We start from the raw sequence: 71,885 nt of genomic DNA, 5'->3' as shown, positions 1-71,885 counted from the left end.
GTGATCGACAGTAACTGTCTGACGAGGGCTCACACGGGGCCTTAGGTCTCTTTGAGAAATTTCTCCACCACTAAGGCTAACTGCAAAGCCGTCTGTGTGGTTCTGCAATGGGCCTCCTGAGACTGACGCCCATTTCCACCACATGCCAGTGGACCAATTCTGGAGGGATTCCGGCTGCGTGGAGGTGGCTTGAAAGGCTGAGCTGAGTGGGAGTGCTGGTTCCATCGCTTGGGCCTGGCTCTGAGTGTTTACCACCTGAACTCTGGCTGTCCGGAGCCAAAACACGCACACACAAATGCAAACCCTCTGCCAAGGGCCTCGCAGGCCACTCTTTATAAACACAATTGATAGAGGTGTAAATACTGGGCAGCAATTGACTTCTGCCTTTGTAAACCCTCCTTCTGGAGTCCACTTCCCGGCAAACATAGCGGGCACAGCGAAGTGTTTGGAGGTGCTCAGGAGCTGCGTCAGCCGAGGGTTGTCCCCAGAGGGCCAGGGCGATGGAAATGGCTCTGTTTACACCAGGGCGCGGACCGTTAACAGTGTCATCCCAACAACAAAGAATTCCATCAGGCTCCCCTCAAGACCACTATTATTTATTTTACCCTGGTCACCAGAAACCGAATCTCAACAACAAATAATCCAATATTATGAATGTTGTCCGCCATCCCTGCTAAGGAAACACTAAGAAACTCCATCTCTCTTTTAAGGGGATTTTAAAAGACAAAACCAGATGATGGAGGGCATTGGAGAAGGGAGGTGGGGTGGCTGGGATCTCACCACAATCAGTAATAACACTAATCTCGTTCTCTCCACACCAAATTAGTCAAGTAATGAGGATAGTGAGAACTTTCTGGAAACTTCTCTCTTTAGACCCTAAAGGGAGTACAGAAAACATGAGTTTTCCTGGTGTGTTTATTGTCATAAATAAAGCCCTATAATTCCTTCTGGCCCATCCCCTGAGGGCCCTGTGTTGACTTACAGGCAGAGACTCTGCAGGGTAGCCCCCATACCCCACCCCCACCCCTGCAGAGGCAGGACCTGGAGTTACCCCACTGCTCATCTGTGAGGGATTTGCCCACAAGCTTATTCGCAAAACACATTTGTTCTCTCCCTCTTGGCGTGTAAAGCGAATGTCGACATCTCCTGTGTCTCCGGAACCAGGGGCGCACTGTGCACACACCCAGCTTCCAAGCGGGCTGGGGCTGGCAGGAGCCTCGGTGGGAAGGTGCCCCCACCCCTGCTCACTGCGCCTCGGCCAGGCAGGCTGCAGAGTGCTCCGAATGGTTTTGATTTGCAGCAGAGAGGAAACTCGAAAGCCAGACACCGAGACAGACACGGATCCGGTCGTCAGGCCGACGGGCTGTGGGCGGTGCTGGCCCCCCGCCCCTGCCTGCGTCTTTATTACCGAGCTGGGGCTGGAGGCCTGTGAGCAAGGTTGATGGCAACAGCAGATGCACCGACCAGGCGGCCTGTGGCCAGGGAGGAGCCAAGGGGGGGTGGGGGTTTGGAGGAAGGGGGCCAGGGCGCAGGGGCCAGGCCCGGGAGGACCAGCGTCTGCAAGACAAGAGAAGAGCACCCAGGGGCGCTTTGCTTGGAGGAGGGGAGCTGGGAAGCTGCGGCTGGCTGCCCGGGGACCATGCTGTGGCTTCAGACAGGCCTGGGCTTGGGGGGAGGAGGGGAGTCCTGAATCTGCCTCTTAGGAGGTGGATCAGCTCCCTAATTCTTTGGAGCCTCCCTCCCCTGTCTGTAGAAAGAACTAAAAATGGACTGCAGGGTTGGTGTGGAGAACATAATTATTTCAAATACCCCGTGCGGTCCGACACAGGTTTCAACAAATGGAAACAGGTGATGTGGTCTGAGCCTCAGTTTTCTCATCTTTAAAATCGGAGTGGTAGTATTACCTTCCTCATAGGATTCTTCAAAAGATTAAAGGAGATCATTCATAATCTGGCACATTATAAATGCTCAGTGGATTCTAATTCCTATCCTTTCTCCACCACCCTCGTCACCCCTCCCGTGCCCTCCCCTGGTGGCAAAGGAGGCACTCCCCTACCTAGGCGGGAGAAGGCAGTTTCTCTGCACCATATGGTTGCAGTTCAGAAATTTTAAAACAAACACCCGGGGATTAAGAAATACTAATAATGAAAGAGATGAGCAAAGGTAATAACACATGAAGCTAAATTGGTGAGAAGAAAATATGGTGGATTCCAGAACTATAAATATTTAAGTTAACCTGAGACACTGGACAGAACTAGGGCCTGGGGGGTTTCCAGCAGGGTCTGTCTGTCTGTCTGTCTGTCTCTCTCTCTCTCTCTCACACACACACACACACACACACACACACACTTTATTCCGCTGGGTGGACAAGAGCTCTGAAACCCCCTACCCACAAACTTCCGAGGTGAAGTAGGAGAGATGCAGCACAGTGGGAAAGGGAGGGCCAACCATGAAGTACCAGGAGGTGAGGAAGTGAGGCTCACAAGGGAGGAGGGGAGGCCTGCCCAGGGGTCTGCAGGCTTGGAGAACAGCCGGACTGGAGCGGGGAAGGAAAGAGTGTGTCACTCATTAATGGAGGTACAGCACTGCTCAGCACCTTTCCGAGATAAAGCCCTCCTCCCAGGAAAACTCTGCGTCTTCTTTAATTCCAGAACATGGGTAGAAGGCCACTGTTAAGTACATAAAATTTAACCTCTTAGTCACTGGACATTGTTTATATAACCACGTAGAATGAATAAAACTAAAAACAAGCAGGGGCACCTGGGTGGCTCAGTTGGTTAAGTGTCTGTCTTCGGCTCAGGTCATGATCCCAGGGTCCTGGGATCGAGCCCCAAGTCGGGCTCCCTGCTCAGCGGGGAGCCTGCTTCTCCCTCTGCCTGCCCCTTCCCCTGCTGTGCTCTCTCTCTCTGACAAATAAAAAAAAAAGAAAAAAAACTAAAAACAAGCATAAAGTAGTTGGAGAAACTAGCTAGTGCCTTTGAACTGAGATATTTTTAGAATCTCATGTGAATGCCATTTCCCTCCCTGCCCCAAACACACACACACACACACACACACACACACACACACACACACATGCGCGCGCACGCACATGCCCTTCTCAGCGGTTAGGTTAGGCATAAGCGTAGAAAACTGCCGTCCATATAAGGAAGGTCTGGGACATCACCAAAAGCCCTGTCAAGAACAGGCAGGATATTTACCCTGTGGGAAAACAGATTTGGAAGTCTGGCACCATCCCACAGCGGGCCGTCAACAGCCGGTCATCTGGACTGCCGCCCTTGGTCCCATGGCCCCACACATGCAGCGAGTGGTGCCCCGTATCCGAACATTATAAAGAAATAAGAACATCGCAGTCAGAAGACATTGACTCCTGTCCTTTGTGTGAACTTGAGGACATCACTCCAAACTCAGAGCCTGTTTTCCTCACCTGTAAATGGCAGGCTTTCCTCCCCTCCCCTCCTCCCTGTAATAGGACTAAAGGAGATCGAGTACGTGAAAGCCTGACTCTAAGGTGCCGTTCTTTGCCCATGACCACGGGGACTCACGTGGCTTGCTTGAAAGGTCTCTCGGGCCCAGCTAGAAGCAGATGCGGGGGGCCTGGCACTTTGAACACACATTTGGGGTAGCAGCTACATGGGAGGGGCTCCTGAACGGCCCCCGCTCAACAGCTCCCAGCTTCTGCAGTGAGAATAGAGCGCACTTTTTGAAAGCAGTACACCCAAAGAAGAGGTGTGCCAAACAAACCACGTGTTTAGAGAGAAGCAGCAACCCTGGACAGAAGCATTATCTTCAAGGCTCAGCTGAGAGATGTCTTAACAGCAGAAAACCGAGAGCCACACATTTGTCCTGGTGTTACCTGGAGGATCCTAAAGAGAATGGACAGGAGATGCACTACTCTTGAATATAAAGCTGCAAATTACAATCCACAGCGTTCACAGGCTGGGGGGCGGGGGGTGGTTCTTTGACAAGTGAGTTGGCTTGTTTGTAAACCTGTCTCCTCATCTGTGAAAGGGCGACAAGAGTACGCATCTCATCGGTTTGCTTTGGGACTTATGAGGTGACCCCAGAAATTTTAAAACAAACACCCGGGGATTAAGAAATACTAATAATGAAAGAGATGAGCAAAGGTAATAACACATGAAGCTAAATTGGTGAGAAGAAAATATGGTGGATTCCAGAACTATATGGTGGATGGACATCTGTAAGCTTATAGTGCCTGCAGGAAGGCACAGCACCTGACGTCAAGCGACCAAGAAGTACAGGACACCGACGAACGCTTTGTGTGAAAGGACAGAATGTGAACATTTCAATAAAGACCAAGTCAGGCATCTGCTCTTTTCAAATGAGATTTATTGTACGTAAAATAAATTACAATTTAAGCCAAAGAATGAGTGGCTTTTTAAAGTGCATCTGTGTCGGGGATTCGGCGGCGGCCCCTCTATCTGTTCGCTCGCCGTTAAGACCGTGTTTCCGTATTTAAGCCACGACTCGGCCAGGCCTAGGAAACGACCCGACGTCATTGCTGTGAGCCACTTACACAAATCATACCAAAGTCAATGAACACATCTTTTTTTTTTTTTCTGTACCTGATGCAAGAGTTAAAAAAAAATGATACAGTCTCACAATTACTCAAAGTCCGGGGCTGAAGAGTTTGAGTTGTCAACCCTTCAACACATACTCGACCAAGCACACCCGTCCTGGGTCAGGAGGAAGCAGTGCCTTCCTGCAGGCACTGTAAGCTTACAGATGTCCATCCACCCACATCACATCTGGCCCATAAACCCCACCCTTTACTGGGGGGCTGGGGGGAGAGTAATTTCCTCCTTGCTCCTTAAAGAAGAAATCGGGGGTATCCTTCAGGTTAGAAAGGCATTCTGTCAGGGCTAGTGTTCCAGAGATGCAAATCAGTCGTGTGAGAGAAAAAGCAGTTCTTCCTCTTGGCGGGAGAGGAGGGAAAGGGAAGAAAGAGAAAAAAGGGGACAGTGCTTAATCTGCTCTTCACTCCCGCTGTCAAGCACACCCACCCCGTTGCTGAAACTACAGCTGAGGGTCATTTACAAGGTAAGGGGCAAACTCCAAAGGGATTCTGCCGCCCTCTCCACGGCAAAGGAAAAGACACTGAGTCCAGGTCGCGTGTCCAGAGCGGCTCAGTAGGCTCCCTCCCCAGCCTCAGCAGTTCTGTCCCCCTGCTCAGAACGCGGACTTTTCTGCAGCAGTTCCCCAGGCCCTCCTGGCCCCTCGGCTCCGGCCCTTTCTGGAACCAGGAACTCCTGCCAGCATTCAACGATCCTGCACTAGAAGATCCTCGGGCCCCGTTCCTGGGAAGACCAAACCCCCCCCACCCCGCCCCGTGGACGTCTCTGCTTCAGACGGAGGTGACAGTCCTCACTTTGGCCGAAAGGGCTTGCTTGAACCTCCTCTTCAGGTCCTGCATGTTGGGGGACTTGGGCCGGGGGATGAGGGAGGTCCTGCGCTTCTCCGGCGTGCTGCTGGGCTGTTTGTGACTCACTTCCTTGCACAGGACGTGGAAGGCGTTATAGACATCGTTGTAGTTCTCGCTGACGGACACTTCGTAGAACGAGCAGCCCAGCATGCTGGCCAGCTGCAGTCCCAGCTGGGGGTCCACCTGCTTGATGTGCAGCAGGTCGGCTTTGTTGGCCACGACCACCACCGGTAGCCGGCTGCCCAGGTGCAGCTGCTGGACGTGCTGGTGGAGCTGGCCAATGAGTTCATAGCTCTTGTAGTCGGTGACAGAGAACACGATCACCACGGCATCGGCCCAGCGAATGCACCTATTCAGCTGTTCGCCACAGCTCAGGCCGTTCTCGTGCACCTGCAAGAGAGGGGGGTGAGGGCGAGGTACACGCCGGGGGAGGGGGGGCGCCGCAGAGAGCCCCTGGCTCGGCTAGAAAGCAAGATCCAAGGGGCCCTTGACGGTAATGCCAGGTTGCAGGCCATAAACAGGCTAGCTCCCCACACGCTTCAGCTTTCTTGACAATATGTTGATCCAGCTGCATGGAGCTGAATAAATAACAGTGCAGCTCACCACACTCCAGTGGAAAATTGACCTGCAGAGAACTCCACGCAGAGAGACTTTGTAGTTGCACAAAATGGGAAATTAACTGGCTAGACAGTAAGTCTGGGGAAGTAAAGATAGGAGCTGGAAGCATTTAAACCTGGATAACCGCCCAGTTCAAGAGGGAAAACACACACACACACACACACACACACACACACACACACACACACACACACACACCAGCAGGGCTCTTTTGTCTATAGAGTAACTTTCCACAATATTAAAGTGATCCCACAGATTTAAAGACTAGACCTAAATGTTTGATTTTCAATGCCAAATGCACGAAGGTAAAAACTGATCGTTTTAACCACAGCAAGACAACTGTGCCAATTCCATATGCGTTTGGTTTGGTCTTTCCTGCCGGATAGAATCCTCCTAAGATTTCTGCCCCTCAGTCAAACCTCCCAGATGAAGCCAGGCAAAGACTGACCAACAGCCAAAGACAACCGAAATGACAAGCAACATGTGGAAAGCCTAGTTTTGACTCCCCCAAATTTCAGTCCTCTCCAGCATAAGCTTTATTCTGAGAACAACTGAACAATTCCATAGCCAAGTAGGCTCCCTCTGACTTAGTCAGGAATCTCAGAGCTTCGTACCTGAATACCTGGAGTGTCTTGAACCTGAAGAGCCAGGGTTTCACCTTCTATTTGCACTTGTCTGGTATAGAGATTACCTATAAAGGCAGAAAAAAAAAAAAGTGTGTGTGTGTGTGTATGCACACACACATATTATGTTTTTCCTTCTTGTACTACTTTTAAAACATGGTGGGATTTTTTTTTAAGTAGGAAAAAATATATATAACCTGAACCAATGCATACAAATAAGCTATAGTTTATTCTATCTAATGAGCGTATTTCAGCTGTTCTTTTTAAACAATTGCAATTCTAAACCCAGATTAGGGCATTTATTAAAACCAAGGCAATGTTTGCAAGGTTTTGGAAACTGACTTATCTCATTTTAAACGTGGAGTATTTCCTTGAAGTAAATTTTCTCGTTCAGCATTCATGGCCATTTGTTTTAATTTAGTACTTCATTACTCTCTGGCATCAGTTTAGTCATTAGGTGTAATAAGTTGGTAGGCAAATATTATTAGTAAATGCACAGCCCACATTATCAGTTGGAATAAAAATGTGACATAATGGTAGCCAAATCTACATCAAAGCAGAAGGCTGTCATGCCTTATCTTGGGATGGTTTATATAGCACATTTCAAATAATCCCCTTAGGTACTAAATATGGTCTAAGGATTTAAGCAATTTGCTAACAGAGCATAGGTAGAAAGCCCTTAAGCCTCCCTGGTGGCCATCTTTAATCGCAGAGATTGAAATAGAGTCCTCTGGCTTATTTGGGAACTCCCCTCCTCAAATTCTACCATCTAGTCATTTTTTTTCTTTGTTAAAAAAAAGAGAACTTTAGGTTTACAACGGCTCTCCTTTGGCCTTTGCTTTAAAAGGTCACCTCTGAAAGGCGGCCAACGGAGAGGGAGGGGGGCGGGGGAAGGAGCTGGCCATCTTTTTTTTTTTTTTCTTGTTTTTCTTTTTATGACTTTTGCAGGAGTGTTTTGAAGGGAGAGGCTCTTGAGTACAAAGGGTGCTTCCAACTGGGGTCCCTATAGTTAAAACATACCAAGGAGAATACTTTCAGGCACTTGATAAAATGATGAATGGGCTTGGAATGGAATGAGGCCAGATGGCAGTTATGGGAGGGGGCAAGCAAAATTGGAAGTGGCAGGATCCTGACGCTCAGACTGTCACTGTGAGTGAGGCCCCCTGCGAGACACTGAAAAAGGGTTAAGAGCAGTCCTGTGCTAGCGGAGCGCACACTCTCCAAATGCGCCTCCTCACCTGCGTTTCTTTCATAGTCACCGATGAATCGTTTGGTGAGGAACCGGACCACCAGAGCTGCAGGTCAGAAAAGAGAAAGGAAAGAGAGTTAACTCTGGAGAAGTTAAATTGGTGTCCACCCCACCCCCAGCCTGGGAAACCACTCTCGCAGAGAAAGCAAGTCGGGCGGCCACCAAGTGAAATTCCTACCCTGCAGCTCCTTGACCCTTCTTCCAGACACAACCCAGAGGGGGTAGAAGGCATCGAAGGCCTGGTGAATTATGGCTCTGTCCAGCTGGAAGGGTCATTTGGCCCACCCGCCTCCAGGAGACAAAGGTCTTTCTTAACCTTAAAGACCTCCAGGAGGGGTTCTGTTCCCTAAGTCCCCCTTCTGTTCCAGGCACCGCCAGGCAGGCTCAAGATCCCCAAAGTTCTAATCCCAGTTGCGCCGGCGGTGCCCGTAAGGAGGCCTGGCCATTCTGAATCCCAGTTTTCCTCATCTGTCGAAGAAGGGGGTTAGAGGCAATGCTGGCTCAGGTCCTCGCGGAGGGGCAGCGGATCAGTAGGAAGGGATGGGCGGCCAGCTGCCCTCCCACCTCTCCCCCACGCCTCGCTCACACGCAACTCCCAGCGGGGGCCGTCCACGTCCAACCCCAGAGATAAGCCCGTTCTCGCCCGAGCGCCAAGACTCACCGGTCTTGCCCACGCCACTGGCCCCCACCACAGCGATCTTGACCAGGCGGCGGCCCGCCGCCCCCAGGCAGCAGTCGGCGGCGGCGGCGCTGCCCGGGGCGGGGTACTCGGCGATCGTGCACATGTTCTGGATGAGGCGCATCGCCGCTCCGGCCGGGACTGCACCACGCGGGACGGAACCTGCGTCTTGTGCTGCGCGGGGACGGGCGGGAGAACCCGGCCCGAGGGGTCTGCGGTAAAAAGGCACCAGAGCGCGGCCGCGCGGCAACCGCGACTAGCTCAGGCTCGTGCCGGGGACTGCAGCTGGGCTCCGCGCGCGCTGTTTTCTCCGGGGCTGGCCCCGCCCCCTGCCTCCCGCGGCCAATCCCGAGGCGTCCCGCGAGAGGCTCCGCCCCCGGCGCCGCTCGGCGCGCGCCGCGCCCCTGGGGACACCGGGAGCAAGTGCGGGACCTCGTGAGGCGCGGGGAAAGTGGGGCTGCGGGCCGGAGAGGGGGCAACGTGTGGGCGCGAGCCGAAAGCGCAGCCAATGGCAGACGCGGGTGCCGCCCGGGGTCCCGCTGCGCGGGCACGCGGCCCATGTTGTGGCCGCGGGGGTGGGGGCGCCTCGGGTTCCGGGAAGCGGGGCTCGGCCTCACGGCGGGCGTGGGAGAGGCGGCGCGGCGGCTGCCAGGGCCTCGAAGGGTGTGAGCGCTCGGGGTCGGGAGCGTGCGACCTGCTGCCTGACTTATGCCCATCTCCTTAATTTGGGACGTGATTGCACTGACTTGAGTGCCTCCGATCATAGATTTGGCTGTGATGGCAATCAGTTACAAAGACTCCATATCCACTCCCCTGAGATGTGACAATTAACTTTGGGGTAAAATAATGTCACCCTTGTTGTTCTAGACGCACGTACTCTGCCTCCAGTGCACAAGGCAGCAGATCACTCAACCTCTGACTAGCGCACATGAGCACACAGAAGGTCGGGTGGGTGTACTGCACACTCAGGCAAATCACGAGGTAATTATAGAACAAGCTTTCTAGCGCCTCACACACAGTCACACCTCCTCCGAGAGCTGTGAAATGGAAAGAAAACAGTTACCCCAGCTGTCTCTGGATGCCGATTGGATTGGGAGCCAGAAACCGGAAAGGGTCCGCAGCACTTAGTTTTTGGTTCTAAGGGATGGCAAGACTTAGTTAAGTGACTTGATGCCAAGGAAGACTTGGGCTTGCACAAAATCCCAAGCTCCTGCCCCTTAGGTTCTCATTAGGGAAAGGCTTCAGCGGCAGGCCCCATCCAAGCAACATTCTGTATCTGGAACTGACTGCAGAATGTCACTGGACACTCGGGCTGACCATCTCCCCACTCCCCCATCCCAAACACTCTCCTCCTCACCCTTCTAGCCTGGTGGGCCCCCACGTGTTCCAGAGGCTTTTATCCTAGGGGCGAATGGCAATCAATACTGTGGCTTTATGTCCACACCCACATTAAAGGTTGAAATATAAAAAGGTAAAATAAACCAATTCCCTTATCTACACGTGTCAGGCATCTAGTTTGACTCCCCCTGATGCTCTGAACTTAACTGACCAGGTATCTGACAGAATTTATGAGGCTGACCCAGTTCAGCCTCTGAGATGAACCCTCTTGCCTATGATTTAGGTGTCTGCAGGGAATCAAGGGCTAATCTCAAACTTTGAGACTTGGCAGCAAGTCTAGGTGGGGAAATATAATTAGCAAGGCACACAAACAACCTTGGCAATAAACATAATAAAAGGTTGACTTCTAGGAAGATCACAAATATGAAATCAATTTAGCCATTCGACTCAGAAGGAAAAAAAGAGCATTTCCAATATGCACCATGTCTTTCTGCGTGGGTATAATCAAACTTGAATTTTGTTCTATAAAATCAAACTTAGCAAGACTATAATTACAGGTAATCATGTTCTTTTTAACCCCCCCAAGCCTGTAATTCCATGATGCTTACGTAGTAAAATAATTATGTAGTCTAAAGTTTTTAACTGCTTTTACACACACACACACACACACACACATACACACACACACTCACTCATACACAAACATGACAAAAGTTGTCAGGGGAATTTTGCTTGGAATCATTTTCGCTTCTGGAGCTTGATTTTCATGATTTTCATGACCATGAGCCTGTACTAAGCCTATGATTTTTCTGTCTGAAAAATCATACACACACAAAGGCTGAATTTGGTATTCTTATTTTAAGTCTAAATGATCTGGCTGTGCTTTAAAGAACACAGAAAAGAAAGACACAAGAGAAAGTTGGAAAAAGAAAAGGGAGCTCTTCAGATTCAAAACACCTAGCAAATAGCCCACCTCCACCCCACCTGCTTCAGATGATAACACTGAGAGTTACCCCTTCTTGGAAATGCATAGAATTTTTAAAAAGAAGAAGAAGAAGAAGAAGAAGGGGAAGGGGCAGGGGACTTGATATATGCTGAAAGCTTGTTTTATTCCAGGCTGCAGACTAGGGATTCAGCATATGAGAATCTCATTTTACCTTCACGGCAGTCCTATGAGCTAGATATTATCATTACTTGCACTTGCAGTTATATATTGCTGCTTAGTGAACCACCACAGAGGCTTACAGTTCCCTGGGTTGACTGTGCTCTGCTGGGTGGTTCTCGCCTGGGGCCTCTCACGTTGTAGTCGGACGGTAGCTTCGGCGGGAGTCATCCAAAGGCTCATCTGGGCTGGACATCCAAGATGGCTTCTACATCCACGTGTCTGCCGTTCAGCTGGAATGGCTGGGACAGCTGCGACTAGCCAGCATCTCTCTCACTATCTGACTTCTCTCTGTGGTTGGCTCAGGCTCCCCCACAGCATGGCGGGGAGCTCCCCTTAGAGTGGATAGTCTAAGACAGGAAGCAGAAGCTGCCAACCTCTTAAGGCCTGTGTGGGGAAATGTGCACAGCATCACTTCTGCTATATTCCATTGGCCAAGCAATCACAGAGCCCACCCAGATTAACAGTCAGGGCTCAGGGACACAGATCCCACCCTGTGATGGGAATAGTGTGAAAGAATCTGTGGCCATCTATAAAGCACCACATTTCCATCTTGGAAGTGAGAAAACAAAGGCTTGGGTTAAAAATTCCTCCCAGGTCCACAGATCCTATAAGGGACAGGGACAAAGTCTGAGAAGGATGAAGAACATAGAAAACAGCCAGCAGGTTGACAGTGAGATGATACCGTGCCGCAAAGTGGTTTCAACTGCTCTCTCCTCCTCTATTTTTTTTTTTTTTCGGTCGAGCTAAGAGATGAGGATGGGGGTGGGGAATATGAGAGACTTGGAAAGGAAAAAAAGATATTTTGCCAAGTCCAGATTTTGCCTCAACCTCTGGTGTTTCTGTCACCTCCTTTGATCTTTAGAGCTAATCTTTGATCTGAGAACTTCCGGAGACGTTCCAGTTTCTGGAAGCCCTTAGGGTAGCAGAATATGAATTCAGTGTTGAATGTCTGGGCCAGCAGTATCACAGGCACTATGCTAGGTCCTGGGCCTACACTAAACAGGACAGACACAGTCTTCACCGTTACATGTAGCATGGGAGACAGAAATGAATGAGCAATTTCAATGCAGTGTGAGAAAACACTTTGATAGGGAAATTCAGGAGCCAGAGGAATACATGATAGATCAAAAAACCTGGATTATGGGAGTCAAGGAAGAATGTGAAAACATTCAAGTGGTTGAAAATGTGTATTGCATACAGGCATGCGTGTTTGTAGAAATGCAGAAATGTCTCGAAGAGCTGTAGAACTGGCCCACCCAGGGAGCTGTCCCCTCGTCCACTCTACTGTCCCTCAAAACCCGCAAAGCTAGAGACAGACATGGCGGAAAAGCCCAGGTATCTCCACAATGGAGCCTGACAGCAGAAAGCAACCAAGCCGCAGAAAGATGGAGTCCTCCGTCTCTGCCTTGAAAATCTTATCAGAGTGCGTCTAGTTAATGAAATTAATTTGTATCCATTACCCTAGTGGCAAGGGAGTCTGGGAAACGTGTTTAGCTTTCTAGTTGGGGCAGAAAGGATAGAAATGAAGCTGTGAGCCCAACATGTCCTCCCTACTTCTCCAGCAGCCCAAAGAACATATAGGCCCAGAAAAGGAGAGATCAGGCCCCACCAGACATTAAATTTTCAATTATAGAAGAGTATAATGAAGTTTTCAATTGATTGCTTTGAAACCACTGTTTGAGACCACTATTTTCCTTGCTTCTCTGTAATGTGTCGACACTCAGCTCTGCTTTTTAGAACTGTTTTCCCCTAGTCTAGTCTAGTCTTAATTTCACTTGCACAGAATCCGTTTCCATTCCTCAGTGAGAGCACCCCAATATTCCCTTGGATACATCCCTTCCCCCACTCTCATGTTGCTCAGGTAATGGTAGTGGAGGGGATACCAGTCCCTAATTCCACGAGTGGATACCCCTAAGCCCCTGGGATTCACTCAGGGCTGGGCCAGGGAAATTCTTCCCTGAGAATTTTGCTGGCAAAATGATGCCTCATTTGCCCCAGTGTTAATCAGCTGGTAGAGAGTAAGCCTGGCACTCCAGGGAGCCATCACGCAGCAGCCCTGTGGGGAAGTCTGCTTCAGAACGACACCAACCCAGAAGAAAGCCCACACTGAGAGTCAGAGAGGACCAGGACCCTGATGGCATTTTTCCAGCCCTGCATTAAGCCATGCCCGAAAATCCAGACTTACCCCTTGAAATTCCCAGTCACAAGAGTCAACACGGTCACTTTTGAGGTTAAGCTGGCCTGAGTCGGATCTCTGTCACTTGTCCTGAACAAATGTGCACACATCCTGTTTGTGTGGAGTCCTGGGCTCTGCCCCGGCCACACTGAGATTGACCCCCCACATCAGCAGCATCCCTCATTCAGAACTCTGAAGCTCAGCCATTCCTCCGACACCGAAAGTCATGGCTACCAAGCTGTCCCTTCCTTTTCATTTCACCCTTGCCGCTACCCTGTCAGATTGCTATCCTACAATTGTTGGAAACAAATGCATGATTGAAAAAGGACATTAGTACATCCAGACAATGGAACAGTCAGGACTAAAAAGAAAGGAGATATCATGACATGAAAAGACATAGAGGACCTTAAACGCTTATTACTAAGTGAAAGAGACCAATCTGAAAAGGCTGTATTCTGTATATTCTGACTATATGACATTGTGGAAAAGGCGAAACTGAGGAGACAGTAAAAAGATCCGTGGTTGTCAGAGGAGAGGAGCAATAGAGGGATGAACAAGTGGAGCACCGGGGATTTCTAAGGCAGTGAAGCTACTCTGCGGGGTACTATACCAGCGGATGCATGGCACTATACATCTGTCCAAACCCACAGAACCTACACCAAAAGTGAACCCTAATATAAACTTTGGGCTTTGGGTGATAGTGATGTGTCAATATAGGTTCATCAATAGAAACAAATGTAACACTCTGGTGGGGGGGGATGTTGATGGTGGGAAAGCCATGCCCACATGAGGGCAGGAGCTATATATGGGAAACCTGCACCTTCTGCTCAGTTTTGCTATGAATCTAAAACTACACACACACACACACACACACACACATATATATATATACCCATATATATAAAATAGGGCATCTAGTCCAACTCCCTTTTATAATATTCCTGCTAAGAGATTGCCCAACCCACTCAAGAATACTTGTGGTGATGGGGACTCCCCACCATCCACAGCAGCACATTTATGCTGATTTTGTATCTTTTCTGCCATAGCTTCCTAGCAGGAAGACAGGTGTTGACTCACTCAGGAGCTCTCCAAACACCTGGTCTACTGCTCCTTCGTCATTCATGGTAGTTTGGAAAGGACTAAAGGACCGGGAACGGAAAAGGAAAAGGGGTTGCCTGTGACACGGAATTGTAAAGGAACAGCAAACGCAGGAGGTGTGTCTCCTGCATCTGTGTTGAGGATGACTAGCATTTTTAGCATTCGATTTAAAAAATTAAAACAACTGGATTCAAGGGGGAGGAAATTTCTTTATTTTTTAAAGGTTTTATTTTTATTTATGTGTTGGAGAGAGAGAGAGCACAAGCAGGGGGAGCGGCAAAGCAGAGGGAGAAGCAGTTTCCTCGCTGAGCAAGGAGGCCAACGAGGGGCTCCATCCCAGGACCACGGGATCATGACGTGAGCCTAAGGCAGATGCTTAACCAACTGAGCCACCCAGGCGCCCCAGGAGGAAATTATTTTTAAACTGCTCATTTTCTAAGAGATCTTGGAGTATGAAAATAGGAATAAATAGAGCTATCTGCATAACGTGAGGTTTTCGTCTAATGGCCTCTCTGCAATGTATGTTAGATGTCTCCGTGACATAGAGCTATGCCTGGTACACGGTGGGTGTTCAGTGGTTTGGTTTTTTTTTAATTGTCAACTTTCCTTTTAGTTGAAGCTGTACTGAAAGACAGGCAGAATCACTAGGTTCAAAAGGCAAAGTAGGACGGAAGGCAAGTTGGAACTCAATTAAATAAAAAGGATACACACACATACACACACACACCTCTTGCCGTTACAAGGATCACCTATTGACTAGAACACTTTAACTTTGACAAAAGTAAGATCTTTAAGTTCCTGGAATGGGCCCTTCCCCCCTCCCACATACTTTGGTTGGTTTCTATGGTAGCAAATGGCCCACATTTCCCCCTTTCCACACTCAGGAAAAAAGAGGCACCAGAGTTCTACAATTACGTCCCCTTGCTTCTCTATCAGATTTTATCTCTCTTATTCTGGAAGGTTTCCTCCACCTTCTCTCTTGTTTTCAATGCAATATATAAACCAAAGGTAAAAGAAAAGGTGAAAATAATTCTTTTTCATTCAGGGAAAAATCTGATGTTTTCTTCTCCTCTCAGTGATTCAAGTCCTCACAACCCAAGTCATTTTTCTGGGAATATGGACGATGAATTTGATAAGCAATTTGATGAGCAGAACTCAGAATAAATTCAAGCTTTAAACATTACTTGGAACAACGAATGAATTTCCACTGTATTCTTGCTGAGAGGAGGAAAGCTCATGGTGCCCGTTGTGCCAAAGAACAGGAAACAACTTTAGGAACTGACATTACTGCATTATTAATAAAGCCATTGTTAAGGGTTCCCTCGGTTAAATGAAAAGTCTAAAACCATTGCAACCTGATAGTGCTCATGTTCTTGTAGGTAATTTCCTTCTTCTTTTCTCCAGTGGGAAGGGTCCTTCAAGCATGGCCATCTGCCCCTGCCCTTCCTCACTCCTTGTGCAGAAGACAAAGGAACATAAGAGAGAAATAAGCATCGGGCTTGGTTCCCCAGGAATGAGTGCTCTTAGGATACACGACAAGGTACTGTGATCAGGAAATATGCCCAAGCAGAAAGGTTCAGAAAGATTCAGACAATTGAGCCAATTGTTTGACAGAAACTTGGGTTTCAAATTCCTAAGTAGATTGGACACACCTAATATTTGCCCTCTAACTTCCCCTAGGGGTGCCTTAAAGGTCACCAAAGGACGCCCTAGGCATTCTTATTTGTCTAGGCACAGAGGGCAAAGCGTCTCCCCACAGCCTCAGCTACTTAGCATAACATACAAAACTAAAAGGAGATCAAAATTCTTCATACCTATCCACCTGTGTTATGAGGAAAGCATAAGCTTCACTACCCTCCATTCCTCAAACCCCCTGGACGTAAAGAGGAATTAAGGCAAAGCCACTGATTCTCATTGCTTTATCTAGCTTTCAAAACTACCGTGACCATCAAATTCTTCCTAAGCTCTAATTAGCACCACGGTATCACGCCAGTGAGTGTCGTCTAAAAAGTATCACAGGCCATGGTGTGAATTACAGAAGTGATGCCCCAGGTTAGCAGAGGTATGTAAATTACTTGGTTCATGAAAATACAAATGGTGATGTGAGCATTTCTTAAAGGAAGATGGAATTCAGCCACCACCAAAAAGCATTACCATCCTAACTATAGTCTACGAAAGTTTAGGATTTTCATCAAGATATCTGCATTGTTAATGCAGTTGCCTTTCGATTGAAAAAGAAAATGGATAGCAGATGAGAAAAATTTGATAGGATGGCTTTTAGGAAATGACTCATGGACTCATTTGATTTGACAAGGTTTCTATATAAAGAAACAACTTTGCCCCAAAATAGAAGCGACACACAGCAGAATGTAGCTCGTAGAGGATTGTACATCCCAAGCACGAGGAACATGAAGATCGGTATGCAGGGGCATCTCTGCTGGGGATGTTGTGTGAAGCCCATTAATGATTCATTTGGAATGTAAAGCTGTCCAATCCAGGACCTAAGTTTTTCAAGATAGGAAAACCCCAGGGTAGTCTGAGATATTTCATAACTGGCTCGAAAAGCAAACAACAACAAAAACGTATCACTTTTTTTCTTTTGCACAAAATGTGTACCCCCGTGCTAACTGGAAAATATATTTAGCTCAAGGGTAAATGAATTCTAACAGATGTTGTGACATACGATATGTTAACTATCCAACAAGATTAGGCATATGAAAATGCCCTGTAAATTACACAGCTTTGATATCTTCGGTAGGAGAATGAAGTGAAGGGTTATTTCTCCAGCCGGGATTGTCCCTTAATCAGTTATGGGAAGTTGTGTATTTATAACTCAGTCCAGTCCTCTCCCAAATTCTTCCTTACCTGGGCCTGCATGCGGAGCTCGCCTGGAAAGACCGGGCTGGAGGCTTTCTGGTGTGCATTTGCCAAAACACGCAGGAGAGCCGAGAGCTGGGGTCTTCTGCTGGGACTGTCCGCAGGCAAGAGATGGAATGATCTCTTTCAGATGGGACACGGCCCGGTGGGATCAAGCAGCCCCCCGCGGGGCTTGGGGCAGCGTGAGCAGGTTCCTGGGGGTGACAGGGCCTGCCGGGCCCTGGAACACGGTGGAGAACAATCTTCAGACTGTTGCTCGGGGCCGCCGCAGGCTCAAGGAATTTCTCAACAACTTGGCCACACGTTAAGACCCTGGGCAGCTTCTCCTTCACCGTGATGACCCAGCCCTGAGGAAGCCCCTTCCTTAGCATGGGCCGCCTTGCTCTTTCCCTCCCTCCTTCCTCTTCAGCTCACGGCCAGGCCCAGCGCCACGTGGGTGTGTGCTTCAAGTGCATTGTAGTCACCATTTGACATGCTGCATGTATTTGTTAGTTCACTCTCCACCTCTCCACACTAGAGTGTAAGCTCCGCGAGAGGAGAGATTTTGTTTTCTTCTCTGCTCTAGCTCCAGAACCTAGAGAAGTCCTTAGCACAGGGCACATAATAGCATTTACCAGGTGTTTGTGAAAAGAAAGAAAGAAAGGATGAATGAATGTGTGCATTTCCTATGCTTTGAGAAAGGGGCAGTGGCGAGAGCCTGGGGAAGCTGGAACTGTGGCAGTGAAGGACCCCGGGGTGGGAGGGCTCGGGGTGAGAACACGGAGGTGAGACAGGACCTCGGGCTGCTCCGGGCGCTGGCTCACTCTTGCCCCACTCCTTCCACGGATGCCAGGAGACCGACCGAGAGGGTGGGTCTGCAGTCTGAGGTGATTTCAAGGTGATGGTGGACAGAGTGCTACTGATGGACGGCTCATGTATCAGGGGAGTAGAATTAGGTCAACGACCGAGGATGGGGGATAGGACTAGGAAGTCGCAGAGTGGGAGTGGGGATGTCTAAGGGAGATCGAAACAGGTGGGTTGCATCCACTAAAGATGCTTTGGAGACACAAAGCACTAACTGAAATGATGGGACAGGAATATGGCACATGCTTGAAGCACCCACATTCTCACTGGGGACGTAGAAAAGAAAGGAGGTGGTGTCTCAGAGAGACAAGGGGGTGACTTCATCCAGGAATTGGGGAAATGGCTGATTCTGGAATCTAAGTGGGGAGGGAATCGAGGATGTCCATGAGAAGCCCGCCTGGGAGACCATTGTACGAGCGCTGGGAAATCACTCCTGAAGCTTTCTGTGAGCCAGCCACCGTGCTCACACCAAGTAACCTGTGGCTGTGCACCACACACTAAGACCGTCTGTGAATGGACAAACAGTCTGGACTGGAAGCTCACAAGGGCCGATGTTATGATTTTTTTCCACCCCTGCAGTCTCTGCATCTAGCAAGTACCTGGCATATACTAGCTGTCAATAAATAGATAATGAATAAAATAAATGAACAGAGCAGGCAGTTTGCTCAAGATGACACAGGTGGGAGGAGGGAAAGGGAACATTTGAACCCAGACAGGCTGGCTCCGGAGCCCCACAGCTCACAAGCCGCTGCCCGCTTCTCAATCGGCTCCACTGTCTAGCTACAGTGGGCAAGGCGTCTGCTATGCTCATCTTTTATCTCCCTTTTTCATCTTGTATGCAACTTGCAGGTGGAAGAGGTTTGTCCTTGGAACGGAATGTGTGAAATGCAAGGATGAAGAGGGCAGCAGGTTGCATAGGGGGGAGGGGGCGGCTGGAGTCCCCAGCTGTGCATGGAGGGGGCAGGCTGGGGGGTGTAGGGGCTGCAATGGTTAAAAGTGACTCTGCATGTAACCTCTCAGGGTAAGAACCTTTTCCCCCAGAGCCATGTGGATCACAGCTACGGGACCGTGATTTGACCAGGATGTCACCTATGTCAATTTGGGGTCAGAGTATAGGAAGTTTAGGACCAGTTACCCGGGAAAGCAATGCCCAAACCAAGACTGTCAGTTTATTCCCAGTGAGGGAGGAGAAAAGAGTATCACTTCTTGAGGCGTTCGATTCAATCACCTCTTCAAGTTGCCCAGAAGTCCCAAGGCTGAAAAAGAAATCACTCAGAATTGGGGTCGGGTTCAATTCAACTCCACCCATAAGCAAAGTACTCTGCAAAGTACTTTTTAAAAAGGCGTGGGGGGAACGTGGCATTGGTCTATGTCTCGGTGCTTTGCTTTTCCACCTTCTGTCTTCCTATTACATAACACCAGCTCCATTCAGAGCAGGGATAATGCTTCACAATAGGCCTGGCACAGTGACCAGCAGCGCACTTGCTGACGCGGTGGCTATCGACAAATGCCACAGCTCCACTTGAGCATTTAGTCATCCACAAAACCTTTGATTGCTTCCTATGCTCTGCCCATGTGACCGTTATGTATAGGGAACAGGGTCCAGCAGGGGTTTGGAGGAGAGGATTCTATTTCTGTCTTGGACAGAAAGTTCATTCTATTTCCCTGGCAAACATACTTACCTTCAGTTGTCCTTATCAACATGATGCTGAAAAGTTGAAAAAGTTGGTGCTTTTGCAAATACTAAAAAAAGATAATAACAAGGTACTCCAGAGATAGTTGGTATTTAACTATGAAGTTAGTTAAGTTTATTTATTTAATCGCCACAGTTGTGTGAGGCCACATGTGAAGGTTGCTGAAATAATTTGGCATGATCCCTGCCTCCTCCAAGGAATGTCTAGTCTAGTTAGGAAGGCAAGATCTACAGAGGGGAGAACAGATGACGTATTATGGTGCATTAAAATCATGCCAAATTGTACTTAAGGAGAAAGAGGAAAATCAGTAGGGCTGGAGTGGCCATAGGAGGCTCCTTGGAGGAGTTGGAAGTTGAGGTGGACCCCAAAGGAGAAGTAGGGATGGACGAGGGAGTGCATTTGACGGAGGAATTAATGTAGCAACGGGGGGCGGGCGGAAGAGGCTGGACTGACAGAATGAACTGTGTGAGGATGGACTGGGAACTCAGATCGCTGAGGAAGATCTCACCAGATTACGGAAGGATTTGGAAGCTGGAAAACAGGGCATTTACACTCGAGTCTTGGTACCTGGTACTTGGTAGGACCCAAACTCAGTGGGGAACCCCAAGCTTCCGGCAGGCACGAGGGGCTCTCACATTAGCCAGCTCCCCACTCTGGAGCCCACGGGCAAGACAGGTGCACTCTGGAGCCTGCTGAAACCAAGGGTTTGAGGGACCGAAGGAATTAAGAAAAGAAACATTGTGACCAGACTAATGTCAGAAATGGACGCTGGGTGGCTCAGTTGGTTGGGCGACTGCCTTCGGCTCAGGTCATGATCCTGGAGTCCCAGGATCGAGTCCCGCATCGGGCTCCCTGCTCCGTGGAGAGTCTGCTTCTCCCTCTGCCCCTCCCCCATGTTCTCTCTCTCTCTCTCTCTCTCTCTCTCTCATTCTCTCTCATTCTCTCTGTCTCAAACAAATAAATAAAATCTTTAAAAAAAAAAAAGAAATGGACACAATTCAGTGATTGATTTGAATCGTGGTCCATGTCCAACATGTGTTTCCCCTGAGAAACCAAGAAGCTAACACTACTGATCCTCGTGCCTTGATGTTCCAGGGGCAGACGTCCTGGCAGGATCCAGCAGGAGTAAAAGAAAGACTGGGGAGAAGAGGTAAAGAGTGGCCACAAATCTGGAGAAGGAGGATGGTGAGGGCCAGGAACCTAAAGAATTGGCTGCTTAAGCAGAACTTGTTCAGAAGCTAGAATAAGCCGTGAAATTACTTACACGGAAAGCAGTTAGATACGGGAACAGAATTAATCCAAAGGCTGATACCATGTAGCCACTGTTTATAAATAGAAAGTGAATGCAAGCTGGTAAAAAGGAGAGCCCTGGGTATCCAAATAGGGAAGCCAAAGCATGACCAGCCAGGATTTCTTTGGTTCATTCATTCATTCATCCTTCTATTCATTAACAAAATACATTAAGTGCAGTTGCTGAGTTGCCCAATTCTAGGGGGCCCCTTTCACATTGTTTTCTATATAAATGGTACCCGTGGAGCAACATGCAGAGGAGACAGGAACGTGACTTTGGCGGCTGGATTGCATGTCTGCTATGTGCCTGGCCCTGCTGTCGATGCAGAGAAATCTGGGTTCAGGGGTGAGTCCAAGAAGAGGAACAAGCCAACCAGCCAAGGTCAGAGGGCGCAGAAGGAGAAAAGAGCAAGATACACGAGCGCAAGGCCCCCCAGGCCAGTCCTGCCGGACCCCTGGGGCTGACTCTTGTTTGTGCCCGCTCATTCCTGTCCTCCCCCTGAGAAGAGATGGGAAGAAAGCCGAAGGCAGAGAGGTGCCTCAGGAAGAGGTGAGAATTGAAGAGTCTTTATAGACAGATACCAGATTTATAAACTCTCCTCTGCAGAGCCTCCAACCGGGCAGCCTTCCTTCCATGATGAGAGGTCAGCATGTGTACAAGCAGGATCAGCCCCCCTGGGGACAGACCAGACCCTTGAGAAGGCTCAATTCTCCAGCCTGTGCCATGGAATAGATAAATGGCTTTACTCCCTCTTGAAGGCTGGTGGGGGAGATTAATTTCAGACCTGTGATGACACCTTTCTCTCTACCTCATTAAACCCTTTCTTGACTGAGAAAGGTGAAGTCAGAAAAAATTATGGCCCACCTTGCCCTAATTTCTGCAAAACTTCAACGTTGCGTTCTCATTGGCTGCCCGATTTACAGAACATGAGCTAACGGACACGAGCCGGGTACCCAGCGAGCACAGGGATGCTTTCAGGAAGTCGATACTAATGTCACGTTGATGGCTGATACAGTAGTAAGCTGGTCGTAATGTCACGGCAGATGTCTAATTGCCTGAAACGATGAAAAGAGATTTCTATAGAAAGCCCGAGTCAGCAAAGCAACAGAAAGCCTGAGTGTTTTCCACAGAGAGCCTCTGCTCACAGCTGTCTCTTACTCAAACTGAAATCCCTCAATCCTTGGGTCATTGTTGGAGATGGGGTCAGTCACAGTGTCAACCTTTGATGCTGAAGAATAATCCACGATGCTGTCAGCTAGGAGAGCAGGACTGGTCTCAGCCAGGGAGCAGAGGAACAACAAAGCTGGTTGGAATGGTTTTCATTTTATCTAGGGAAGACAGGAAAAGAATCTCTCTTTGCAAATTAGTCCGGATACTTCTGCAGAAAAAATGACAGAAACTTAATTCAAACCGGTTACAGGATCAAAATGGAATTTCTGGGCTTGTGTAGCAGGAAAATCCAAAGGTAGATTCAGTGATTTCAAGCATGGCTGGGTTTATAGGCTGCAACAATGTCTTTGGGCCCACAGATCTCTGGTCTGCTCCTCCCTTGCCTGTCTTCCTTCCCAGGAAGGCTCTGGCCAAGCTTTTGTCCCTGGAAGCTCCAGGGTTCCATCAGCCACAAAGCTAGTGACTCTCAGCCAAAAGAGAAGACTCTTTCCCAGGAACTCCAGCAAAACTTCCAGAATGGAGTCTTTTTGGCCTGCCTCGGGTTATGTGCCCAACCCACAGTCAATCATTCTGGCCAAGAGGGTGGAAAATGCTGTTTGACCAGGTCTAGATCACCTGCCAGCCCTGGAGCATTGTGGGTGGGGTCAGCCCCGGTGAACTGCTCACACCACTGGGAGTGAGAACACTCCTGGTCACAAATGGTAAGGCGGATGTCCAGGCTGGTAAAAGATCAGATCTCCAACGTATGCCCTCCTCCATATATAAATGAATAATCTCTTCTGGGGTCTTGACTCATATGGGGCCTGGCTCACGATGTTGAAATAGAATGGGGCCTGGCCAGGTCAGCATATGCCACCCCAGAGCCCTCAGGGAGCTTTCTGCATCTCTCGCTTGCATTATGGTGTGTCTCTCAGAAAGACAGAAAAGTGGAATTAGATGGCATTTCTAATGGCTGGCCCACATGCCCTGGACAATCACATCTGCAGGGGGCAGTGAGAGAGTGGAAATGTTTACACCTCCAGATGTGAGCTCCCCCTCTACCACCTGCTCCCCACATGATCTCAGCTTAGTCTAAGGAATTACTGTAGACTCCCTACCCCAAAGTCCAGTGAGAATGTAAGCACTTGAAATTATGAGAAAGTACTTGATGGATTATTAGTAATAACAACAACAGCCGCAGTTGACTGAGCCCCTATTATGTGTCAGACAATACATACATGAGTTATGTTGCTTGCAATTTACAGTTAGAAAAATGAGTTAGCCACAGTCCCCCTGCTGGTAACCAGTAGAGCTAGGATTTGAACCCAGGTCATTTTACCCCAAGTCTTATTCCCTCCACCATGCTCCACCATGCTCAGTGGTCTCTGGCAGATGCTGTAGGTTGCCCCTAGACACGGTCTTCTTCCCCCACCATCCTTTCTTCCTGACCAATAAGATCCTATTTTGGTCTGAGTAGAAATGTGCCCAGCCTGAAAAAGTGCATCATGATTCATCTATGCCAACTATAGCTATCCCATTTCCCTCTGCTAGATATTTACTTTCCCAAGCTCCCTTGCCACAAAGAGTGGCCAATGAGAGACAATGGAAAGTCTTCTGAGGGAGCTTTTTGGAATCACTTTCTAGCTAGATAAAAGAAATATAGTTTTGCTTCCCACCTACTCCCACCCCATTCTTTTCTGTTTGAGATATGGATGTGATGACAAAATGCTTGGAGCTGTGGCAACCATCTTGTGATCAGAAGGCAGCAAGCACAAGATAAAAAGTCAACTCAGCAGCAATGAGTTAGTCAGGTGCAAAATATCTATGCACCTTACAGTACAACACCTGAGTCAGCAGAGTGACCTGTCAGAAGGGACCCTGGCTGCCGCACGATGCACACAGGATGGCTGTCAGCCCTGACTGAAGGGCAGCCTCCCTGTCACTTCTCCTGCCCTCCGCTCTTGCCAAGACTTGTTTTGCAGCATGAATTAAAATCTCTTGCCCCCACTCTAGCTACCGCCACTGCCTGGAGCCACCAGACCAACCCGGTCACGTGGTTTGCCAGAAGAAAGATCTTCACAAGCATGAGAGCCAGGGTTTCTGCCTCTAACATCCTGGGCCTTTCCTGGAAGAAAAAAAAATGTGTGGAAGATTAATTGTAAGTGCCAGAGACGTTGTAGCTTCTGCCACCTCCATCATTTCCACGTCCATTCACCTTCTCTGCCACTGCCATATCCCATCTACTCCACACTGCCATCCAAACCACCATCACCACTGAAATGAGCACTGGGTGATGTACAGAAGTGTTGAATCCCTAATTGTACACCCGAACCTAATATTATACTGTATGTTAACTGTACTGGAATTTAAATAAAACTTTTAAAAAATATAATAAAGAAGATAATAAGAACAACAACAAAATCCACCATAACTACTGAAGCTTTTGCCTATCGATAAAGTGGGTTCCATCAAAACCAAATCTCAAACACCACTGAGGAGTCTCCCTTGGGCTGGAAGGAGCATTGGCCATCCCTCAGACAATGCTCCCGTCCCTTCACAGCTGGGGTACTTCCGTGGCCATTCACAGTGTGATCTTCTGAATAATAATTGGATTGACAGAATTATGGTCACTGAAGGTTACCAAACCTGCGCATCTCTCTCATGACTTTAATTACTTTGATCCTTTCATATTGCTCAGAATAAATTCATGAGAAGAGTTCTTCGGTGTCTTCCTTGACCAAAGACCTCTGGTGCAGGTCAATGGGCCTTTGAGAGTCTTCTTTTGAGACAGGCCTCTTTGGCGCACCCAGAGGGGTTCTGCCCATCCACCTTTGTGCATGCGTGTCTGCTTTTACTTCTTCCACACTGGCATTGTGACAAATGCAATGTCCCTAGGGTGCTTGTTAGCCTCTTCTAAAACCTCACAGTTGATGAACATTCCCCATTGTTCACAATGGCTCCTCAAGCCCCATTTATCACCTCCTACTTCAGGTCTCCAGTGAGGATCCTCGGCAGCCCCATGACTTTATCATGACAGCAGTTAGAGTAGACACCACCATGACCCTTCTTTGGGGGTTTCCATGACAGAAAGGATTTCAAAACTTGCTTATTTTATGAACCAAGTCAATGGACTGGTGAGACATCCTTTCATTCTTTAATGACAACCACATACTATTAGATGTCCTGGAAGCTCAGATCTGAGATTCGGGGTTCACTGAATGCATGTTCCTTTTCCTGAATATTCTGGTGTAACTATTTCACATCTTCCTTGTTAAGCCTTTGTTCTCTTATCATTGCTTTAATCAGTTCGCTGTTTCAATGCATCTTGTTCTTTTTTTAATAAACCAGTCTAAATTCCCAACATAAATAAGGAGCTAAAGGAATAAATGGAAATATCTACAAATCCTGAGGAAAGAAACATAAACAAAACTCCACCCACACACTCAGTAGGGTTCATGTTTTGATGGGAAAGCACAGTGAAAAGAGAGAAGGAAAGGGGCTGAGCAGCTTTACAAGGAAGTCCCTTTAAACGTGGACCGTGGATACTAAGCTAGAGATGGAGGGAATTGGGAGAAGGAGGTATGTGGGGGCAGTAAACTGCTTCTAGACTTAACAGAGTCTTCTACCCCCAGAGGCTGAAGAACAGTTTGAGATGGGCTATTCGAGGAAGGAAGCAGGAAAAGTTAGAAGGAGGTGGCCAGAGGGGGACTTGAAATGGAGATGAAGGAGGTGCCATTGTTGGTCACAACCAGATTACCATAAAATGCAATGTCTAGTGTCAAAAATGCAGGCAAAAGACACAACACTCTCCTCTTTTCTTCAATCTCCATAACCCGACCTGCGGTCTGAAGCCCCAAAGGCACTAACCTTCCATTTCCCACCAAACAGATCCACTGAAGCCATTAATTGGAAGCTTTTCTCCATGTAGCAGATCTTCAAAACCTTTCCTCTTTCCCCCCTATCCTTGGTATCGAACTCACAGCAGGAGCCTGGCCCGAGAGGAACCCCATCACCAGAAAGAGCAGTGGGACGGGGCCTTGGGTGACGAGGAGCTCCAGGGGGCGGGGTGGTCCTGGCGGAAATGGAGGCTTAGTGTCAGAACAAGGTGAGGGCTCAGCAACCAGAAGTGGTTGCAAGATGAGGGGGAGCCAGGCCTCCTAGGCTTGAGGGATGTTCTTCAGGGCTGTGACTCCCTCCTGTTGCTCAGGCTGGGGAGCGTCCTGAGTCCGAGCAGTGGTAAAAGCTGGATGGGGTCGAGCTGTGTCTGGCTGTAAAGGTTGGGGCAGGTGGGGCATTGTGTTCACAAGCAGGACTCCAGGGCTGGAAGGAACTTTACGGAGCAGTGGTTATGGTTAGATGTGCCTTCATGGAAGTCTTGATGTGAACGTCTCAGGGGGTCTACACCGCATGGTCATGGTCACCCCACGCTTGTCAGGGTCCTGGGTTCATCTGCTGCCCACCACCTTACCTGTGGCTTCTGTATCATTCTGAGCCTCAGTTTCTCCCTCTGAAGATAGGACTCGTAACAATATCCACTTCAGGAGGCTAATGAGCGGACAAACTAAGGTAAAGTAAAAAAGTGCTCTGCGCCAGGGCCAACGCGATAAACCTTAGCTGTTATTTATTTCCTTCAGTTATTTATACTAGTGCAATGCCACATATACAGTTGGAGCTCGATAAATATAAAGCTCAACACGTATTTGTGGAATCGGTCATTAATTATGGTCATGACCATTGTGGACTTCACACAGGACTCACAAGCTAGGTCCTGACCCACTCCATTGACGCAGGAGCCGGGTGGGGGGTGGGGGTGGGCTGGCTTGCTGGACCCACCTCAGTTTCTGGATGACCATTGCCTGAACGGAACTGACCTGGGGAGCAATTGTCCAGGGCAGCTGATGGTGGGAGCGGCCCACAGATGCCCAGCAGAGCCCAAAGACAAGCAGCCCCAGCCAGACCAGACCCTGCTAATGGCTTCTGTTTGCCTGTCAAGTTCCCCCGGCCCAGCCTCCTCTGGGACAGGAGCAGAGTCCTGGGGAAGACAAGGCATGTCAGGGGTCGGGGGGGTGGGGGGGCTGGCAAGGAACGCAAGGGGGTGGTCCCTGGAGGGACCTGCTCTCAGAGGCTCTGCACCGGGCTCCGGAGCCATTCCCCTTCCTCGTACCCTTGGCCTCCTCCAAATGTGCGAGCCTCACTGCAGACAGCCAGCCCTGCCCAGCTCCCCGAGCCTCAGAGCGATTGTGGTGAGGAAGCTCGCAGGAGTCAGCACCAGCCTGGGGTTAGGGAAACCATATGAAACCTTGGCGGGGCCCACTTCAACCTAATGGGCTTCTCCAGACGGCCCGAGCCCACAGACATCAGCCCTTTGTGAGGTCGGGGGCCCTGGCTCCCTGGCTCCCATTCCGCAAAGACATAATTAAAAAAGGAAAGAGAAACAAGAAAGGCTGCCAGACTCTTTTCCCCTCCTCTCTGGGCTTCCAAGGGCTTCACCACAGAGTGAGGTCAGGAACTTTAAAGAGTAGCTATGGATGGGCCTGGCTCATCCACAGTGGTTCTCGTTCCCCTCCCTGGATCCTTCTGCTACACCTTCCTCCCGCTTCCACCTGAGGACTGTGAGGTGTGTGCAGGTCATGCAACCAAGGTGACACAGCCAAGACGTGGCAGGGAGGCCAGCTTGGGGCGGGGGGGCGGTCAGATGCAGGCGCATCTGGCTGGAAAGCTCGGCAGCTTCCATTATTCAGAGCTGCGGCCCAGACGACCTCTCGGTTATTTCAGACAAAGTTACCACCATTCAAAAGGTTGCCTCAAGGCTTCGCTTTCAGAAAAAGATGTTTCCCATTCCAGAGAGAAATCGAAACATAATTTTTTCTTTCAGTCTTATTAATCCCTGGGTAATACTCTGACATGCCCATTGTTATTTATACCTGAAGTGACTGCATTGCAAAGCCCGTTGGGATGGAAGGCAGACTGTTTCTTAGAGCTATCAGTATGTGGTGCTAAAATTAAATGTTCTTTCAGAGCAACGGGGAGAAAAATATACAATTAAATCAGAAAGGGAGATGAACGGCTGTGCAAGTTTAATGGCTTGTTCTCCGGATTCCCAAAGACCAGAGACACAGGCTTGATGTGCAAATACATATGCAGACTATAATCTGTCTGTAATCTACAGTTATTTATACAACCAAACATATCTTTTGGGATGGTGTCTTGAAAATGGCTCAAAACTATTTTAAAACTTGACGGACTTATAGAAGACTGACAAGCCCCAGGCGTCCTGAATTTCTTTCTCATGGGTTTCGGGCAGCGGCCACACAGAGAGGGAGCCTGTTGCCCGGACCATTTAGGGAGACACAAGGATCTGCTTCAACTTCTTCATGAAAAGATTCGTGGGGGTGCCTGGGTGGTTCAGTTGGTTGAGAATCTGACTCTTGACTTTGGCTTGGGTCATGGTCTCGGGGTCGTGGGATCGAGCCCCGCATGGGGCTCCGAGCTCAGTGGGGAGTCTGCTTGAGGATTCTCTCCCTCTGCCCCTCCCCCTGTTCCCAATCTCTCTAAAATAAATAAATAAATAAATAAAAATCATGAAGTAGTCTCGTGCTTAACTGGGAAGAAGGAAGGAAAAGAGCAACAGAAGCTGATGCAGTCAAAGTACACAGGGTAGAACGACCCAAATGCCCCCCAGCGGGAGCCCCTTAAAGGAATCGCTGCACATCAGACAAAGGAGCGCTATTCCGCTGTTAAGAAGGAGCTAGATCTACAAGGTTTAATGAAGAACCATCTTTTGATTGTTTTTCAATTTACAACACATCCTTCTAGTGAGTGTGTGTGTGTATATATATAATTTTTTTGAGAGAGAGAGAGCACATGCATGTGAGCGGGGGGAGGGGCAGAGGGAGAGAGAGAATCTCAGACTCCCCGCAGAGCGTGGAACCGGACTCAGGACTCAATCTCACGACCCTGAGACCACGACCTGAGCCAAAACCAAGAGTCAGATGCTTAACCAACTGAAGCACCCAGGTGCCCCCCTATTGTATATATGTTTTTTAAGTACAGACCAATATATAATATCTACTGTTTTCTCTAATTGGAAGTTGTCTGTATCTATAGCTTTCTCTCTCTCCGTTTGTGTGTATCTACATTAATATCTCTACACATACAGATGCTTTCACTATTCCATGACTGATAGTTAATAAGCTGGTGATGATGGCTGTTTCTAAAGAAGGAAACTAGAGGCTTGCGGATTAGAAGTCAAAAAAATTTGCTTTCTTTGTATACCCATTTATAATATTTGAATTGTAAAGCTCTTTAAAAATATTTTTCCCGAGGGCGCCTGGGTGGCTCAGTCGGTTAAGCGTCTGCCTTCGGCTCAGGTCATGATCCCGCGGTCCTGGGATCGAGCCCCACATCGGGCTCCCGACTCGGTGGGAAGCCCGCTTCTCCCTCTGCCTGCCTCCTCTCTCTCTCTGACAAATTAAAAATAAAATATTTAAATAAATATATATATATACACCCCCCCATTGCTAACATAGGTTTGGCACATATTACACACCAGGTAGTATTCTAAGCACCTCACATGTATAAACTCATTGACCCTCGCTCCACCCTAAGAGATAGGAACTGCCTCTAGTATGTGTGGAGCTGTCATCTGATCCCAAGTAGAGGCTCCAAATACCAAATGTACCACAATTACCAGTGTAATGCTTTTTTTTTTTTTTTTAAAGATTTTACTTATTTGTCAGAGAGAGAGAGAGAGCACAAGCCGGGGGAGTGGCAGGCAGAGAGACAAGCAGGCTCCCCGCTGAGCAAGGAGCCCGATGCAGGACTTGATCCCAGGACCCTGGGATCATGACCTGAGCCAAAGGCAGACGCTTAACAACTGAGCCAGCCAGGCGACCCGCAATGTACTGCTTAAAAAAAAAATAATCAAGACACTCCTTTTTTAAATGTCAGCAGGACTTGGTACAGCCCTTTCTGCCCTTGAGGGTGATGTCAGCCATAGTCCACGACCTCCAGGTCCAGTTCCCAAGAGGGAAGGGGTGGCTGAGTCTTGGAAGGAGGGGGGGCGCTAAGGACTGTGAACCCAGTGCCCCGGTTCCCCCGCTCCTCAGGGAAGCAGCCGGGGGATTCATTCTCCAGCAGCCCTTGATCCCCATTATTCTTTTGCTAATTTTAAAGTAAATACATTGGGTCTTGCTTTAAGCCTCCATTATGCTCCCATACCAAGAGGAGGAAGGGACAGGAGAGCCGCTTGTGGTCTGACATGGATGGATGGAGGTTGAAACCCACCCCCGCGTCCCCCGCCGCATTAAAGCCACACCTTGTGCCGTCTAACCGGGTCCGGGCCATGGGGAGAATGGCGCTCTCTCCCGAGTCACCGCTGCCCTGAATCGAGTTGGGCCAGCCGCTCATCTGGCTGCCAACCCCACAGTACTCTACTTATACTCAGAGCAGTACTAATTGCCTGGTTAACAGAGCTCCTCTCAAGAGACTGCAATTTAAGCAGAGGGATATCAGAGCGTGACTTCAAGAGAAGTGAGTTGATCCAGAGACTGATAGTATTTCCAGCAACCGAGTCTCAGAAGGCCCACAGAGCAAATAAAGAACATTTTAATGGGACTGTCAGGGGGATATGACTTGTCAAGGCAGATTTGCAAACAGGAAAGGGGGCAGGGACCATTCTTGTCTAGACATCTGATTAGTGGGGAAATTGTAGGATTATGAGGAGTGTGGATTTTTCTGGCTGCTATTTCTGAGGAGGTCTGGCTTTCTGCGCAAGGGGCTGGATGAGAGAAACATTTGTCTGTGAGAGAAAATGCTGACTGGTCCTCACCCTCCCTTGGGCTCCAGCAGCCAATGAGGGACAAAGAGAATGCATGGGTAGATTTAAACCTGCCGCTGCTTGGGGCGGGCCAGCTTGGGGGGGGGCGTGGGGCGTGGTCGGGGGCGTGGTCTGGGGCTCAGAGACCAAGACAGTCACCCCTGGAAATTTTACTGTCTTCCTGCCCTTCGTCGTCAGCCCCAGACCCCCTGTTCTCCTTGCATCCTGTGCTCTCTGCTGCTTCAGTAACAGTCCGTCTCTGGGATACCACAGGCACGGCAGGGCCGCCGGGCTTGGGGGGATGGATCATGGGGTGGGCAAATAATTCTTGCTGGGGTAGTGATGAAGCCAGGTGCCCTTGGGGGGTGTGTGGAATGATCACGTGGGCTTGGGTAACGGGGGGCAACTGTGGAGGTGAGTGACAAGTGGGTTCTAAAAGGAATGGACTCAGCGGCGCCTGTGTGGCTCAGTTGGTTGAACATCCGATTCTTGGTTTCAGCTCAGGTCATGATCTCAGGGTCTTGAGATTGAGCCCCAGGTCGGGCTCTGCGCTCAGTGGGGAGTCTGCTTAAGATCCTCTCTCCCTCTGCCTTTCCCACTCAAGCTCTCTCTCTCTAAAGTAAATAAATAAATCTTAAAAAAAAAAAAAAGGAATGGACTCAAATCAGGAAACTTGGGAGTTCTAGGACAGTTTCCTCATCTCAGACGTGAGGATATTAACCATGCCCCAGCCCACAAGTTCCCTCTGTCCGCCATCACTGCCTCCAGCCCGGGGCTGCATGCTTTGGCTGTGACCTCAGACAGGTCGCCGGGTCTGGGAGAAAGTCAGAGCCCAGCTCCCTGTCAAAAGCAGGTACTACAGTACATGCAGGAGTGGGGGTTGAAAAATAAAAAGTCATTACATTAGTCCGAGTCCCGCTCGAAAAGGGGAAACAACTCTGGCTTGAAAACAGGGAACTGGTTGTACGGATGATAGAAGAGCCGAGAAGCCAAACAGGGGATGGTGAGAGGTCTGAAAATTGGCAGCAGCGGGTCATTGCTACACCTGAAGGCCTGGGGAGACAAAGGGAGACGGTGCAACCGGAGCCCAGGCCAAAGGCCTGAGGCGGGAACCATAACCCGGGCAGACTTGTCTCCTGGGAACTGGGGCCATGGAGGAGCCATGGGGAAGGCACTGCCCAGGGCGGGAGGCTAAGGGAACAGAGGTGTCTTGGATTTTCTCCCTTCGCCCAGCCTTCCTTCTCCTCCTGGGATACAGGCTGATGGGGTCAGCCCCTTGCCATAGAGAGAACAGAGGGAGGGCAAGGTGGGGCAGAGTAATAGGGCCAGATATTCTGTCGAACATTCTCCTTGCATCCTGTGCTCGTTCCTCGGCAACAAGCAGAATTAAACCAGAGAATGAAATATTTGTGTGATTATTTGTTTACTGTCTCTTTCTCCTTCCCCCACCACACCCTAGCCCCCCAAACTCTGAGCTCCGTGAGGGCAGGGGTGGGGTCAGCCTTATTCATTGTCAAATCCCCAGCACCAGCATAGTAAGTGACTCATAGCTGATTCTTGAAAATAAAAATAACTGAATGAATGACTTGAAGCGCACTGCCCGTCTTGCAAGCCACGAATTCCCAGAGCACAGCGTGTAGCGTTTTAGACCTAGGGCCAGTAGCACTTTGCTCCCCACACACTCTGTGAGGTCTACCTCACCCGACCCCTTGGGCTGGCCTCCTAGAGCTCAAGTTCCCACAACTCCGGTAGGATTTTAGAATTTAAACTGATTTATTTTAATGTGTTACCAGGACAGGGTTTTGCCCTTTGATAAATTTGAAATTATTTCATCAACCATAAAATGATGTATTGTTAGACATTATAGTAATGATTATTATATAGGGTTCTGTGTGGGTTTTTTTAAAAAAAGATTTTATTTATTTAAGAGAGAAAGAGAGCACCCGCGCATGATGCAAGCGGTGGGGGAGGGACAGAGGGAGAGAGAGTCTCAAGCGGACTGGGGGCTCGATTCCATGACCCTAAGATCACGACCTGAGATGAAACCAAGAGTCAGACACTCAACCGACTGAGCCACCCAGGCGCCCCTAGGGTTCCATGTTTTTAAGATCTGTTAACATCTGGGTACAGATAGAATTTCCAGGTGATGGTTTAAACCATTTAGTCACAAGAAGAAAAAATAAAGGGGAAGATGAGAAATGGCGTAGAGAGAGATTCAAAGAGAGAAAAGGAAAGACTGCATGGGGTAGCTCACACATTCTCAGGAAAGAGGAGGTGCAGGGGCAAGTGGGCGAGAGATCCAGACACCGGGCTGCAGTAGGTGCGGAGAGCCCAGTGGTCAGAAGCCAATGAGAAGTGACAAAAGACAAGGCCAGTCCGGGCAAAGGCACTGTGGAAAGCTCACTGGGTGGGTTTGTAGGCTAGAAAGTGACCAGCAAGTTAGTAACTATAACAAGGCACCACCCCCACACCAACTAACATCTGGCTATTGCTTACAATGTGCCAAGTATCCAGAGCAGCGTTAATTCTCTGGACAACCCTTTGAGGTACATGCTAGTCTTTTCCCATCTGACTTGTAGGAAACTAGTAGATTACCTGGGGAGTGTGTGTCTGTGTGTATGTGTGGTGTGGTGTTTTGTTGTGTTGTGTTGTGTTGTGTTGTGGCTTTGCAGTGTCCATTCCTCTTCCTGACCACGATCTGGATTCTTCATGAGGAATGTAGTAACTGGTTTCCAAGATGGCCCCAATGAGCCTCACCTTCTGACATTCACATCTTTTGTAGTCCTTACCCACATGGAATAAGGCTGTCCTATTCTGAGGGCTTGGTGTATATTAACATATTTAATCCTCCCAATAATCCTGTCCAGTAGGTACTACTACACCCTATTACTATACACGTTTTCACAGAGGAAATAGAGGTACAGAAGAATACTTTACCTGCTGGCCCAAGATTGCAGAAATAACCAGTGGTGGAACTAGGATTTGAATCCAGTTTTTTTTTACCTCAGAGTTTGTACTTTACTGAAGCAAAAGGAAATCTCTTAAAGGATACTGGGTGCTCACAGAATTGATGGAAAGCCAGGAAAACTGGGCCTCAGTGGCTTCCTAACCCTCAGAAGGGAGCCATAGCCCTTGCTAGGACCCACAAGCATCCCTACGATTTGCCCCCTCCTCCCCAAGACATGGCAGACCTCATCTTCTGCTCCCATCCCCCAGTGCTGCTCGGCGCCTTGCTTCTCCTTCAGCACCCCGGGGCCACGACCGCACCAGAGCCCTTGCACGGACTGAAATTCTGTTCTCTTCCTGAATCTCTCCCCAACATACCCCTCCTGCCTTGGCCACACAAGCAGCTCCCTCACTTCCTCTGGGTACTTTCTCAGTGAGCTCTCAATGTCCATCCTATCTAGAATTTTACCTTCCCCCACATTCATCTCCCCTATGACTAAAAGACACAACAAGCTGTCTCCCTTGCCTCAAGGTGAGGACAACTCTGCAGTGTTGTATGGATACTTCAGAGTCTCTTATGGGTCAGACCACATTCTTAGACCACATTCTTATCTGACTTTTTCCCATTCCCTACCTATTTCCTTCATTCCCTTTCATCTGAGAGAGATTTCCTTCCAAAAAAAAAAAAAAGCACCTGTCTGCACCAAATCCCTGTCTCGGTCTCTGCTTCTGGGGAGCCCAAATTTAGAGTTTTTTGTTGTTGTTTTTTTTCTTCCTAGTGGTCACTTCACATACTATGTGTGTAACTTCACCCATCTATCTCACTAAAATGTCAGGTCAGGAGGGCACTCACTGTGTCTGCTTTGTTCACTGTGACATCCTCAGGAGCCGAAACAGTGCCTGGTATATAGCTATAGTTTGTGCTCAGTAAATATGAGTTGAAAGAATGAGTGAGTCTTCATTCCTCTATGTGTCTGAGACTTGCACAAATCCAGAGCTTGTTGACCATGCCGGGGTCCTGGACTCCTAATTTGCCCACAAACTCTGCCCACTTTCTCATCTATTTTCTCCAGACTCGTAAAGATGGCTTCTGATCCCAGCGGTCTCCTCTGCCCCATCTGGGTGATTTCCCATGAACCCAGATCCCTGCTTGCTTGTCCAAAGTCATCGACAGCTCCTCTTGGGACTGACGACCTCTCTCCCACAGTCTGCTCGCTCCTGTCTCGGTTAAATGATAAACAAGAGAAACCTATCCACCTGCATCCAGGTGTGATTTGAAAACTAAATGGATGAGGAAAGGTAAGAGGTGGAAGGCATCCAGGCAGGGCTGTTTTTCCTCGCTGGGGTGAGCGATCAGAATGTGTGATAGAGATGGAAATGGGCAAGGGCAAGGAGGAAAGCTCCCTTTTTTTCTGGGCTATCACCATGCCAAAGCAAACCGAGAGCCATTGCCTAACTCACTCCACAGGTTCATTCGGGCACACCTTCACAGGGGGTGCCAGGGGTGCGTTCCAGCAAGGTGGCACTGCTCTCAGCCCGGAGGGACAATAAGGCTGGTGCTGTGGAATCAGACCATCCAGGTGAGGTTCAGATCAGGGAGGTTCTGCGCTGTTGACTAGTCAATGACCTAGTTACCTCCCTGGGCTTGGTTTCTGGTTAGTGTGTGTTCTTTGGTTTCAGTAATAGCAAGTGCTTAATACTGCTGTTCATGAGGGCATTCCTGGCTCTGGGCTGCCCTGGGGCAAGTGAGGAAGGGGCTGCAACTTCCCAGCCAGGGCCGCACCTGTGCATCGAGAAGCAGGACATCCGGGAGCCATGGGCAGCCATGTTCACAGCAGCATGGGGTGGGTGCACGAGCTAGGAGAAGAATCTGGGTGAGGCAACAGTGGCATCTACCTCGGGGGGAAGGGGGCAGACAAAGCATGGGGGAGGGTAAAATTCTAGGTAGGATGGACAGCCAGAGCTCACTGAGAAAGTACCCAAAGGAAGTGAAGGAACTGGTTGTGTGGTCAAGGCAAGGAGGGGTGTGTTGGGGAGAGATTCAGGAAGAAGACAGAGTTTCAGTCCGTGCAAGGGCTCTGGTGCGGTCGTGGCCCCGGGGTGCTGAAGGAGAAGCAAGGCGCCGAGCAGCACTGGGGGATGGGAGCAGAAGATGAGGTCTGCCATGTCTTGGGGAGGAGGGGGCAAATCGTAGGGGTGCTTGTGGATCCTAGTAAGGACTATGGCTCCCTTCTGAGGGTCAAGAAGCCACTGGAAGTTTCTGAGCAGAAGATTGACATAATCCCACTTGTATTTTAACAAATTCATTGTGGCTAACATGTTGAGAGTAGACAGAAGAGCCCAAGATGGAAGCTGGGAGGCCAATTAGGAGGTCACGCAATAATCCAAGTGAGAGAAGAGAGTGACGTGGACCAAGGCAGTGGCAGTGAGGGTGGTGAGAGCAGTCAAATTCTGGAAATAGTTTGAAAGTTGAACCAATAGGGTTTTCTGAGAGTTTGAATGTCAGTTATGAGGAGCGAGGAGTCAAGGGTGGCTCCAAGGTTTTTGGCCTGAAATATTGAGAGATGGTTTCCATTGACTGAGACAGGGAAGCTGTGGGTGAGGTATTTCAAGGGGATGATTGGAAGTTCTGTTTGGACATGTTGAGTTCATGGTGTCTGCTGCACATCCAAGTCGAGATGTTGAGTGAATGATAATTGGACATCAATGTGGGAGTCAGAAGCAAAAAGATGGTACCAAAGCAAGGAGATCATAGAGGGAGTGAATAGAAATAAAAAAGGAAAAAGCGTCCACTAGTGTTTGTTGAATGAAGCACAGCAGAGCTTGGGTCACCCCACCAGACGCAGGAGTGTGTCCCTATTGGCTTAGGCCACATCTACTTCCATGTTCCCAGAGCACCCACCTGTGGTGACGTCACAAGGTGTGTCACTGATCTTCAGAAGCCCCCACCCTTGGAGCATCAGAAAATGTTTCAGAATCACACATACAGAGATTTTCAAATTTCAACAATACTTCTATCCAAATCTTACATTTTCAAGAAAGATAAAGGAGAAGGTTGACAGTTGATAATAGGTCTTGTAAATGAGTCACCACAGACCTGCTCTCAGTCAAGCTGCACAGCCCTCTCAAGCATTTCAAACAGGATCCCGCCTTTTATCGGTGCACCTGTCCCTTGAAGTGTCACCTGTCCCCAGGTGTAGATACTCAAAGGTCAACCGCTCACAGCACCCCTGGGGAATGTCACTTGCCAAGCTGCCCGTCAAGGCCCTCCCTGCCTGGGAAGAAGATGAGGATAGAGCAGGGATGGAGGAAGCAGAACGTTCCCTGCTGCCATCACCCTGGCTGTCCCCCAGCTCCATGTGGACCCCAGCCTGTCCCCGAAGCCTCTCCCTCTGGTCACATGCAGATGGAAACACGCCACCGCAGGAAGACATTAAAGAAAAGAAGTACCTTTTCCACACTTGCTCTAATTTGGAAACCTTTTTTAAACCACCTGGGCCGTAGTAGAAAGAACACCGCTCTGAGGGGCCCTCTGCCCGGGTGCTGCCATGACCTGGCCAGGTGGCTTTGGGAGTGTGCTGAACCTCCTTGTATCTCGGTCCCCTCACCCATGACACGGGAATCCAAGTGTCCCATGCCGTTGCTCTGAGGATTAAAGGACAAAAAGAACGTCACAAAATGAGGTCTTGTTTTATTGTGTGTTAGGTTAACAACATAGCCCTTAGTTATTATTACTGCTGTCGACTTTCTTGTTCCTGTTCTTGAACTGACTCTGTGCCGAGTCGCTCTGTGATCGTGGGCAAGTCAGTTCCCTTCTCCAAGCCCTCAGCTCCCGCCCTCTGGGGTGCTCATGGGTCCCACAGCCGGGGGCGAAGGGCACCCCCTTCCAGGGTCTGAGACTGGGGCAAACCCGCAGTGGCACATTTGGGTGGCCCAGTGGCTGGTGAGGTGCATGTGTGGGCCACAGGAAGGCACTGTCACAAGGCCTTGTCACCTCTTGCTCTATCTCCCTTTCCCACTGGAAGAAGGGTATCTTCTGTGTTTCCTCCCACGTCCCCCTTGCACCCTGGATGCTTGGAGGAGCTATACAAAGTGCTCTGAACATCCTATCCTGGTGTTGTTCCTGTCTATAATTTCAAGAAAACAATCGCATCTCATCAATTTATTCCAGGAAACAGGTTCCATGATAAACAAAAAGGCCCAGCCTTCTGAGAGTCTCGGTTTACAATGTTTTAGGGTCTTGCTCATGGTTAAATTTCCCCTGCCGATAACTGTCTTGGCATCCCAGTCTCCTGTTGCATGCGGATGCATTATCTGAGACTGGGCGTAGCTTGCCAAGTTAGGAGGGAATTGCTCATGGGCAGCCATGGGAATCATTGGGTGCCTGGGGCTGTGCCAACATGGGAAGAGAAAGCAGAGGAAGGAGGAGTAAGGAAAGTTCTGGGCTAAGGGCCAGGAGCAGACCCAGCTGAGGCAGTCACCAATCCAGGCAAGTTAATCATCTGGCCCCTGACTCAGTTAGAAATAGTATTTGGCTGCCAGTATCAGAGACCTGACCATGACACCTTCAGCAGAAGGTTTAGTCCTCTCTCACATAACAGTCTAGACAGCTTGTATAGCAGCTCCACAAACTCATTAGGGACCCAAGCTCCTTGCAGCTTTCTGCTCCACTGTCCTAGTTCATTGCTTCTATCCTTCAAGGTTGCCTCATGATCCAACATGGCTGCTGGGAGCTCCAGCCATTACATTCCGATCCCAGGCAACAGGAAGGAGGAACCAAGGAAGGGCAAAAAGAGTATGCACACCCTCTACTAGTTACAGAGCCCTCCCAGAAGTCCCATACAGCAACTCTGCTTACATCTCAATGGCCAGAGCCCAGCCACACAGCCGCTCCTGACTGCAGAGGAGGCTGGGTTACACATGAAGACACTGAGAGTGGGTTGCAGCAAAGGGGAGAATGAGGACTGTTAGTATTGGCTCAGCCTCCAGCTTCCCGTCCTGAGCAATCCTTCTCCGGCCCCAAACTTGCACACCTAGCAAAAAAACACATCGTGAGGCATTATAGTTACTTGTGAAAGATTATTTCCAACCATGTTAGATTATACTCTCCTCCAGAGGAATTCTAGTAAATTGAGTTTGTTCCATGTTGCTACATCTCCAAGGATGCTTTAGCTTAACAGCAATGCTGAAACTCTCTTCAAAAACCAGTGGTCTGAGAAGTTACCTGGAAGCTGCCCTCGGAAGTCTCAGAAGACATAGGTCCTAGTCTTAGCAATAACACTGTCCAGACCCTTCATTCATTCATTCACCGGATATATGTTGAACATCTGACCTGCCCGAGACTTTGTGCTAGGTCTTGTGGACCCAAGAGCCAACACAGGCGATGTCGCTGCCCTCACGATGCTCACAGTCTAGTGGGTCTTCTAGAAAATTCACAGGTACCTATAATGTATGGTGGGGATATGCTGAGGCACCAAGTGTGAGGCCTCCGGGTAGTTCACTGACAGCATCCTTGTTGACCTTACCTGGAAGTGTCACAGAAGCTTCCACAGAGGTGACCTCCAAGTTGAGAGCCAAAGGTCAAGCAGAGGTTTTTCCGAGTGCGACTAATAAAGAAGTCACAAGATCAGAGGATGAAAGGTCCTTCTAGCCAGAATGCAGAGAATGAATTGGAGAGGGGCCAGCGTAGAGGCAGGGAGACCCATGATGAGGCTGTAGCTTCATCCAGGAGAGCAGAAGAGAGGCAGAGACAGCTGGATGGAGAGAAGGGAAGGCACGCAAGAGCCATTCCTGAGGTGGCAGCGAGAGAACTTGGTGACTGGTTGATGGTGAGGATCAGTTGGGGGTTCAGTTGGGGACTCAAACACGATGGTGGGTTTCTGGCTTCAGAAGCTCCAGATGGTGAGGTGTGGTGGAGCTGCAGATCACAGGGGGCCAGGCCAGGACCTGTGGCCCAAGCCTGCACCGTGGAAGGCCTGCTGAAGCATGAGGAGCCCAGCCTGCACAGCCCGGCTCCCACATGCCCTCCCACAGGAACAGCCGCCCCAGCAGTGGAGCGTGACCTCCTCGGAACTGACCAGCGCCAGAGGCCTGCACAACCCTGAGAGAAGCTCGGAGCTGTTTGGGCAGGGAAATCTGGGGTCCTGGAACATAAGTACGGTTCAGGGCTTGGCATGGGCTTTGGGTGGACCTGTCCCTGTGGGAAAGGGTCCAGCCAGAAGACAGCGGGAGGGAAGAGTTTCAGGTGTCCCTAGGGCAGGAGCCCAGGACAGTCTAAGGGCAGCACTGCAGGGAATGAGTCAGGCATGGGGGAGATCCTGGGCTGAGCTCTGGGCAGGCTGTGCTTGAAGAACCCGTGGAGGTGACCAGAAGGCCGTCAGAGATGTAGATGTCATTCTGGACCACAGAAGAGAGCGCGGGATTCACAAGTATGTCTTGTCCCTTTCTGCCCTCAGTGTCATGTGTGTAAAACAGGACAGGGCTAGGCTGTGTGATGTGTTCCTTGAGCCACCTCTCTGCCCCCACATTCTCTGTGCCATAACCTAGCCTCCCAGACCTCACCGCCTCCCCCCAGGGCCAGCGCACCATGTGGGAGCAAAGCATGAGGAAGTCTGTCCCAGGGGCCCGGCCCTAGCCTGATTCATGAAATTCTTGTAATCAGTTTAGTTACACAACAAAATTCAGATCAGAGTGAGGATTAGCAGAGGAAGTTTGCGAGGGTGCTTTGAACTTCACAGATGAAAGCCCCCTCCCCCATTCACACAAAGCAATCCCGAGGTATTAAACGTGACATAAACACATTGCCACCTCCTGGCCCCACTGCAGGCCCCAGGCAGCCGGCTGGGTGATCGGTTGGCATCCCCAACTGCCTCCCCGCCATGGCATTCCACCCAGGTCTCCCGGAGGGGGGGAAATGGATTCTGTCCTCAGCCTGCTGCTCCTGGAATTGCAAGCATTCGGTGAGCCGACCCCCACAGCCTGCCTTCCCCAAGATTCCTGCGCAGCCCAAACTGGGGGGGACAGGCACTTCCCCACGACCTCCCCGGCTCCCTGGGAGCTCAGAGCAGAGGGAAAGAAGGAAAGAAGATGGGGCAGAGGCAGGAGGCAGAACAGCCCTCCTCCTCATGGCCTGCTCTGCTGCTCGCAGGTTATCGTTCCCAGATGGTGACTGTCAAACCCTGTCAGCCTCAGATACACACTGGGAGCACCACATCCGCATTCCTGGAATGTGTAACTGCCTGGCTTCACCTTCGGCGGCCCCCAACTCAATAACATGTCAAGTTCCTTCAGTCTCACCAGAGCTAAAACACTCTCACCTACTCCCAGGCTTTGCATTCGGAGCACACAGGCACTGTGGCTGTCTAAATATTTAAGCTGGGCTAAGGGGAGCCATATTTCCTCGGGATGGATTACACTGAGTCATCTGAGCCTGGAGGGTCTCACCTGTTAGTGCTGGCTTCATGACGAGCTTGGGAAGCCAAGGGCCACTGACTGTGCTTATTGGATTTTAGGACGAATGATCACCAATGCTGTCCCCGGCGGGTTGGCAAGCTGTGGTACCAAGGGGAAGGAGCAGAGCCATTTGGCTGATTGCTCTTTAGTTCGGGGCCTGGTGGCTTGCACCACAGAGGCCCTGCCAGGCACTGCTGGAGGGATCCTGCACCCTTCCTTCGCCATTCAACACAACCCATCTGCCATGATAGGAAGCCATGACACTCTACCCCAGTCCTGACATTGCCTCTGAGTTGTGAGGCTCCTTCCACGCTGGCAGACCCTTCCTGCTATGAGTATATTCTCTGACTGATCAGAAACAAATGAGGCTTTTGTTCAAACTACATGGAATCTGCAGGCCCCAAGGGCCCCTAGGGGACAGATGAGGGCACCTGGGGCCCATGGATGCTACGTGACCTGCTCAGGATAACACAATTGGTGATAAAACTGGGTCTGTGATCCCAGACCTTTGAATCTCTATCCGTTATGGATTGAATTGTGTCCCCCAAAAGATACGTTGAAGTCCTAACCTCTGGCACCTATGAATATGACCTTATTTGGAAATAGAACCTTTGTCGATGTAATCAAGTTGAGATGAGGTCATTAGGGTGGACCCTAATTCAGTATGACTGGTTTCCTATAAGAGGAGGGAAAGGTGGACCCAGCCACACACACAGAGGGAAGATGGCCTTCGGGAGATGAGATGGAGATCAGAGGTAAGCAGTTATAGGCCAAGGAACACCAGCATGAAGTCACCCCAAGCTGGAAGGGGCAGGGAAGGGTCTTTCTGTGAGGCTTCGAGACAGGAGAGCCCTGCCAGTACCTTGATTTCACACTTCCAAACTCCAGGACTGTGCAAGCATATATTTCTGTTTCTTCAAGTCATCCAGTTTATGGTATGCCGTCAGAGCAGCCCCAGGAAAGCAACATACCATCCAGTAGCATTTCTGATATAAGAACTGGGTGAAATTCTGGATGAAAATGTCATTCCTTGGAAGCTAATGAGAGATGGCTCGATTACAGGTTTAGGACTTCAGAATACCTAGCAGGTCATGTGTAGTGTGCAGAGCATCTTTCAGGAGGACCCCAGACTCTGTGCTTTCTCTTATCCTGAGACATGCCTTCCATCAAGGCCCAATGATATGGGCTCTTTGTCAATGTTTGAACTTTATGAGTTGATGTAAAGTCAAAGGGACTTTCCTTCTAAATCCTTCTCTAGGCTGCCCAACATATAACACTGATCATTTGCATTTAAGTGGCCTACCCATCTGAAGAATTTCAAGGCACTTACCAAACCCTGTGACCCATGGGGAGTGGCCTCTGGGGTTAGGAATTTCTAGTTTACATCTGCCCTCTGACCTCACCCTGCCCCAGTGACTCCATTAAACTGAGTCATTTAGTTCAGTGGATTCAGTAAAGATAAGAGCTAGTGTAGAAAATACTGTGGCTCAGGCTTAGGGCTGACTGTGGGTTGTGGATTTGGGGAAATGGATGCTTTGTAATTAACCTTAATGTTTATCCTAATTCTCAAGAGATGGAGATTATGAGCTGGTAATTTTCTGAGAATCCACTGGCCAACTCCTTGAGTCTGTGATGATATTGCTCACAAGGCATCAGTTGGTGGTTTGCATCCAAGGATGGCTGTGTTCATGCCCTAAAACCCAACAAAACCAATCCAAGAGAACCCTTAAGCCTGCTGCCTTCTGTTAACCTCAGACACTGGCTGAGATTGGTTGCCCAAACCCAAATCTCCTGGTTGCATAACTTTGGGAGTGACTGTCCCAATAAACATGTTCCATTTAATTGCCTCACTGCTCTTCACTGAAGCTTCTTGTTTACTATGGAATTCCTAGGAATCTAAACATGTCAAGGGACAATTCTCCCTGCCCCTCAAGGCACAAGTTGAACTAAGTGGAACCATACCTTTGCTTTCTTCCCAAACCAACGGGTGGAACCAATTTAAAACCTCATGATCATGCAATGCATGTGCAGAAACTCCTCCATGTGTTTTAATATTTCTCCCAAGAAGGACATAATGTTCTTGCCTGAGTTTTTTATCTACTGAAGACAAGAACCACACTCTAAGGGCAATTGGCCTAAACAATTGGCCACCGCTTAAATCAATTATGGTACCCCTGTGCAGCCACAGAAAGTCATGCTTTGGAAGCAAATTTAATGACATGGGAAAATGTTTATGGTCTTCTATTAAGTGAAAAAAGCTGCATACAAAACAGAATGTACAGTATGAAAACAATTATATAAAAGTTACATATATATCCGTAGAAAATCTGAAAGGCTGTACTCCAAAATGTAGACACCGATAATCTACTCAGGGCTGTGGAAGTTCAATGGTCTGGTTCTGCAAGGCACAAGGGCATCCCCTTGAGAGAACAAGCCGTGGCTGACATCTTGGCTCAGGGCTGTGCCTGCTGGGAAGGTCCATCTTTTTCTAATCATGCATGGCACCGGATAGACTGGCATCGGATCCAGGGACTATGGGTGAGCCTAGATTTTCTTCTCTGTGCTTTTTCATGTTTTGCAAAAGTTCTTCCATGAGGATGTGTTACTTTTGTGCCAAGTTAAAAAAAAATGATATACAACCAATTTTTAAAAGGTAGTTGGTAGAAATATGAGCACTGACTGGATATTTGATGATATTAAGGAATTATTTTTAAGTATGCTAGTAATATTGTTGTTATACTTTTAAAAGACTCATTAGCTTTTAGAGATGCAAACTGAAATGTATGTAGATGAAATGATATGATGTCTGGATTTACTTCACAATAATATGGGAAGGAGTTAAGTGGGTAGGAGTATACAGAAAAAAAGGTCATGAATTATTCATTGTTAAAGCTGAGTGCTAGGTACATGGGGGTTTGTAATACTATTCCACTTTTGCATATGTTTTAAATTGCCATAATACAAAATTAAAATAAAAACAGAAAACTGGTTTAGGTCATGTGGCTGAGACTCACCTGAATTTTTCCTTCTCTTTGCTTTTGATAGGATTGTGCAGACCCACAGCCTTCCTGCGTGGGTCTTCCCAAATGGGGAGTATGGTGGCTAATGAGGGTGTGATGCCATCAGGTCAAGAAGGAAAACAACAGGACACATGCCACCCACCCACTTCTGCCAATACTAGGATTTGGCAGAGTAGTGACATTTCACCATCACAGCTGAAGACAGGCAAATAGATTCCATAAACTGGATTGTAAGTGAGTTTACAAGAGCCAATTGTTGCCCGCTCCCCCCTAGCTGCAAGGGCACGAGGAAAATGAGTCTCTGGCTCTTTAAGGCACAGCAGGACAGATGAAAAGGATTGAGAGAGGCTTCTGTGCAGCCCACCAACTGGCTACTTTCACTTGGAGAAAGCAGCTGCCAGGTGGAGAACTCAAGGCTATTCTGCTGAGGTACAGGACACCCCAGGAGGAACGGTGGCTTCCACAGTTACGGAAGAGAGCTTTGTACTGGATCTTTCCTCATTACTGAAGCTGTTTTTACTCATTCTAGAAAAATTGAACCAATGCAGGAAATTACCTATAACTACATTATCCGAAGAAATGCACTGATAACATTTTAGTGTCACGAGCAGCTTTTACTGGAACTCAGTCTTCTTTATTGGGTACCTGAGGCCAAGTAGAGACAGATAAGGTCCTCAACCAAGGCCTTCCAGGTCTGTCATAGATTTGTGAGTCAAAGTACAAGGGTCTCCCTTGACCTCTAACACTCCTCAGGAACAGAGAGAGGATTCAGATAGAGTTTATCAGTTAGGTATTGCTGCATAACAAACCACCCAGAACCTAGTGACTTACAACAAAAACTCTTCATTATTGATGGTGATGCTGTAGGTCAGGAATCTGGGCAGGGCTCAGCGTGAAGACTCTTCTTCCCATGGTGTTAGCTAGTTCATTCTTGCAGCTGCATTCAGCGGATGGTGCATCTGGGCTGGAAGGTCCAAAATGGTGCCGCCCAGCTGCCTGGGACCTCAGTGCTGCCTATCAGCTGGGATGCCTTGGATCTTCTCCCTATGGCCTCTCTGGATTCATTCTGTCTGGTTCTCTAGGGCCTCTCTCTCCAGCGGAATAGCCTCAAGCTCCCTGCATGATGGTTGCTTTCTCCAAGTGAAAACAGAAGCTAAAAAGCATCTTAAGGCCTGGCCTTGGAAGTTCTAGATGTGGTTTCCACCATATTCTAATGGGCTGGAGCAAGTTACCAAGTGCAGCCCAGATTCAAGGGGAGGGAAAGGGCAGGCTGGATGGGAGATATTGTTGTAGCCATCATGGAAACAAGTTGCCACATATGGCAGAAGATCTGCTCAAGATTAGAGAAATTTAAACACACACGCACATGCACACACACAAATGCACTAAGTCACAACTGAAAACTGTTTCACCTGTCTATTTACATTAACTGTGATACTCTGTAATTCTTTTCAAATAAAGAGCTTTTGGGTTTGTTGAGGAATCTCTGTCCATCTGTCATCATCAACCATTGATGAGAGTATAGTACTTAAGAGCACCAGCCTCAGAGTCAGAATTCCCAGATTCAATCCCAGCTCCCCCACTTTTAGCCCTGTGGTTCGGGGTGAGTTCATCTTTGCCCTTTTTGTAAATTGGGGGTAATGCTGCCTACCTCCAAGGGGGTTGTGAGGACTATGTGAGTGAATATGCATATATTTAATCAGTCACTAGCACAAAGTGAAATCATTGTAGGTGTTCATGTTATTATATCCCTTTATGCCAAATGCAGGGCTCCCTCTCTGTGATGGTAATGATTCTGGTTTTTTTTATGTACAGTGAAATCTGTTTTTGAAGTTGTTCTTTGGAAAAAGTATCTGGCACATTTTCTCAACCTGGATTTTAAATTATGAATAATCAATATCTCATCTTGCTAGACACGGCCACCCTCCCCCCAACAGTATTCAGCACAATTGATCATTCTTTCTTTTTTGTTTACCCGCTCCTCTCTTGGCAACCTTGAACTCTCCCGGTTTTCCTCCCATGCCTCTGACCCCTTCTCCATGTTCTTACTGCTCCTCCTCCTTTCTCTAGTCTCTAAATATTGGCACTCCTGGGCCCTTCTCTTCTCACTCTGTACTTTCTCCCAGAGCATATCCACTTCCATGTCTTTAAGTATCATCATCCAATATGCTGAAATCCTACAGATGTATCTCAGCCAGAACTCTCCTGAGCACTCAAAGGTACTGCCGCAGTGACATCTCTCTTTAGAGATCACCCAGATAACTCCAACCCCACATCTGTAAACTGAACTTCTTCTACCCAAGTCCATAACCCCAATCCCTGTCATCCCTCCAGTCTTCCCCATCTTGGTAAAGGGCATTTCCATATACTCTGTTGCTAAAGCCAGAAACATGGGGCCACTCTTGACATCTCCCTCTTCCTCACCCTCCAAATCTAATCCATTACCAAGTCCTGTCAAGTCTTTTAGACCAAGCTACACGAAATTATCACTTTTATAAATAAAAAACAACCGAATATTGAAATTTTCATAGAGTTCACACTAATACTTCCAAAAATCCCCCTCAAACCTGTTCACTTTTTTCCTCTCCACTGACATCCCACCTATTAGGCTACCATGGACCACTGTAAAGACCCTCCAGCTATTTATCCTGCTCTCCTCCTTACCTGGACCAGACCACTTTTCATACATGGTCACTGCTATCTTTTGAATGTGCCCTGAATCATGTCACTACCTTGCATAAAAACTCTTCAATGTCCTCTCCAGAACTATTTCATGCTACTCTCTCCCTTACCCTCCACCCTTCTCCCAGCCTTCTTTCTGTTCCTTGTGTTCACCCAGCTCATCCCTCCTGAGCCCTGGCGTGGAGCTCTCCCCATCAGGCCTGTCCTGGCTTTTTCCTACTCATCCTTCTCTGACTCTTCCTTGAGAAGACCTGCCGTGACACCCACTCAGGCTAAAGTAGCTCTCCCTTCTTCTCTTTTGTAGGAGGATGCCTGTTGTTTTCTTCCATACCATTTATCACAAATTATCATTATACACTTATTAGTGTGTTTATTGGTTTCAAGTCTACTTTTCCCACCTCAGTGTAATCTTCATGACCCACAGAACATGGTGTCTATTTTCTTGACCATTACATATGTAGCATCTCAGATACAGGAGGGCTCGATAAATAGCTGTTGAACAAACGAATGAATGAGCCTGGGTTCAAAGCCTGACTGTCAATATGCTGCTATTCTGGGGGATTGTGTTCCCTAGTAGATCCTTCAGACCACATTCCTTCATATAAGTCACCAATTTCTTTCCTAGCATCTTTTTTTTTCTTCCATTCCCTTTTGTCCCTCCAAATTAAAGGAGATACTGCCTTTTTGTAAATTTCCCTCTTTTTTTTTATATAGTGGTCAAAAAGGACATGATTTCCAGTTCATTCTGTGATTTCATTCCACTGGAGTCTAACTTTATAGTCTTATGTTTTACATTTACATTTATGACCATTTGGGGTCTATTTTCGTATAAGCCATGAGGGTTAGGTTGAGTTTCACTTTATTTTTATTCTTGGGTGTCATATAGATGTCCAATTATCCAAACCACATTTGTTGAAAAACTATTCTTTCTCTACTGAATTAGCTTTGCAAAAAACCAATTGGCCATATTTGTGTGGGTCTACCTCTAGACTTTCTTTCTTTTTTTTTTTTAAATATTATTTATTTATTTATTTGTCAGAGAGAGAGAGAGAGAGAGAGAGCACAAGCAGGGGGAGCAGCAGAGGGAGTGGGAGAAGCAGGCGCCTCACTGAGCAAGGAGCCCGATGTGGGACTTGATCCCAGGACCCTGGGATCATGACCTGAGCTGAAGGCAGACACTTAACGACTGAACCACCCAGGCGTCCCTACCTCTAGACTTTCTATTCTGTTTTCTTGATCTATGTGTCCATCACCTTGGAAACAGACACATTGCTAATTGCTTCACTGCTTTGATGATTATAGATTTTAGAATAAGTGTTAAAATTGTGTAGTATGATACCTCCAAATTTATTCTCTTTTTTCCAAAATTGTTTTGATTATTTTATTCCTTCACATTTCCATATAAAGTCTAAAATCAGCTTATCTATATCTATTTTTAAAATTCAGTTAAGATTTTGATTGGAATGGCATTAAATAAATCTGGGGAAAATTGATATCATTACAGTTGGAAAGCCTTCCAATCCATGAACATGGTATGTCTCTCTGTTTCTTTAGGTCTTCTTTGATATTCTTTTTCATCCATTAGTGTTCATCATACAAATCCCATATATGTCTTGTTAGAGTTATAACTAAGTATTTAATTTGGGAGGTAACTATTATAAGTACTATTTGTTTTAAATTTTGGTTTTCAATTGTTCACTGCTAGTATATAGAAATACAGTTGAGGTTTGGTGTTGACTTTGTATTCTGCAATCTTACCAAACTCATTTCTGAGTTTTTGAATTAAAAAAAAAAAATCAGATTCCTTGGATTTTCATGTAATCTGCAAACAGGGATAGTTTTATTTCTTCCTTTCCAGTATGTATTTCTTCATTTCTTTTTCTTGCCTTAATGCACTGGCTATGACTTCCAGTGTAATGCTGAACAAGAATACAGAGGTTGGGGGTGGAGAGGAGAGAATATAGAGCTTGAAAAACCTTGCCTTATTCTCAATCTGAAAGGAAAGTATTCACTCTTTCATCATTAAGTGTGATGCTAGCTGTAGTTTTTTTGTAGATGTCCTTTAACAGACTGAAGAATTTTCTTTCTATTCCTATATTGTGCATGTGCTTGTAAGGCTGTGTGATGGGGCAGAAAGAGTGTGGGCTTTGAGGCAGAGGAGACTGGCTCTGGGGTTGAGGTTGACCACTCTCTAGTTATGCAACAGTATATGGGTAGTGTAGAGTTTTCCATCCATGGAGTTAAGGGGATGAAACCTTCCTCACGAGGGCCTGGTGAGGAATAGCTGAGATTGTGTACCTGAAGATCCTGCCACATTACTAGTCACATAAAAGAAACTCAATAGTGGTGTTTTTATAGTTAATTCCACATGCACCATTATTCCAAAGTTTTGTCTTACAACACCCTAAGAGGCCCTGCATGCTCTGTCAGCTTCCTTTGGTTTCTCTGTTACTTCTTTATCCTTGTCTCCCCCTACTCCTCTCCCTATCACACCTCCTGTCTCAGCCATACTGACCTCCATGTCACTCCCCACACCAGGCACCCTCCCCTGATAGCAGACCATTCACTATGCCCAGACAGCTCTCCCCTCAATATTCACACAGCTGATTTCCTATCTCCTTTAAGACTTCCTTAAATACCACTTCTCTACGAAAACTACTCTGACCATCTACATTCATTTCCTAGGACTACAAATTACCACAATCTGGGTGGCTTAAAAACAACAGATATCTATTTTCTATTAGTCTGTGGGACAAGTCCAAAGTCAAGGTGTGGACAGGTCCACACTTCTTCCACAGGCTGTAGGGAAGAATCCTTCCTTGTGTCTTCCAGCTGCTGGTGGCTGCAAGCATTCCTTGGCTTGGGGCTGCCAACCTCTGCTTGTGGACTTTTTATCTGTCTGTGTATCTCATACCTCCCTCTGCCTTTCCTCTTCTAAGCCAATCTGTCATTGGATTTGTGGCCCACCTGGATAATTCAGGATGATCTCATCTCAAGACCTGTGATAGTTAATTTTTTGCATCAACTTGACTGGGCTCAGGGATGCTCAGAGAGCTGGTAAAACATCATTTCTGGGCATGTTTCTGGAAGAGATTACCATTTGTATTGGTAGACTCAATAAAGCAGAGGGCCCTCTCCAACACCAGTGGGCATCATACAATCCACTGAAAGCCCAAATAGAACAAAAATGCAGAGAAATGGCAGATTTGCTTTTTCTCAGCTTGAGCTGAGACATCTGTCTTCTGCCCTTGAAATTTGTTGCATCTGGTGCTTGGGTTTCTGGACTCAATCAGGATTTATACCATGAGCCTCTTGATTCTCAGGCCTTTGGACTTAGACTGAATTACACTGCCATCTTTCCTGGTTCTCCAGCTTGCAGATAGCGATCATGGAACTTCTTGGCCTCCATAACTGCATGGGCCAATTCCTACAATAAATCTTCTATCTATCTATCTATCTATCTATCATCTATCTATCTATCCTACTGATTCTGTTTCTCTGGAGAATCCTAATACAAGACCCTTAACTGAATTACGTCTGCAAAGACCCTTTTACCAAATATGGTCACTTTCACAAATTCCAGGGGTTGGGACTCAGACATACCTCTTGGGAGACCATTATTCAACCCACTGTACTACTCTATTTAATCACTGCAAAATTATGTGTGTGCACACACGTGGTCCTTCTGATGCCCCTTCCCTGTTCTTATTTTCTAGTACTATATCATTTGCTTATGTATAGGTTTATTGTTATTCTCCCCTCCCACTAGAATGTAATCTCCCACTAGAATATAAGTTTTGTTCATTGATGTAACACAAGAATCTAGACCTATAGTGATGCTTGGCACATAGTAGGTGCTTACTAAACTCTTACTGAATAAATGAATGAATGAATGTCACATGTTATGGGAAACCAGTGGCCCAACTAGCTACTGGCATACAAGCAGAAGTCAATAAATACCTATTGAATGAATGTCCTTAGGAGGACCCTGGGAGATCCTAACTGGAGAAGCAGTTATTCCCTTCCCTTGCTTACTTATCTAGTTTTTAACTTTTTTTTCCTCATCAGATTTCCAAATCCTGAGCTGCCGCCTTTGGGAGCAGTGACTCTCTACTGGTGATTCAGTGTGAAATAGTTCCTGAGCTGGCTGAGCTGAAAATTGCTCCCCACCAAGTTAGAAAAGGTTACACTTCCAGAGAATAAATTCTGGTCTCTTAATAAAATGTAATTAAGGGCGCCTGGGTGGCTCAGTCATTAAGTGTCTGCCTTCAGCTCAGGTCATGATCCCAGGGTCCTGGGATCGAGGCCAGCATCAGGCTCCCTGCTCCACGGGAAGCCTGCTTCTCCCTCTTCCACTCCCCCTGCTTGTGTTCCCTCTCTCGCTGTGTCTCTCTCTGTCAAATAAATAAATTTAAAATAAAATAAAATAAAATAAAATGTAATTAATCACACCAATGAGTATATTGACCAAAAATAGTTTCCAAAGAACAACTTAATGCTAGATATTCATAAATCAGAGGGTTTGATGAATCCAAGATGCTGCTAGCTGAGGCATCGATGACCCAAGTAGAGCAAATCAAATATTCCAGGGGAAGCTAGAAATGGGAGCAAGCTCTGTGCCTGGTTTCTAGATGGCTGCCATCCCCTTGGCAGCCCACTAATGCTCACCCTCTTTGTCCTCTATAAGCTACTCTGGGAGATACTCATTTCTTTATTTCCTGAAATAATGGCCTTTAAGACTAAAAAAATACAATCACTGGTTGCTAAGAATGCAGTTTGGGAGGTTGGGTTTTTGTTTGGTTGCATTATCTTATTTCAGTTTTGTTTGGTTGTTTTTGCCTTCTATAAAGTTCATAGCACAACTGAAGGCTTTTTTTTTTTTAAGATTTTATTTCCTTATTTAAGGGAGAGAGAGTAAGAGAGCACAAGCAGGGGGAGTGGCAGGCAGAGGGACAGGGAGAAGCAGGCTCCCCACCGAGCAGGGAGCCCGATGTGGGGCTCAATCCCAGGACCCTGGGATCATGACCTGAGCCAAAGGCAGACTCTTAACTGACTGAGCCACCCAGGTTCCCCACAACTGAAGACTAAATAAAAGTTTATTTCTTATTTTTAATAAAGCAATAGGAAATGTTTTGAAGGATGTTTAGAAAATTTGGATGAGCAAAAGGAAAAAAGTGGGTTGGGTTTGTTTGTTTGTTTGTTTTGACCCCAAGATCAAGAGTTGCATGCTCTACCAACTGAGCCAGCCAGGTGCCCACCAGGAAGAAAGTGTTTTAAATTGCCTATAACCCCACTGCCCAGAGACAGCAGTATACATCTCTCATGCTATGTCCTACCTCCATCTTTTTGCCTCTCATGACCTGTCTCACTTCCTGCCCATCTTACTCTTTGTTCAGAGATTTTAGCTGTGTTGGTGGGGATTTAAAGACGGCACATGCCATGGTAAGCAAACAAACCAATGACAGCCTGCTGACTCCCTGACTCTTTCCTCTCATGCTGTGTCCTTAACTCCTGGGTCTACTCCTGCAAGGGGAATTCATCTTCTGCTTGCATTTGTCTTGCAAGGATTAAGCCACAAGCCTCCAGTAAGGATGGCATGGGCCACTGCCAGAGCTCCACCCTGGAAGGCATTCTGCAGAATTACTATGGATCTTTAGCTCCAACAATCAAATAATGAAAAGAATGAAATCCAGCGATCATCCATTCAACAAATATTTACTGACTGCCTACTCTGTGCCGGTGTTCACATTATCGATTGCTAGCTGGGAAGTTCTTGCTTCGAGATTCTTATGGTTGCTGGTGGACCATGGCTGGGCCTGGAGTCATCCAAAGGCTCATCTGGGCTGAACCCCCAATGGCTCCCTCCCACAGCAGGAGCCTTGGTGCTCCATGGACTTTCCCTCTCTCTTCATGTAGTGTTTTACCCTCCAAGCCTTCTTCCACTTGGCTTGGGCTTTGCACAGCATGGTGTCCACAGGGTCGGTGCACTTCTTACGTGGCAACTGGCTTCCGAAGGTGGAAAGCAGAAGGGCCTGGGCCAGGTAAGGGCCACATTTGGAATAGGTACTGTGTCACTTCTCCCACATTTTATGAGTGAAAGTTTTCACAAGGCCTACCCAGATTCTAAGAGGCAGAGAAATAGACTCCACCTCTTGATGGGAGAGTGGCAAGCCACACTGCAAAGGATGGGGGGTGGGGTTGGGAAATATTGTTGCCAACATCTTTGGAAACAATGGTCTTCCACAGGTGAGTGCTGTGTACAGCCAGGGGCTAGTGCTGAGGGCTCCTCTGTCCTCAGAGCTAGCAGCTAGTAGGCAAAGAAGACAGGAAACAAATAACCATGCAATAAGATCTGTATTTCCACAGTTAAAAGCTATCAGGGAAAAGAACAACAGGAAAGGAAAGGAATAAAAGGAGTTTGGTCAAGGAATGTCTCTCTAAAAATGGATCACATAGACTGAGACCCCAGGAGCGCCCGGGAGTTATCCAGGTGAATAGCATTCTAAGCAGAAGGAGCAGCGTGTGAGAAATAAGAGTGGGGTGAAAGTACAGGGAGCAAGAGGAGGATGGGTGCGAAAGGAGGTGGAGGAGGTAAACCAGGGGTGGGTCGTGTGGGGCCCGGCAGCCCTCAGTAATCTGGGGTTTTTTTGTTGTTGTTTTTTTTTCTTGGTACAAAAGAAAAACACTTGTTTTATTTAGGTTAGGTTCAGATACAAGTGACAGAAACCCAAAATAACACTCTATTAAACTAGGCAAAAATGTGTCTTTCTCTCATATTGTACTAAGTTTCGTGTAATCCGTCAGAGGTGAGGATCCCATCCACAGCTTTAGGGATTAGAGCCTTCCATCTTCCATTTGCCAACCTCGGAACACAGTTTGTCTCCACCTCATGGTTCAAGATGGCTGCTCGAACTCCAGCCTTCCCATCCACATGGCAGTGGACCGAAAGGAGGAGGGAGGAGAGGTTTTTCTCCCTTTCAGGATACACATCATTTCCACCGACTCTCCCTGGCCAGAACTGAATCACTTAATCATGTAACCAAACTTGTCTGCTAGGGAGACTAGTGCAGGGAAGGTGTCTATGTGCCTAGTTAAAAATTGGATACTTTATTATAAAGGCAGACAGGGAGAACGGATAAACAACAGTCTCTGCTATGCCAAGATGTGTTACAAAACAGGACACTGGTTTCATCGTCAAGGGTCCCAAGTTCTACAGGGCCCCTCCAACACACACAACTGTTCTCTGCATGACCTTGAGAATTCCTTTAACTTCTCTGGGCCTTCAATTCTTCATCTGCAAAGGGAGGTTATCCTGCCCATCTCATAAAAGTGTTCTGTTAACTAGCAAGGCTGTCATAATAAAAGGGCTTAGCAGGGATAGAAGTAATCAGTTTTAGGGAGGATGTTCATTTTATCTAACCTGTAAACTATTTAAAGATTTGGAAATAAACAAACCTGTGTCTTTCCGATGTTCATCCTGTAACCTGGCAACCAGCAAGAAGTTCTTAAGTGCACAGAACTAGGCTGATGTCATCAGCTTCCTCAGAAATGCCAAGGTTCCCCTGACCGGCTCCTTGAGCAGGTGGCAGCTACGAGCCTTTGGTCACAGAGCTCAGATTCTTGAAATAAATGACCGGAATATAGTTTCTAGTAAAGCTGGATGTGTTCACGTGTCACATAGCGAGAAGCAGGATTTTGGATGAGTTGGTCTCTCGAATCTGGATTAGAGGCAAAGTAGAGACAGAACTAGGGTCCATTTGTTCTTGTGCTGAAAAGCTCCCTCTACCAAATAATATAATACGATTAGCTATTGTTTATGAACTAACTGCCTACTAAGCTAAGCAGCAGACTCTAGGCTAAGCTCTTTAAATAATTATCTCATTCAACACTCAACAGTCCAAAGAGGTGGGTACCAATCACCCCTCTATTTTCCAGATAAGGAAATTGGGGTCTAAGAGGCCACAGTTACTCCAGGCTAATATCAGGATCTGTCCCAAGAAGTTTGGCTCCGTAACCCTTGAATGTAAATCACTAATTACCTTGCCTCCAACTACCTAAAGTTGTAAGATGCCTCGCTTCCAATTCAGCACACAAGTCTTAAAGGCCTACTATGTGCCAGGCTCTGGACTGGATGTTGCTGTTGTAGAGACAAAAAAGACACAGTCCTAATTCTCAAGGAGTTCACAAACTGGTAAGGATGTGTTGCTGGGTACACTGAGTGGTTGCTGCATACACGGGAGGAAAGCCTAACCCATCCTGGAGGCCATACCGGAAGCAGTCAGGGAAGGCTTCCTGGAGGAAGCAACACCCAAACTGAGTCTGATGTCTCTGATTCAAATCAATTGAATGTGTCTGAAATAGTATATGCCACACACACACACACACACACACACACACACAAATATTACTGCTTTAGAATTACTCCCTTTTGATCCATCAGTTTGACCCTCCTAATTTATTTACAAACAGAGCTGCAGTCACTGTTAGGATGGCCGGGTGGAATTTCCTGAAATTCAGCCCACCTATTTTATGGCTCACGTGTTTCATTTTAGGTTCCAGCAGATTTTAGAGCAAAAGACAGCCTCACATAAGAGATCAGAGGATGACAGAAGCCAGGCCCACACCTGCCTCTGCCACACCCCTGTCTGGAGAGCTGGGCCCCTGGTGTGATCCAGGTCATCCTTTCTTCTGCTCATACTTCCTTACCACAGGCCAGTTATGACCTTCATTCTCATCTTTTATCCCCACAAACATTGTTTCCATGGAGAATACTTTGTTCTGTTGAAAAATACAAGCCTTGAAACAGAAAACAAAAATAAAAAATTAAAGCATGTGTTCAATTTTCCATTGCTTCTTTAAGGGTCCTCACATGGAAGGGTCCAGGTCCTGCAATCACCCATCTGAATATTCTTTCTATCTTTTTTTTTTTTTTCCTCACAGGGGTAAGGAAAATGAAAAACCCAGGACTCCAGCCCATTGCAAGAAAGTAAGATCCAGAAAGGGTGCAGCAGGAACCATGGAGACAGCCTGGATCCCTGGCCTTGCCTCCTGAGATGTGTGGTAGGCTGGATAATCAGCTACTACTTACTAAAACATGCATGCAGTGGACGGCAGGGGTGCCCAAACTGTGCAGAAGGGGCGTGGCAAGGGGACATGCTGGGAGGCCACACTTGACATTCAACCAAACCGTCACTTGTTGCTGGCAGAGATGACGGGCTGGATGTGATGAGGAAGGAGCTAAAGGCTTCCTTTGGGGTTAGAAGAAAAAAAATATCAAGGGAGAGACAGAGGAAAGGAATGAATGGACAAAAGAGAGAGAAAGAAAAAGAAAACTTAAGAACCAGGGTTTCTGGGGGGCGGAGCAAGATGGCGGAGGGGTAGGAGACCTGGGTTTCATCTGGTCTCAGGAATTCAGCTGGATAGGGATCAAACCATTCTTAACACCTACGAACTCAACAGGAGATCGAAGAAAAGAATAGCAACAACCCTCTAAACAGAAAAGCAACCACTTTCTGGAAGGTCTTTTCTGATTTGTTTAAGAGTATATTTTCTGGGGACGTTGTTACCCTGTTAGCATTTTGTTCTCTCATTCATCTATTCTCCTCTGGACAAAATGACAAGACGGAAAAAATCACCTCAACAAAAAGAACAAGAGGTAGTACCGACTGCCAGGGACTTATTCAACATGGACATTAGTACGATGTCGGACCTAGAGTTCAGAATCATGATTTTAAAGATACTAGCTGGGCTTGAAAAAATCATGGAAGTTATTAGAGAAACCCTTTCTGGAGAAATAAAAGAACTAAAATCTAACCAAGTCAAAATCAAAAAGGCTATTAATGAGGTGCAATCAAAAATGGGGATGCTAACTGCTAGGATAAATGAGGCAGAAGAGAGAATCAGTGATATAAAAGACCAAATGATGGAAAATAAAGAAGCTGAGGAAAAAGAGAGAGAAACAACTACTGGATCACAAGGGCAGAATTCGAGAGATAAGTGATACCATAAGACGAAACAACATTAGAATAATTGGGATCCCAGAAGAAGAAGAAAGAGAGAGAGCGGCAGAAGGTATACTGGAGCAAATTATAGCAGAGAACTTCCCTAATTTGGGAAAGGAAACAGGCATCAAAATCCAGGAGGCACAGAGAACCTCTCTCAAAATCAATAAAAATAGGTCAACACCCCATCATCTAATAGTAAAACGTATGAGTCTCAGAGACAAAGAGAAAATCCTGAAAGCAGCTCGGGAGAAGAAATCTGTAACCTACAATGGTAGAAACATTAGACTGGCAACAGACCTATCCACAGAGACCTGGCAGTCCAGAAAGGACTGGCATGATATATTCAGAGCACTAAACGAGAAAAATATGCAGCCAAGAATACTATATCCAGCTAGGCTGTCATTGAAAATAGGAGGAGAGATAAAAAGCTTCCAGGACAAACAAAAACTAAAGGAATTTGCAAACACGAAACACCCAACCCTACAAGAAATATTGAAAGGGGTCCTCTAAGCAATGAGAGAGCCTAAAAGCAACATAGACCAGAAAGGAACACAGACAATACACAGTAACGGTCACCTTACAGGCAATACAGTGGCACTAAATTCATATCTTTCAATAGTTACCCTGAGTGTAATTGGGCTAAATGCCCCAATCAAAAGACACAGGCTATCAGATTGGATTAAAAAACAAGACCCATCGATATGCTGTCTGCAAGAGACTCATTTTAGACCCAAAGAGACCCCCATATTGAAAGGGAGGGGGTGGAAAACAATTTACCATGCTAATGGACACCAAAAGAAAGCTGGGGTGGCAATCCTTATATCAGACAAACTAGATTTTAAACCAAAGACTGTAATAAGAGATGAGGAAGGACACTATATCCTACTTAAAGGGTCTACCCAACAAGAAGATCTAACAATTGTAAATATCTATGCCCCTAACATGGGAGCAGACAATTATATAAGGCAATTAATAACAAAAGCAAAGAAACACATTGACAACAATACAATAATAGTGGGGGACTTTAACACCCCCCTGACTGAAATGGACAGATCATCTAAGCAAAAGATCAACAAGGAAATACTTTAAATGACACACTGGACCAAATGGACTTCACAGACATATTCAGAACATTCCATCCCAAAGCAACGGAATACATATTCTTCTCTAGTGCCCATGGAACATTCTCCAGAATAGCTCACATCCTAGGTCACAAATCAGGTCTCAAGTGGTATCAAAAGATTGGGATTATTCCCTGCATACTTTCAGACCACAGTGCTTTGAAATTAGAACTCAATTCAAGCACAAGAGGAAAGTCGGAAAGAACTCAAATCCATGGAGGCTAAAGAGCATCCTACTAAAGAATGAATGGGTCAACCAGGAAATTAAAGAAGAATTTTAAAAATTCATGGAAACAAATGAAAATGAAAACACAACTGTTCAAAATCTTTGGGATGCAGCAAAGGCAGTCCTGAGAAGAAAGTATACAGCAATACAAGCCTTTCTCAAGAAACAAGAAAGGTCGCAAATATACAACCTAACCGTACATCTAAAGGAGCTAGAGAAAAAACAGCAAATAAAGCCTAAACCCAGCAGAAGAAGAGAAGTAATAAAGATCAGAGCAGAAATCAATGAAATAGAAACCAAAAGAACAGTAGAACAGATCAACGAAACTAGGAGCTGGTTCTTTGAAAGAATTAACAAGATTGATAAACCCCTGGCCAGACTGATCAAAAAGAAAAGAGAAATGATCCAAATCAACAAAATCATGAATGAAAGAGGAGAGATCACAACCAACACCAAAGAAATACAAACAATTATAAGAACATATTATGGGCAACTATATACCAGCAAATTAGATAACCTGGAAGAAATGGATGCATTTCTAGAGAAGTATCAACTACCAAAACTGAACCAGGAAGAAATAGAAAACCTGAACAGACCTATAACCACTAAGGAAATTGAAACAGTCATCAAAAATCTCTCAACAAACAAAAGCCCAGGGCCAGGTGGCTTCCCAGGGGAATTCTACCAAATATTTAAAGAGGAATTAATACCTATTCTTCTGAAACTGTTCCAAAAAATAGAAATGGAAAGAAAACTTCCAAATTTGTTTTATGAGGCCACCATTACCTTGATCCCCAAACCAGAGAAAGACCCCATCAAAAGGAGAATTACAGACCAATATCCTTGATGAACATGGATGCAAAAATTCTCACCAAAATACTAGCCAATAGGATCCAACAGTACATTAAAAGGATTATTCACCATGACCAAGTGGGATTTATCCCTGGGATGCAAGGTTGGTTCAACATCTGCAAATCAATCGATGTGATACAATACATTAACAAAAGAAAGAACAAAAATCATATGATCCTCTCAATAGATGCAGAAAAAGCATTTGACAAAGTACAGCATCCTTTCTTGATCAAAACTCTTCAGAGTATAGGGATAGAGGGTACATACCTCAATATCATAAAAGCCATCTATGAAAAACCTACAGCAAATATCATTCTGAATGGGGAAAAACTGAGAGCTTTCCCCCTAAGGTCAGGAATGCGGCAGGGATGTCCACTATCACCACTGCTATTCAAGCTAGAAGTCCTAGCCACAGCAATCAGACAATAAAAAGAAATAAAAGGCATCCAGATTGGCAAAGAAGAAGTCAAACTCTCACTGTTTGCAGATGATATGATACTTTATGTGGAAAACCCAAAGACTCCACCCCAAAATTGCTAGAACTGATACAGGAATTCAGTAAAGTGGCAGGATATAAAATCAATGCACAGAAATCAGTGGCATTCCTATACACCAACAACAAGACAGAAGAGAGAGAAATTAAGGAGTCGATCCCATTTACAATTGCACCCAAAACCATAAGATACCTAGGAATAAACCTAACCAAAGAGGCAAAGGATCTGTACTCAGAAAACTATAAAATACTCATGAAAGAAATTAAGGAAGACACAAAGAAATGGAAAAACATTCCATGGTCATGGATCAAAGAACAAATATTGTGAAGATGTCAATGCTACCTAGAGCAATCTACACATTCAGTGCAATCCCCATCAAAATACCATCCACTTTTTTTCAAAGAAATGGAACAAATAATCCTAAAATTTGTATGGAACCAGAAAAGACCCCGAATAGCCAGAGGAATGTTGAAAAAGCAAAGCAAAGCTGGCGGCATCACAATTCCGGACTTCCAGCTCTATTACAAAGCTGTCATCATCAAGACAGTATGGTACTGGCACAAAAACAGACACATAGATCAATGGAACAGAATAGAGAGCCCAGAAATGGACCCTCAACTCTATGGTCAACTGATCTTTGACAAAGCAGAAAAGAATGTCCAATGGAAAAAAGACAGTCTCTTCAACAAATGGTGTTGTGAAAATTGGACAGCCACATGCAGAAGAATGAAACTGGACCATTTCCTTACACCACACACAAAAATAGACTCCAAATGGTTGAAAGACCTAAACGTGAGACAGGAGTCCAACAAAATCCTGAAGGAGAACACAGGCAGCAACCTCTTCGACCTCAGCCACAGCAACTTCTTCCTAGAAACATCGCCAAAGGCAAGGGAAGCAAGGGCAAAAATGAACTATTGGGATTTCATCAAGATAAAAAGCGTTTGCACAGCAAAAGAAAAAGTCAACAAAACCAAAAGACAACCGACAGAATGGGAGAAGATATTTGCAAATGACATATCAGATAGAGGGCTAGTATCCAAAATCTATAAAGAACTTATTGAACTCAACACCCAAAGAACAAATAATCCAATCAAGAAATGGGCAGAAGACAAGAACAGACATTTTTCCAAAGAAGACATCCAAATGGCCAACAGACACATGAAAAAGTGCTCAACATCGCTCGGCATCAGGGAAATCCAAATCAAAACCTCAATGAGATACCACCTCACACCAGTCAGGATGGCTAAAATTAACAAGTCAGGAAACGACAGATGTTGGCGGGGATGTGGAGAAAGGGGAACGCTTCTACACTGTTGGTGAGAATGCAAGCTGGTGCAACCACTCTGGAAAACAGTATGGAGGTTCCTCAAAATGTTGAAATAGAACTACCCTACAATCCAGCAATTACACTACTGGGTATTTACCCCAAAGATACAAATGTAGGGATCCGAAAGGGTACATGCACCCCAATGTTTATAGCAGCAATGTCCATAATAGCCAAACTGTGGAAAGAGCCAAGGTGTCCATTGACAGGTGAATGGATAAAGAAGGTGTGGTATATATACACAGTGGAATATTATGCAGCCATCAAAAGGAATGAGATCTTGCCATTTGCGATGATGTGGATGGAACTGGAGGGTGTTATGCTGAGCGAAATAAGTCAATCAGAGAAAGACATGTATCATATGACCTCACTGATATGAGGAATTCTTAATCTCAGGAAACAAACTGAGGGTTGCTGGAGTTGGGGTGGGGTGGGAGGGATGGGGTGGCTGGGTGATAGACATTGGGGAGGGTATGTGGTATGGTGAGTGCTGTGAATTGTGCAAGACTGTTGAATCACAGATCTGTACCTCTGAAACAAATAATGCAATATATGTTAAGAAAAAAGAAAAAGATGAAGAAGATAGCCGGAAGGGAAGAATGAAGGGGGGTAAACCAGAGGGGGAGACAAACCATGAGAGACGATGGACTCTGAAAAACAAACTGAGGGTTCTAGAGGGGAGGGGGGTGGGGGGATGGGTTGGCCTGGTGATGGGTATTAAAGAGGGCACATTCTGCGTGGAGCACTGGGTGTTATGCACAAACAATGAATCATGGAACACTACATCAAAAGCTAATGATGTAATGTATGTGATTAACATAACAATAAAAATTAAAAAAAAAAAGAACCAGGGTTTCTAAAACCAGCTTCTGTCAGAAATTCTTGCCCCATTTGTTAAAGGTCTAAAAGCCACATTTCATGAATAATTGTCAACATGTAATATTAGAACTAGAACTCCTTTGTGCCATGATGGTGTGATTGAAAGCATTTCAGTCTTGGAGAAAAGCAAAATTAACTTTAAATCCTAATGCTACTGCTTCTTAGCCAGGTGACCCAGGATAAGACTGTTTCCCCAAGAGTGAAATGGGTATGAAAACACCCTCATGGAGGCGAAAATGCCTGGATCAGTGGGTTGCAGGCAGGGGCTCTGAGAGGACCCTGGTGGGCCTTTCCTTCCCTTGCGGGATTAGAAAACCTGATGGCCTGGCCAGACTGCTCCCGACAGTGGCCTGGTGAGAGAGGTCTCGGAGGAAGGGAGTTCTAGCTGCTGAAGCCTGGTGGGGGGGCAGGCGGGACAGCCTGCGGAGGTGCAAACAGTCGGGCAGATCGCACAGGAAGCAGTAAGACCATGTGGGTGGAAATTGAGCTGTGATAGGTGATCATCAGGCTTCTGGCTCTGGCCAGGCATTTCGCTGATGATCCCTGGTCCACTGGGTTCTCACATATTAATTACTTTTCTTCTCTTATCCCTGTGGACAGTCCTGTGATACTCTGGAATATCCTGTATTCCTGGCATGGAGTTTTGCAGCCATTGTTTGTTTGTTTGTTTTAAGTAAACTCTACACCCAACATGGTCCTCAAACTCATGACCCTGAAATCAAGAGTTGCAGGCTCTACTGAATGAGCCAGGCAGGCACCTTTGTCCCCAGTTTTGAAGTTGATGGCACTTATGTTCTTTCTTCAATAGCTGTCTTACGTTACATTGACCTGTGCTGAACTCACTCCCTTGAGTAGGGATTTGGCTCATATTCAAGTTCTCGGAACTGAACCCAGTTTGCTGTAGAGGTTGTATGAATACTTGGGTGTGTGTGCATGTATGCACATGTGCATGTATGAATGTGTGTGCATGTGTGTACATGCATCTATGCAGGAATGGATATGTGTGCACTCCTGTGTGTGTGTTCCCACCGTGTGGCACCTTCTGTCAGCTCTTCCATTCTATTCCCAGCCTCTCTTTTAATACGTTTCATCCCCAGTCCTTTGAAACATTTCATCTTTAAACCCAGAAGAATGTTAAGATTCTATCTGGGCTTCAGGAATTATATATTTAAAAAGTCACTTCAAATTGCATGATCATTAATCTGGGAACATTATCCTTTTTGAATCTTTCAAGTTGTTTTTCATGAGCAAATCTAAATGAGTCCTTTCCCCTCTCTGTTTAGTAAGTTAACTAATCATTCTGGCATTGTCCTTATTTTTGATGTTAAGAAACCCCCATGGTACTTCTTTGCATTATATAGATTTCTGACAGCTCTTAAAATAGCTTGCAATCAGAAAAAAAAAAATTATACTCTCCAAGATAGACTTTAAAGAATACAATTCTCCAGGAATGTAGCAATTGCTTTGGAATGCACTTTAGTACAGTAATTTCTTAATGTGATGACACAGTCTAAATATGTTTTACTTGCAGTGTTCTTGAAACAACTTATCAAGGTACTTTGTGCTATGGAATGAGATACTTCTCTCCAAGTCAAGAGAGCCAAGTGCTCCAAAGAGAAACAGAACATAACGCCTATTTGCGGGGATAGCTCAAAGAAAAAGAAAAACTAAACCTTACTAAAACTTGGAAAATCTAGTGTACTTAAATGAAATGGTTCAGTACAGTTGCTCTAGATAAAGACATTGTAATACAGTGAAACTACTTTAGTCTTGGGTATATGAAATATAGTTGTTGACTTCTTAGAACCCATTTAGTGTTTCATAGGGACCTCATCTTCATTTCAGCTATTCAGGTATGTTTAATTTTGTCATAAAACTTATTAATGTATCATATAAATAGAAAGGTACATTTTAATGTTGAGGGAGAGGTTCCTTTTAAAAATAACTTTTTTCCTATTTTAAAAACTTACACACACACACACACACACACACACACACACACACACAAAGTTACACAGAAATGTCCAGAGAAAATAAAAATCACCCATGGTCACACCTTTGGGGAGAACCACTATTAACTTTCTGGTGTCATCCTTCCAGCATAAATAATGTAATTTTTAAAAATTGGGGCATCATTATGTGTCTACAATTGTGTGTGCTGGTATGTTGTCCTTGTTGTTTCTTCTGAATGTTTGCTGGGGAGGTTTTGTCATGTCCTCATATACTCTTCCATCAGCATTGGCTACACAGTCTTCCATTGAATGAAAATACCATGATTTTTAAAAAATCAGTTCGCCGCTATGCCTCACCTGTACAAACAATGGTGTAGATAGGCCTTTGGGCATATCTGTGATCCATTCTCTGGAATAAAGGGTATGAGTATTTGTAAAGCTGTTCATATATAAGGCTGAATTACCCTGCAGAAAAGCTGCACCGATTCATACGCACTCCAGGAATGTATGAGAATAGTGGAGAAGTTGGACGTGCAGACTCTGGGTTCACAGCTTGGCTCTGTCACCCTCCAGTCATGTGATATTCCTCAGACTTCCGAAAAGTAGAGGAGATAAATGTATGTCATGTGGCCATTTTGAGGATTAAATGAGATAAACAGCTTAGGCCTGCAAATGGCAGTTCGTGATCATCATCCAGATTCTTCCGCTTGTGATTCAATTCTCTCAGCAAACACTTCTGAGGGTCCTCTGGCTGCTGGTCTCCATTCCCGGCACTTGGGGTGCACAAACGGATGAAGGTCGTGGCCCTCGTGGAGCTCACGTTCTAGTCCGGGGAGGGAGGAGACAGACAATAACCAGCATAAACACAAGCAGACATATTTTAAAAAGTCACTGTACAGTATATTGGACGGCAAGGAGCATGGTTTGGGGGAAAAAGCAGAGCCGAGTAAGGATTTCCAGGAATTCAGAGGGCTCAGGTTGGAATTTTAAGAAGGGTAATCAGAATAGACACTCGTGAGGTGACAGTTGAGCAAAGACTTGAAGGGGGCGAGAGGGTTAGCCCAGCGGATAACAGGAGAATGGCTCTAAGTGGGAGCGTGCCTGGAGACTCCGTTCCAAGCAACGGGCAGCGTGGGCAGCACCAAGGGCTTGAGATGGAGCACAGGAGAGGGTGACATCAGAGGGGTGGCAGGCGCAGGCCATGTAGGTCTTGCAGGGGGTCAGGAAGCAGAGCAGGTGGGGCCTTTATGTGTGGAGTGAGGAGGAGCCCTCGCAGAGTTCTGAGCAGGGGAGTGACATGATGTCTCACATTTTGTGAAAATCACTCTGGCTGCTGTGTTGAGAATAGACAACAAGGGTCAAGGGTAGAAACAGGGACCCTGGTGAGGGGTCTCTGCTGTGGGAGGTCATAGTGACTTTGGCCAGGGTGGGAATAGCAAAGGTGACTGAGTGGTCCGATTCTAGACGTGTTGTGAAGGTCACACCAGTAGGATTTCCCGTGGGTTGTGACTTGAGTGTGGGGTAGGAGAGAAATAGGAGTCAAGGATTTAGTCCATGGCTTTGACCTGAGCACCTGGAGGATGGAGTTGCCCTTGGTTGAGAGGAGGGAAGATCGGGAGTTGAGTTCGGGAGGTGCTAAGTTTGAGGAGCCTTCCAGACATCCAAGTAAAGGTACTGAGAAGGCAGCTGGATAGATGAATGTCTGGGGTTTGGGAGGGAGGGCTAGAATGAAGATGTATGTTCGGGAGTCATTGGCACATGCATGGTGATTTTAAAGCTACAAGATTAAATAAAATCTCCAAGGGTATGTATTGAGATAGAAAAGAGGAAAGGGTCAAGGACTGACCCCTGTGGAGGTTCCAACTTTAAAAGATGAAAGAAAGAGAAAACCAGCAAAGGGGACAGAGAAGAGGCAAGCAGCAAGGTAGGCAGATAACTGGGTTGGTCTGATGTTCTGGAAGCCACGTGCAAGAAGGAGGAGCAAGAAAGGAGAGCTCCCGTGTGTCAACAGCCACCGAGGGTCAAGTTAACCCAAGGACTGAGGGGCGCCTGGGTGGCTCAGTGGGTTAAGTGTCGGCCTTCGGCTCAGGTCATGTGGGATCAAATCCAGCATCAGAGGGGAGCCTGCTTCTCCCTCTCCTTCTGCCTGCCGCTCCCCCTGCTTGTGCTCTCTCTCTCTCTCTCTCTCTCTCTCTCCCTTTCTCTCTCTCTCTGTCAAATAAATAAAATCTTTAACACAAGGACTGAGAACCTATGGGTTTGTGTGCAGTCAGCAGCTTGGCCAGCTGAGAGCTGACTTGATACAGTGGGTAGAACAAAAAGCCTGATGAGAGTAGGTTTAAGAAAAAATGAGAGAAGACTTGGAGATAGTGAGTACAGATGAATCTTTGAGGAGTTTGGCTCTAAAATAAATATGGCAGTAGCTGGTTCAGGAATTATAATGAAAAGAAGGTGGTGTGTGTGTGTGTGTGTGTGTGTGTGTGTGTGTGTGTGTGTGTTTCAGAATGGGAAAGATAATGACATGTGTGCAAGTTTAATGGAAAGGGTCCTGAAAAGAGAGAGGAAAACTTTCTGAGGTGGGAGAGAGAACGGCTGGAACAACATCTTAAGTAGGCAAGAGAGAATGGAAAGTGGAAAAATCCACATTAGATTGAAGCATAGGAAATTCATCTACACCAAGGTGTGGCTTTGGGCTCTGGTGAGTGGTAAAGAGAGTCTGTGAACATTCTCTTCCCATTGCCACACTTTCTCATGTACTTACTGAGCATCAACTAGATGTCCAACACTAGGTTGTTCATTAGGTCATTTTACCAGGTTCTTATATTATTGACATGCCTTCACCTCTCCAGAACACTCAGGAATGTTTAGAGGACTTACAGGGTTTCAAATGACAGGGGTAATGATACCCATAGAAGCCTGAAGGATAAGCATCTTTCCAAAGCCCTCCCTGACTATATGTGCCCTTCCTGGGGTCAAGAATTTGAAGCAGTTACCTTATTATCCATTACTGAACACTGATAGAACCTCCTGCTAAAAATAGTTGTGCTAAAAATAAAAAGTCCCAGCCCTTATCTGAAGTTTGTCAACTAAGCAGCCAACATCTACATCTACATATTTGGAAACATCTGGACAAACACGTGGGTATTTGGAAACATGAGAAACCTTGGCATCATTTGGCATTTGCAAAGCTTTTACTCCTTATCTAGGTATTCTGGTTTTGTGTAGACAGAACCAGTCAGTGTGAATGATCCACTTGAAATCAAGCCTCTATCCACAAAGGTCTGTTTCCATCCTCATAGAAGCCCTTACCAGACGAAGAATACAGTAATCGTGGAACCATGCGAAACAGAATGTCATCACCATGAAAATAAACACTCCCATATATTTAGGGGCAAACTCTTTCACCAAATCTTCATTTTGTGTTTCAATTCTCATTCTAAGCAACTAAACTATTTTCATTTCTCCTGTTAACTCAAGAAATTACATCTCCCCCTCATCTTCTTTCTAACGTTTGATGAAATCTTAAGCATATTAAAACCCTTCCACACTGTGGCCAATGTGTACTATTCAGGTTCTTATCAGGCCTCGAGGTTAAGTCAGCTTTGCCTTTATTGCCTTTGGATTATGTTACTGCAGTTCATTATGAGTTGTTGGATAAGATGCTGCAGCCTAACTGACTGGAAATTAAATTCAATGTACCGTTCAGCTTTTCAAAAAACCCGTGATTCTTGGTAGTCAATTAGGTATTAAATTCAGCTTCCTTTATTTATTCAAGGTATCATGATAAAAGATAGGCAGATCTTTTATCTATTTTTCTTTATGCCCTTAATAGCACCTTGCATTCTGTTGTCCTGTGTTTATACATACTTATTATGTATGAAATGCCCTTCAAATCAAGGAAAAGCAAACTTCTCAATAGCTGGTTTCAGAATCTTTGATACCTCTCCATCCCTCTGGTATAGTAATAAGTCAAGGATGCTTCAGTGAATTTATATGGTCAGATTCCATAGGAGAGAAACTGTTCAGAGGCAGCTAGTCAATCTGCTGGCTTCTTACTCCTTCCTCTATGGTTCCTACAATATCCTTTATATGATATGAGTTTTGAGAGTTAAAACTCGGTGAGAATGGGGGCACTTGGGTGGCTTAGTCAGTTAAGTGGCCAGTTCTTGGTTTCAGCTCAGATCAAGATCTCAGGGTTGTGAGATGGAGCTGTGCTGGGTATGGAGCTTGCTTAGGATTCTTTCTCTCCTCCCTCTGCCCTTCCCCACTCATGTTCCCTCTCTCACTCTCTCTCTCTCTCTAAAAAAAAAAATAAAAATAAATTTTAAAAAATCTGTGAGGAGGCTCAATGCCATAAGTAGATCTTTGAATCCCAGAAATACTATATTTTTCATCACACATGTGTAAAAGGAAGAGAGTAAAATTATAATTATTGATGAGTATGTATAACTTGCATTAGATATGGTAACTCTATTACTTGAATTAGGTAGGATGCTGTAACAAATAAGCCCCAAGATCCTGTGACACAGCATAACAGAAGTTTATTTCTTACTCATGTAGCAGTTCAGTGCAGGTGTCTTGTTCAACTAGTAGCTGTTGACCCTATGGTCATTCAAGGATCTGGACTACCTTCAAGTTGTGGGTTCAATAGCCCCTGTTAATTTGGAGTCCTCTGAACCTGGCTACCAGATAGTGGAGGGGAGCATAAAAAATCCCATTTCTTAAAAGTCCCAATTTAGAAGTGACATACCACTCTGTTCATACACCATCGGTGAGAATTGGTCATATGCCCTGATCTGGATGCAAAGGAGGCTGGGAAGTGTAGTTCCCTTTGCGGAGCTGTGTCCAAGTGATAACTCTAAGCTAAGGAAAGGGGTAACATGAATATTAGCCAGCCATCTCCGCCATACTTGTGTAATGTAAGTACATTAAAAAGTATATTCCATAAAGACTCCTGCTATTAACATTTTGGAATATAGCTAACAAATACTATACATACTGTTCTATTAACTGGATTTTTTTCATTAACAGTATATTGACTCATACATCTGTCACATGTATTTTAGATGTACATCATTTGTGTGAACAGAGCATAATTGCACGTAGCAGCCAAAACATTTTCTGGTGTGTCTATTTGGTAGCTAATATCACAAAGACAGGGACCAGCATGAGACTGTGTAGTATGAAGGGGTGAATTCAGGCTTTGGGGTCAAGCATATCTGGGCTCACATCCTAACCCTCGTATTTGCTAGCTTATAATAATAGGAAGCGCTTTCCTTAATCTGTAAAATGGGGATAGGAACTTCAGTTTTTCTATCTGTAAAATGAGGATAGTTACCTTTTTTATTAGGTTTCTGTGCGGGTTAGTGAAGTAATTTATGTAGGGCACTCAAATACCAAGATGGATGATCACTACATTTCTTAAATATGATAAATGACTTTATAAGATGTATAAGTTTTTTATTGAGATATAGTTGACATAACAGTATATTAGTTATATTAGTTTCAAGTGTACAATGTGATGACTTGATATTTGTATAAACTGTGAAATGATCACCACAATAAGTCTAGTTAACATACATACCACACATAGTTACAATTTTTTCCTTGTGATAAGAACTTCAATCATCTACTTTTGTAGCAACTTTCAAATATAATACAGTATTATTAATTAGAGTCACCATGCTATATATTACATCCCCAGGACTTATAACTGGAAGTTTGTAGCTTTTGACCACCTTCACCCATTTTGCCCACCTCCCCCCCCCCACACACACACACCACCTCTGGCAACCACGAATCTGTTCTTTGTATCTGTGATTTATCAGTTTTATAAGAAAACTTTTACGTTGTCAGCATTTTATGGCCTAGTGAGATGGACAAGCAAGTAAAGCAAATTAGACAGTGCATACGCCTCACCTGGGGATCTTGATGCTGATTCAGTAGTTTTCAAGTGAGACCATGAATCTGAATTTTTGGCAATTCCCCTAGGGTGATTCATACTTCCCTTGGGACCAAAATTGGGAGAAACACTGATATATAGGCTCTATCTAGACAGCCAAATAGAGGCCAGCAGATCTCAAAGAGTAAAAAAGCAGAAAATTAAGAGAAATAAATAAATGACCACAGAGTTATAAGAGAAGCAGGAGATAAGAGGAACATTTAGAGCAGTATCTCAAGAGGCAATTTGGGTTAGACAAATTTTCATTGTATGGGATCATCCCGCATTGTAGACATTTTGCATCCCTGTCCCCCACCTGCCAAATATCAATAGTATCTCCACAATTACTGTGATCATGAAAAATACCCCACATTTTCCCAAATATCTCTTACGGGAGCAGACCCACCCATGGTTGAGGACCACTGGTCTAGTTCAAAAGCTTCCCCTTTTCAGATGAGGGAAAGGACCACTTGCTTGTGGTCACACAGCCAATTGGTGGCGTGCTGGGAGTAAACCAAATATTTTGTTCCACATTGAGGGCTTCTTTCCACCATGTGGCCATCTCAGTTTAAAATGCTTTTAAGTGCAAGACAGAAAGTCCAATTTGATCTTACTTTGATCACAGGGAAATTGATTGGAACACTTCCCTGGAAAGTCCAGAGATAGAACCCATTCAGGATTATCTGAATTCAATGGCTGTGACGCCATCTGCTTGTGGCTTAACTGGCTTTGCCTTCCTCTGTGTCCGCTTCATTCTCAGCCTGTGACAAGATGCTGGCCAGTTCCCCTGGGTGAGAAGGAATAAACTCAGCTAGTCACAGAGGAGACTCAATGACTCAAGTCAACAAAAGGGGGGGTCGTTCAAGTGTAGCCTGTCTGCTGGGTCTCATCCTGCCACATTGAATATTGAACACACTCAGAGAAAAAAGTCGGAAACCAGAAAGTAATTAAAAAGTAACTGTATGCAACTAGTGAATCATTGAGCACTACATCAAAAACTAATGATGTACTATATGTTTGCTAATTGAACATCATCATCATCATCATCATCATCATCATCATAAAAGTAATTGTAGTCACTAGTTGTACGTTCAAAGGCCAATACAGGAATCTGAGCCAGATACCGCAGCAACACTTCCTTATCATCTCAGGGCTCCTACTCATACATACTCTGACATGGCTTCAGAATCTTGATGTGTCTCTCTTTCCTGGAAGCTTTATTCTCTTTTCTCTTGCCTCCCTTGTCTCCTGTCCTGTCACTCATATACAGTCTCTCCATGTCAAATGCCAAAGACCCAGAAATCAGCAAGCCAAAACAGGACTCGCCTCAAAGCTGGGGGTGGGGGAGTTGAGCAGACAAAGGCAAAATCATGCCATAACTAGAGAGGACACCATACCAACAGACACTGATATTTGTAGACATCTGATGCATTTTCTCATACCATTCTCTCTCTCTCTCTCTCATCCTTGATTCTTTGCTGATTTGCTCCAGACTTAAAATCCTAAGCAGAAGAGCCCATTGGCTCAGCCTATAGCATATTCCCACGTCCTAGGTGCTAAAGGGCAGAGAAAAGTGTATGTTTGAGCATGTGAACTACTAAAATGGAAGACAAGTCCTGCCTTTGGCCAAGATTCATACAATAGGGAATTCCCCAAACAGGAAGGTAGTTCTGATGCTAGGCAGGCATCTGAACTTGGCAGTGGTTGGATAGATGGATGGATGCATGGGTAGATGTGTTGATGGATGCAAGGATGAATTTGGTGGTTCTAATGGGCCACACAGAGTTCCTCCCCTTTTCAATCCCCTATTCTTTTCTCCTGAGGCTTTAGGGCACACTGGGACTTCCCCAGAGATTGGAGGACCATACTTTCACCTCCTTCTATGTATAAATAAAGAGAGGATAAGTTAAATTAAGGAGAGGATAATA

At 46.4% G+C, this 71,885-nt stretch overlaps 1 protein-coding gene and 1 long non-coding RNA gene across 2 annotated transcripts; one reads left to right on the top strand and one right to left on the bottom strand.

Moving 5' to 3' along the window:
* Positions 1–4,333: 4,333 nt before the first annotated feature.
* On the bottom strand, positions 4,334–8,879 carry RASL11B (RAS like family 11 member B). The gene is made up of 4 exons (XM_025887787.2): positions 8,595–8,879; positions 7,923–7,979; positions 6,676–6,752; positions 4,334–5,833 (listed from the first exon to the last, which is right to left on the bottom strand). The coding sequence occupies exons 1-4, from the start codon at positions 8,734–8,736 to the stop codon at positions 5,366–5,368; spliced, it is 744 nt and encodes a 247-aa protein (XP_025743572.1). The 5' UTR covers positions 8,737–8,879; the 3' UTR covers positions 4,334–5,365.
* A 31,990-nt stretch (positions 8,880–40,869) lies between these two features.
* LOC141372602 (uncharacterized) lies at positions 40,870–51,388 on the top strand. Its single transcript, XR_012377912.1, has 4 exons — positions 40,870–40,966; positions 43,782–43,997; positions 44,505–44,709; positions 51,230–51,388. It is a non-coding gene; the product is annotated as an uncharacterized lncRNA (long non-coding RNA).
* The last annotated feature ends 20,497 nt before the right edge of the window (positions 51,389–71,885 follow it).

The sequence above is a fragment of the Callorhinus ursinus genome, unplaced genomic scaffold, assembly GCF_003265705.2.
Source record: "Callorhinus ursinus isolate GAN/ISIS: 27379988/994484 unplaced genomic scaffold, GSC_fseal_2.0 scaffold4, whole genome shotgun sequence".
In the NCBI taxonomy this organism is placed as follows: Eukaryota; Metazoa; Chordata; class Mammalia; order Carnivora; family Otariidae; genus Callorhinus; species Callorhinus ursinus.
Note: the sequence above shows the minus strand (reverse complement) of the source record. Positions and strands in the feature narration are given on the sequence as shown.

Bases quoted from the DNA above. Each gene is read 5' to 3' on its own strand.
- RASL11B (XM_025887787.2), bottom strand. From the start codon at position 8,736: ATGCGCCTCATCCAGAACATGTGCACGATCGCCGAGTACCCCGCCCCG. The intron at 7,980-8,594 runs GTGAGTCTTGGC...TCTGACCTGCAG, and splicing joins CAGTGGCGTGGGCAAGACCG to CTCTGGTGGTCCGGTTCCTC. The intron at 6,753-7,922 runs GTGAGGAGGCGC...CTGCCTTTATAG, and splicing joins TGACTATGAAAGAAACGCAG to GTAATCTCTATACCAGACAA.